This window comes from Cervus elaphus, chromosome 5 (genome assembly GCF_910594005.1).
Source record: "Cervus elaphus chromosome 5, mCerEla1.1, whole genome shotgun sequence".
Classification (NCBI taxonomy): Eukaryota; Metazoa; Chordata; class Mammalia; order Artiodactyla; family Cervidae; genus Cervus; species Cervus elaphus.
Genome location: NC_057819.1, coordinates 13,225,455 through 13,297,543, shown reverse-complemented (window position 1 = coordinate 13,297,543; position 72,089 = coordinate 13,225,455).

Below are 72,089 nucleotides of genomic sequence, written 5' to 3'. Positions count from 1 at the left end.
CAGGCAGCCCAGTGGCTCTCCCTGGGCCTCACCTCCCCCTTCGGTCATCAAGGCAAACTCGGGCTGCAGACGGGACCTGCTGCCTTCTACACGGGCCGCGCATTAGATGCGTGTCAACAGAGATTAGCTCAGCCCCACAGGCCGCCATTTGCCATTTATTAGGCCACCTCCACCAACCCCGTAATCTAATCTCGGCCTGAGCAGTGCCTCTTCCAGGTTAAATGTATTAAAGAAGTGGGGTGGGGTGGGGGGGAACGTGGGCTGCTCCAGGCGGGATGGCCTCTTCCTTTCTGACAAGCCTGACCCCAGCTCCGAACCCCTCTCCCCCTAGAGACGCCGGGGTCAGAGCCTCCTTGGTGTAGGAGGGCTGGCAGGAGGCACGCAGAGAGAGGCCGGAGGATATTGAAAACATACTCTCCGGGGCCTCTGCGCTTTAGAAATCCGAGAAGAACACGAGGCGACAAGTTAAAGCTTTCACTGCTGGAAATATTTTCCCCTCTCCAGGTTTCAACAAGAATTTGATAAAGATATTGGTGGGGTTTGGAAGGGGGCAGAGGAAGCAGGGCGCGTTTCAAAGCAGATGGTATCCAGAGGAGGAAAGGGATGCCGTGGAACCCTCTTAAGGAGACTTATGGGGGACGACTTTCCCTGGCGCACATCCGTTCCAATTACACGTGTCTTTTAATTAGGGGGTGTTTTTTCAAGGTGAATAAATGTTTCATCAGCAGAACTCACCTTTTTTTTTTTTTCTTTTGTTCTTTGGGCTCCTTTGAAACCCTGATTCTGTGTGGGGTCCACTGCCATTTCCACCCCATTCCCACGAATGGGGAATGAAAGGTTCTCCTTTTCCCCTCCGAAGGTGCCTGGAACTCACCTGCTTTTGGGTTTGTTCTCTTGGTGTTTCTCCTGCCCTCAAAGTTCTCCCCATTTTTGCCTCTGCAGATCCAAGTCTTAGGTTTTATCTCTTACTCAGCATCTCTGAAGGCCACTCTTTTTAAGATTGCAAAGGATTGCCCAGGGCCAGGCACTGCTATCTTTAATATGGTCCTGAACATGGAGGATTTATATATATATATATTTGTTAATTTATTATTTTATTTATTTTTAAATTTTTAAATTATAGCTGTGTATGTATATATATATATATGGTCCTGAACATGGAGGATTTATATATATATATATATATATATATATATATATATATTTGTTAATTTATTATTTTATTTATTTTTAAATTTTTAAATTATAGCTGTGTCGGGTCTTAGTTGCAGCACGAGGTATCTTCGCTGTGGCCTGCAAGCTTCTCTCTAGGTGAGCTGTGTGGGCTCAGTTAGTTGTGTCTCGTGGGCTTAATTGCACCTTGGCCTGTGGGGCCTTAGTTCCCTGACCAGGGATTGAACCCATGTTCCCTACATTGGCAGACAGATTCTTAACCACTGTACCACCAGGGAAGTCCTGTAAGATTTTTTTTAAATATAGTATACACATAGAATATGCTTCCCTGGTAACTCAGACGGTACAGGATCTGCCTGCAGTGTAGGAGACCTGGGTTCAGTCCCTGGGTCGGGAAGATTGCCTGGAGAAGGGAATGGGAAACCACTCCAGTATTCTTGCCTGGAGTATCCCATGGACAGAGGAGCCTGGCGGGCTACAGTCAAAGGGGTTGCAAGGAGTTGGACACCCTGAGTGACTAGCACACGCATATAAGAATAGGGCACAGGTTCTAAATGTTCAGCTTGATGAATTGTCATGGCTGGACACATCATGAAATCAGCGCCGAAGAGAAATAACAATTCCTTGGGCCCTGCTCTCTTCCAGGGCAACTGGTATCTGGATTTCTAAGACCGTAAATTCATTTTGGCTATTTATATTCTCTATCTGAAGGGAATTTTAAGGTAGGCCCACTTCTGTGCCTGTTTCTTGCACTTAATATTATTTTTGTGAGCATCTTCATGTTATTGTGGGCAGCTGTACATCAGATCGTTCGTTTTGTTTTTTAAAATGTCTGTTTATTTACTTTGGCTGTATTGGCCCTTAGTTGCAGCATGCTGGATCTACCTTGCATCATGTGGGACCTTTCCTTGTGGTGCACAGAATCTCTATTTGTGGTATTCGGGTTCAGTAGTTGGGGTCTGCTGGCTCCAGAGTGCACGAGCTTCAGTAGTTATGACACTGAGGCTTAGTTGCTCTGCAACTTATGGGACCTTAGTTCCTGGACCAGGGATCGAACCCATGTCTCCTGCAAGGTGGATTCTTAACCACTGGACCACCAAAGAAGTCCCTAGATCATCCTTTATAAATGCTATGGGATTCACTGTGTGAATATGCCACAATTATTTCTCTGTTCTACTGTTTATGGTGTTTAGGTAGGGCTTCCTGGTGGCTCAGACAGAAAAGAATCTGCCTGCAATGGAGGAGATACAGGTTCAACCCCTGGGTCTGGAAGATCCCCTGGAGAAGGGAAGGGTTACCCACTCTGCTATTCTTGCCTGGAGAATCCCATGGACAGAGGAGCCTGGCGGGCTACAGTCCATGCGGTGGCAAAGAGTCAGACATGACAGAGAGACTGTCACTTTCACTGTTCATGGCATCTGGGTAGTTTTCAGTTTGGTGCTCTTTTAAAAGCGACAGCTGTGAACAGTTCATGTCACATCTTTTGATGAACATATGTGTTCACTAGAGAGGGACATTTGGTAGCACAACTCAAGAGAGAAAGGGACATCACCTTCCAGGATCATGACACATAGGAGACAGGTTAAGAGGAATGAGAAGGTGATACTTGGAAAGTGATGTCATTACCTCTGTGGTCCCATCCCAAGATGAACTAGAAGGACCTGAATTACTGACACCCAACAGTGGGGTTAGGAGGTGAAGGGGAACCCTGATAAGGTGAGGGAAAAGATGGAAAGGACTGGGCCACGGGGGGAGGAGGGAGGAGAAAGCCCAATTTATCGCCATGTGGTTATAGGGGACTAGGGTGGTGCTTTGAAATAGAGGAGCCAGAGAAGGTGACTCTGAGGATGTGACTTTTGAACCGAGTGTTAAATGGAGAGAGACAGCCACATGTCAGATAAGAGCATCCTGGCAGATGGAGCAGTGAGAACAAAGGACCCCAAGGAAGGAACTGGCTTGCCATGTCAGGAGTCAGAAGCAGAGCTTGGGGCACTGAGGCTGGGCATCCGGGACCCAGGTGAACTCTCTGAGCCATGATCCAGGGTGGCATGGGGAAGAAGCCCTGAGGAGTGTGGGCTCTATTCTAAGTTAGGCAGGAACTGGCTCCTTTACTTTCTAGCTCTCCATCTTGGTGGGGACTCAGCTGCCCTCTTGTTCATTCTCTCTGATTCTTGACTTCTGTTCCCAGGAGTAGTCCTCATGCCGTTTCCTCCACTGTGGGACCCCACTCAACTCAGCTGAATCCTTCCCTCTAGGAGAGGAGCCCAGATGTGTGTAGGTGACTAGAGCTCTGTGTATGATTCTGATGCATATCTGATGTGGAGAACTGACAGGTCAAAGAGACTGGTCTATTCTATGTCTGTCTATCTATTATCTATCTGTCTGTATGTGTGCGTGCTAAGTCATCAGTCATGCTCAGTTCTGTGGGACCCCATGGACTGTAACCCACCAGGCTCCGCTGTCCATGAAATTCTCCAGGCAAGAATACTGGAGTGGTTGCCATTCCCTTCTCCAGGGGATCTTCCTGACCCAGGGATAGAACCTGCATCTCCCATGTCTCCTGCATTGCAGGTGGATTCTTTATCTGCTGAACCTTCAGGGAAGCCCATTTACCTGTCTACGCATACACCATTTTTAGTTAGGGGAAAAAACCTCTAAGAATATTAAAATGGCATCTTTGTCTGTCTTAGTGCAGCAGCTGAGACTTACTATTCACCAAAACAAAAGGAGCACAGAGGGAGGTAGGATGGGTGAGTCTCATTAAGGAAAATAAAGGCCTCTCTCTGCTATCATTTTGGAACACTTACAAGTACTTTTTCAGTGTTCATGTGGATTTCCTTAAGAAAAGTTCCTAGAAGTGGAGTTGCTTAGTCAAGGAGTATTGTTTTCAATTTTTTGGACACATTTTATCAAACTGCTCCCATGAAGTTCCCACCAATTCAGATCTCCCACAATAATTTTTTTTTTTTAAAGACAACTACAAGACAAGAGACACAGTGGAAAGAAATTTAGTTACATACGTGTTAAACAAAGGGTTAAGTGCTCTTTTACATAAAGTCATCATAGAACAAGCAAAGCTCGAACACTCAAAAGGAAAATAAAATGGAACAGGTACATGGACTAATAAATGATGGAGAAGGAAAAATTCACTAATGAATATTAAAAAAAAATTCACACACATTAGTTACCAAAGAAACGCAAGCTATAATTGCAATAATATATTTTACTCTCAAATTTATAATTAAAACCTATTTCCCATTCTTGTAAGAGTCTGATGAAATGGACATTCGAATAAAGCTGATGGGATTCTGAATTGGCATGGCTTTATGATAGCATTTTGACACTGTACATCAAAACCCTGAAAAGTATTCATATCCTTTGGCTGAATAATTCCACTTTGAGGAACCTATTATAAAGAAATAAATATGAATGTGCAGAAATATTTACTATCTGCTTAATCATTGGACTATTGAAAATAATAGCAAAAAAAAAAAAAAAGTTGAAACCAAACTAAATAGTCAACAGAAATGATTGGTCAAATATATTATAGAGGGTTTCCCTGATGGTCCAATGGTTAAGACTCTGTGCTTCTGATGCAAGGGGCATGGGTTCGATCCCTGGGTGGGGAGCTAAGATTCTGAATATCATATAGCATGGTAGAAGGACCAAAAAAAATAAAATAAAGCAAATAGAAGAAACTACTAGAAATGAGATTTAAAAAATACATTGTAGAACATATATCCTGAGAGAATGATACAGTCTGTAAAACCAAATATACTGACAACTGTGAGCACAAAATGATAAGCAAAGAACAGCAATGTGCAAAACTCTGCAAACAGAATGAACTCCATTTATAACATGAAGACACTTCCAGCTTATGAAATAACTTTATTTTGGAAAGTCTTGTGCAATTCAAATTTTTTGTGAGTCAAAAACTTGTTCATAATCACTGTATATTTTAAAGTTTCAAAACTTTTGATGTATCGTGTGTGTATGTGTGTGTGCATGCGTGAACTGTCATTCATATATTTTCCTATTTATTGTTGAAGTAACCTGAGTTCACATGAAAGGGAGCGAAGGATTATTAAATACCACCCAGAGTACCTCATTCAATGTTGGTTGCTTAAGAAGTGCTGGTTCAACAGTTGATGGATGCTTTTGTGGCTCAGACGGTAAAGTGTCTGCCTGCAATGCGGCAGACCTGGGTTCGTTCTCCGGGTTGGGAATATCCCCTGGAGAAGGAAATGGCAACCCACTCCAGTACTCTTGCCTAGAAAACTCCATGGATGGAGGAGCCTGGTGGGCTACAGTCCATGGGGTTGCAAAGAGTTGGACATGACTGAGCAACTTCATTTCACTTTGTTTTACAGATTCTTACCAAACATTCCTCCTCTTCACCTTCCCCAAATTCAGTAGGCAGTCCCTGTCCTCCTTGTGATTAGATGTGATCATGTGACTAACTCTAGCCAATGAGCTTTGGACAGACGTCACAGTCATCACTTCCTCACTGGAGCACTTAATTGCTGTTGTGAGACCTCCCCAGAGATCTTTTTCTCCTGCTGTTGTGAGTATCAGTATTTCAAATGATAGCTCTTCCATGATCCTTGTTCTTAAAGTGAGGATAACATGGGTCAGAGCCCTCTGCTCAACTGTGATGAACAAATAAGGAGTCCTTATTGTTTTAACCCGATGGGATTTGGGAATGTTTGTTACTGCAGCAGAACCTAGTCCCTTCCTACTCAAAGGGTAACCTGCAGATTTCAGCTGCATCAGCCTCACCTGGGAGCTTGTTAGAAATGCAGAATCTTGGGCTCTGCTAAGACCTACTAAACCAGAATCTGCATTTCATTTTTTTTAAACTATTCTAATCAGTATTTCTTTGATTTTCAAAGAAAATTTTTATTGGAGTATAGCTGATTTACAATATTGTGTTAGTTTCTGCTGTCCAGCAAGGTGAATCAGTTAGACATAAATGTACCCTCTCTTTTTTATTTTCCCATATCAGTCATTACAGAGGACTGAGTACAGTTCCCTGTGCTATAAAACAGGTGCTTATTAGTTATCACTATCTGTTGTATATATAGTAATGTGTATATGTCCATCCCAATCTTCCAGTTTATCCCTCCCCACCCCTTACTCCCTGCTAACCACAAATTTATTTTCATGCTGAGTGAAAGAAGTCAGAGAAAGATAAATATCATATGATATTGCTTATACATGGAATCTTTAAAAAAAAAAGGTAAAAATGAACTCCGTACAAAACAAAAAATAGAGTTACAGATGCAGAATCTGCATTTTGAAGATCCCTCAGGGAATCTGCATGCGCATTAGAGATACCAGAGTGCTGATACCAAGTATCAGTCCATCCTGACTGATACTTAGGTGAAGGGAGGGCACAAAAGGCTGGGTTCCAGCAGGTAAATCACTTAGCTTCTCTGGGTCTCAGCTTCCTCATGGACCCACAACATGAATTTAATGAAACGCACATGGCGTGCCCAGCACCCAGTGAAAGCTCAATAAATAGGAAGGCATTATCATTTCAGAAAAGGAATAAATTGCCACATGCCTGGACCGGAGGCTTGACTTCCTAAACATCCTTTTCCATTATATCTGCAGCAAGAACGATGTCTTCTGAAGACTCAGGGTGGCATCTGATATAAGAATTCAGCAAATATTGATCAAATAACCCGCCCAACTGCGAGGTTTCTATGAAGCACGGCATCATCTTCAAATGGTGTGTTTATTTACTTAATTCCTCTTCTGCTCTGTCTCTGCAGCTCCTTGCCCTGATCCCCTGATCCTCCAATCTGACAGCAGTGTTTGCAAAGGTAAGAACAGCGATTAGCTTTGAATTCTTTTTTTGGAGACCAAATGTTCCCTCTTCCACCATCTCTCTAGTGCCTCCATGGGGCCACTGCCTCTGAGAACTACAGGGAGACGGCTCAGCAGGAGGAAACACACACAGACCCAGACACATACAGACCCAAACACACGCACATGCCAGCATGTTTCATTTCTATTCAAGGCAGAGAAAAGGAAGCACCTGAGAGTGAGCCCAGAGATGATCAGACTCCTCACCATGTTCTCTGCCTCTAGAGAATTCTCCCGGCATGTTTGTTCATTCCATCCTAAATCTTCCCATTAGGGAGAAAACACAGGGATTATCCACTTTTTGTAATAAGGAAGAAACCAAAGTTACATAGCTCCCCTCGAGCCATCTAGGACAGTGTCTAAGAAGGCAGCGTTTGGTGCCGGGCAGGCCTGGGTACGAGGCCAGGGACCACCGAAGACGACCCCTGGGGCATCCTGAGCATGATGTCAAGCACCCTCTACCTCCCTGTCTGTACTTGAACAAGGGCATGTCAGCTGCTCCCAGCTGGGAACACATCCCTCCTTCCACCCTTGCACTCAGGAAAGCCCATGTGAATCTTGTTAAAATCAGGGTTGTTGAATGCAATCATGTTTATGGAAATTTCCAATCATGGTTACAAACATAACACACATTTGATTGAACACTGTCGGAAGCCAGGTGTTGTACATTCGCTCATGTAATCCTCTTGATGAGAGAAATAGATACAGAGAGAGGAGGGCAGGGCAAGTGAGGCAGGGAGGAGATAGGAAAAGAGGAATAAAAAGTGAGGAGAAGAAAAGAAAAAGAGAAAAGCGAGAAGTGAAGTGAAAGTCATTCAGTCGTGTCTGACTCTTTGCGACCCCATGGACTATACAGTCCATGGAATGCTCCAGGCCAGAACACTGGAGTGGGTAGCCTTTCCCTTCTCCAGGGGATCTTCCCAACCCAGGTCTCCCACATTGCACGCAGATTCTTTACCAGCTGAGCCACAAGGGAAGCTCAAGGATACTGCAGTCGGTAACCTATCCCTTCTCCATGGGATCTTTCTGACCCAGGAATTGAACTGGGGTCTCCTGCATTGCAGGTGGATTCTTTACCAACTGAGCTAGCAGGGAAGCCCAAAGAGAAGAGAGGGAAGTGAAAAAGGAAAGACAGGAGATGAAGGATGCAGAGATTCTGTTTCTGGCGGTGTTTTTTTTCACGCCCATCCTTATTTCAGGTTATCTCAGAGTCATGGTTCTTAACATTTCTTGGCCATGAACCCTTTTTAGAACCTGATGAATATTTGAACCTCTTCTTGGGGAAAAAAAAAAGGAATGTCTTTCCCTTTCCCTTCCCCGCACCCTCCCCACTATCTATTCTCTTTCAAATTCTTTTCACATTTAGGTTATTACAGAATATTGAGCAGAGTTCCCTGTGCTATACAGTAGGTCCTTATTGATTATCTACTTAAAATATAGTAGCATGTATCTGTTAATTCCAGTCTCCTAATTTATCCCTTCTCCTCCCTTTTCCCTCTGGTAACCATAAGTTTGCAAACTTGAATAAATCTTGATCTCACTAATATGTGGAATCTATAGGTTAGGGTTAGGGATAAACTAGGAGTATGGACTTAACAGACATACATTACTATATACAAAATAGATAAACAACAAGGATTTACAGTATAGCAAAGGGAGCTATATTTAATATCTTGTAATAACCTATAGTGGAAAATAATCTGAAAATATATATAACTGAATCAAGTGTGGTACACCTGCAACATAATATTATAAATCAACTATACTTCAATTAAGAAGTGGAGTTAACCTAACCATAATCTCTAGCCAAAGTCCATCTGCTTGAACACACAGTGGCTTAGAGGCTATTACTATGTGTGATTGAGTGTGTGTGCGTGTGTGTGTGTGTGTGTGTAAGAGAGACAGAGAAGGAGAGATACAGAGAGAGATTGAGAGGCGGGGAGAGCAACAGACACAGAGAGAGCGGGAGGGAGGGAGAGAGAGAGAGGCTCACTGGGAACTGTTAGTGTTTCATCCTTTACCAATGACAACAGGTAAACATGAAGCCAAATTACACCTGCCAAGCAGAAGCCCAGTATGAGACAGAAATGATGGTGACTCTGACCTGGTGACCAACCATCCCAGTTTGCCAGGGACTAAGGGCTATTCTTGGATGTAGTTCTTCCGGTGTTCAAACTAGGAAAGTCGCAGGGAATTTGGGAACGGTTGGTCACCCTAATCTAATCAGAGCACAGCTAATAATACAAACTGACCAGAATGGGTGGCATTAGGGGACAATGGGACAGGTGACAAAGACGCATTTGGCTGGACATTTCAAGAGAGGCATCAGGAGCCTCCTGGGGAGCCCACCATCCTCTCCGCTGGGAATTGCCTGAGCTGAGGTTTTCAAGGACTGGGTTGCTGAGAAAAGAGGGGGGCAAATTTAGGGGGAAGAGGGAAGTGGGGAGAAAATGGGAAGAACCAAAGCAGAGAAGCTTCTTTAGAAGAGGTGGGTCAAATGGGACTTCCCCCAGTGGTCCAGTGGTTAAGACTGGCGCTTGCAATGCAGGGGTCCTGGGTTTGATCCCTGGTTGGGGAACTAGATCCTGTGTGCTACAAATGCTGCAACTAAGACTGGATGTAGCCAAACAGATAAAATAGACATATTTGTTTAAAAGATGGGGATCAAATCATAAAACTTGAAAAATAAACTCACAATTCTAAATAGTGAATGCATCACAAGGTATTTTTGAAAAGAAGGGCATCGTGTAATTAGAGAGGAAAAGAAGGCTTGGCTTTCTCTGGCCTTCCCTTCTGGCAGGGGAAAAAACAACAGAGCAACTTCATCACACCGATTCCTTCACGCTCTGGCAGGCAAGTGATAAAATCATCAGATGAGGGTCCCCCATCCTGTCTCCCACCGTCGCTTTCGCCAAGTGTGCCGTGTCTAAAGTAATGAAGGCGGCTTGATTAAATGTTCGCTGGCTGCAGCCGCTGTGCTAATTTGGAGATGGGTTTATTAGTTTAATGACGGCTCCAGATCATCAGAAGTCATTAGCATTAGTGCCGCAGCCCACCCTCGACATCAGCCCAAGGCTCCAGCCTGCCACAGTTGCCATTTCTCTATTTATATCACTCTTGTTTCTGGGAGAGGGTGCTGTGTGTATGTGTGTGTGTGTGTGCACGCACGCGCATGTCCGTGCTCACACATGACCATTCATACATGCACGAGCTGAGACTTTCTATGAGTTTCATCGGTATAATGATTTCAGCTCTTCTCCCCCAAATGAAAAGATGCTGTAGCCCCTAGACCGTCATACAGAGTGAAGTAAGTCAGAAAGAGAAAAGCAGACATCGTGTATTAATGCATATCTGTGGAATCTAGAAAAAATGGCACAGATGATCTTATTTGCAAAGCAGAAATACAGACACAGACATAGAGAAGAAATGTATGGATACCAAGGGGGAAGGAGGTGGGTGGGATGAATTGGGAGGTTGGGATTGACATGTATATACTACTACTGTATAAAATAGGGTTTCCCCGGTGGCTCAGTGGTAAAGAATCCACCTGCCAATGCAGGAGACTGGGGTATGGGTTTGATCCCTGGGTCAGGAAGATCCCCTGGACAGGAAAAGGGCAACCCACTCAGTATTCTTGCCTGGGAAATCCCAGGGATAGAGGAGCCTGGCAGGTTACAGTCCATGGGGTCACAAAAGAGTTGGACATGATGTAGTGACTAAAAACAGCAATAACATGTGTAAAATAGATAACTAATAAGGACCGACTGTGCAGCACAGGGAACCCTACTCAGTGCTCTGTAGTGACCTAAATGGAAAGGACATCCAGAAAAAGAGGGGAGATATGTGTACACATAGAGCTGATTTAGTTTTCTGTACAGTGGAAACTAACATAAAATTGTAAAGCAGCTACACACATAAAAACATAAAAATGAAAAAAAGTCAGGATAAAAAAAAAATCAATTTTTTAACTAAACCCCAAAGGCTCTAGATCATTCCTCACCCTCTACCTGCTGTTCTTTGATTCCATCTCCTCCATCTCTCCTTCATCTCTCCCCTCCAGACACACCATCCTCTGTGCTGCTCCTCAAATCTGTAGTTCCCTTCTCAGGGCCTTTGCACAAGCTGTCATGCCTGAATCACTCTTCCCCAGGATAGCAGCCTTGGGCATTCCTTCACTCCCAACTGGCTGCTCAAACATCACCTCATGGAAGCCTGTTCTGACCATTCCCTTTAAAATTCCAACCTCAACCATACCTTCCTCTCCATTTTACCCTGCTTTCTTTTTTTTTTAAGATTTTTTTTAATATGGACCATTTTTAAAGTCTTTACTGAATTTATGACAATATTGCTTCTGTTTTATTATTATTATTATTGGCCACAAGACACGTGGCCATGCAATGGACGGTGAAGTCTTAACCGCTGGACCACCAGGGAAGGGCTGTCTCTGCTTTCTTCATCCTTTTCAAACATGCTGCATTAAGTGACTTAGTGTCACTATAATGTCATCACCATCTATTTTGCCTTCTGCTGTATCTCCAGTGCTTAGAACCACCAGAGAGACCATACATCATGGTCGAATACATCCAGAAATGGACAAATGTGTAAACAAATAGAATCACTAGGCAAGGAAATAGGGATCCTAGGAATCCGTTAGGGTTCAGGGGAAGTCCACTCTCTGACACTGCAGGGTGTTCTGGTCATGGCAGTTCTGAAGGCAGTCAAAGTCTCAGGGACCAGCCAGCCCTCAGCAACCCCCTTCCTGGGCTGGTCAGACTGTGTACCAGGGACCCACCAGGAGTGAGAACTATCCCATAAAGATCTTCAGCCATGATGTTACTTGGTGCAGATGAAGATGAGTTGGGCTCCAGAGCAAGGATTCATCAAAGTGGGGGAGGTGAAGAGATGGTTTTTCTTCATTCATTAAAAAAATAAAAATAAAAATAAAAAGATTTCCTTTAGCTTGAAGGTATTGTTTAATTAAAAGGTTTTCCTCCCTGGCATCCCCTGCTCCTCTCTCTGCTCTTCCTGCAAACAGCCTGCCTGCTAAATGGTTTCCCAGATATGAACAAACAAAATCAGCTTTGTCGTGTAATCCGCTCCCTGTGGAGCACACCGCATGGGCGATGCTTTCAGTTTGACGCTCTGCAGTAGAAGAATCCGCAGTAGAGACCTCACTTCGATTCCTGGGCTGGGAAGATCCCCTGGAGAAGGGATAGGCTACCCACTCCAGTATTCTTGAGCTTCCCTGGTGTCTCAGATGTAAAGAATCTCCCTGTAATGCGGGAGACCTGGCTTTGATCCCTGGGCTGGGAAGATGCCCTGGAGGAGGACATGGCAACCTACTCCAGTATTCTTGCCTGGAGAATCCCCATGGACAGAAGAGCTTGGCAGGCTATAGTCCATTGGGTCACAAAGAGTTGGACACAACTGAGCGATTAAGCATAGCACAGTAGAGGAAAAGAGATAAAGTCTAGATTAAACAGCAGAAGCAGAACCATACACACACACACACACACACACACAATCCAACTCCACCCTACTTTGGGCTATTTGCTCTTAATTTCTATAAATGGTGGGCATCTTGAGGGAAGTGACTCTGTCTGATGTGTTTCTGCCTTCTTGAACCTCCTGTAACACAAGGTAAGGGCTTGGGAATGAATGACGGATGGATGGGTGAACGCATGAGTGACGGCTCTGCAGACTAGTTCCTGGCTCTGCTTTCTATTCCTCCCCATTACCGTCTGTTACAGATGACCACTTCACTCATTTGGGGAAAAGAAGACTTAAAACCTGGATTTATTTAACTATCCTTCCCCGGAAAGAAAAATCAATAAAGGCTCTTATTTTTTAAAGTACAATAAAGAGGAGACCATACCTAGCATTCTATGACCCAGATTGCAAACTGTGACTGATTTTGGTAGAAAGGTATTGAGTTGACTAAAAAGTTCATTCAGGAACTTTTTGGCCAACCCAATGGTATTTTGAGGGTGAGGAAGAACTGCCTTAGGCATCTTAGGAAATCATCCACTGGGAATCCTTTGAAAGCCCACACTCATGCATTCCACATTAAACATGCATAAAATTCTTGATGACTAAAAAGGGTACTAGTGGAGTGACGTGGTAAAGTCATGGCCATGGCCATATAAATCCAGTGTATTTATACTCTCTAACATGGCTCAAGGATTTCTCAAGTCCTGTGTCTACTAAAATAAGCCCTTCTCTACACTGACACATAGTTAAAGGATTGTCTTAAAGTGTGAGGAAATAAAGATGTGGAAGTCCGAGGCTGTTTTAGTCTCTACGGAGTCTGGTTTCTAGCAGATGAAAGAATTCAATTCAGATGGTTACACTCAGAGACATTTCTAAAGGGGTTATTTACAGAGGTGTGAGCCTGATAAAAAGAACCAGAAAGGGATGGCCAAGGACTCAGAGATTTCCAACAGCAGGAATTTGTTACCAAGCCTGGAACAGAAGGGGCAGTGGAGGAAGATAGAGGTTTCGGGGTCCAGTGAGAGTTGGAGCAGAGAATGGGGCTACCCAATAAAAGGTGTAGACACGGAGGGCCACAACCATTCTTAGAATGATGGGGTAGAAGCAGAGATGGGATAGAAACATGGACACCCCTCCCCCGCCCCTCCCCCTCCACTGCCATTCCTCTAATCTCCTGCTGGTGTTTCTTCTTTTTCTTCTTCTTCTTTTTTTTTTTTTTTGCCGTGCTGGGTCTCTGTCGCAGCACATGGACTTCTCTAGTTGTGGCAGGTGGACTTAGGTGCTCTGCAGCACGTGGGATATTATTTCCCTGATTGAGGATCGAACCCACATCCCCTGCATTGGAAGGCAGATCCTTAACCACTGGGACCACAAGGGCAGTGCCCTGCTGGTGCTTCCTGTTGGGCAAACTCAACTGAAATCCACTGTCAAGGGAATGCAGGTCTTATAGTCTGCATGCTTCAACATCTGGAACACAGGTTAAGCAGGGTGGAGAGTCAGTTTTGAGATGGGGAGCAGAGTGATGTAGAGGTGGAGTAACCAGCCTCCTGGATTCAGGAGGGCAATGGACAGGATCATGTAACCTGCTTATTTGCTGAGCAGATTGATTTGATGAGAAGGAAGTCTGTTGGGTGACGTTATTGTACAGAATCAAGACTGAATCTTCCCACAGTTTGATGAGAAGTGTCCCCTTCTTTTCTTTATACACCTGAATTTGGTCCAAGTGGTGGATGGAGAGGAAAAAGAAACAAACAATACCCAGTCCTTGGATGTGTTGTATCCCATGAAGACCTTGAAGATTTTCTGGAAAAGGGATGCACCCTTATGTGGCAGGCAGCCTCCAGGATATCACCTCCCAGCATCCTACCCTTCTGTGGTCCCCTCCCACACTGTCCCAGCATTGGGACAGCAGGAGTGATGGTGCCTCACTTCTGAGATCAGGTCCCAAAAGAGATTGCAGCTCCACTCTCTCGGTTTCTTTCTCTCTCTCATGACTTGCCCTGGGTGAAGCCATTATGGGGGCAGCTCTGTAGAGGTATGCACATGGTGAGGGGCTAAACCTCCTGCCAGTAGTCACATGGATAATCTTGGAAATGGATTGCACCCCACCCCAGACAAGCCTTCAGATGAGACCATAGCCCAGCTGGCAACTTGACTTCAACTTCACTGGAGACTCAGAGCCAAAACCATCCAGTTCAACTGCTCCTAGATTGTTGACCTTCAGAAACTGTGGGGAAATAGACATTTGTAGTTTTCAACTACTGATATTTGGGGTGCCCTGTCATAGCATGCATGTGTACATGCTCAGTCGTATCCAATTCTTTGCAACCCCATGGACTATAGCCTGCCAGGCTCCGCTGTCCATGGGATTTCCCAGGCAAGAATACTGGAGTGGGTAGCCATTTCCTTCTCTAGGGCATCTTCCTGACCCAGGGGTTGAACCTGCATCTCCTGGGTCTCCTGCATTGGCAAGCAGATTCTTTATCACTGAGCCACCTGGAAAGCCCAGATTTGTCATAGAGCAGCACTTACCTACAGCACACTTTGAGGCCAGAGGCACTTGCTGCTTTTTGATAATGGTTGTTCACGTGCATTGGGACTTTTTTTTTTTAAAATCATGGATTTTATTTTACTTTTTGCATCATTTCTTTTTTTCTATGGCCCATTCCATGGACTGTATAGTCCATGGGGTTGCAAAGAGTCAGACATGACTGAGCGACTTTCACTTTCATGGCATGTGGGATCTTATTTCCTTGACCAGGGATCGAACCCGTGCCACCTGCAGTGGAAGCTTGGTGTCTTAACCGCTAGCCTGCACTGGGACTTTTAATTCTGTGCTTATCACAATCACTCACTAGCCCTGGGGGCTGTATTCTCTTAACTGTGTAACAAAGCACTTATTAACCTCCCTAAGTCTCAGTTTCCTTAATTTAAAATAAAGGTTACAACAATGCCAGTCAAAAGAGTTGACCTAAAGGATTCGAGAGAATAAAGCATTCCAAGTGCCCCAAACAGAGCAGCTGTTTAACAACAACAATAACAAAAAAATTAGTTATTTTCATGGATAATGGAGAGAAATGGGTTTTAAACACTATGTATAATTAAGACGATGACCCCGACGGGGCATGAGGTTGCTCATCACTGTTGCATCGTCTGTTTCAGCTGTTATTTCTCTTGCCTTGAAGACAGTTCTGTTCTCTCCCAAGTGTTATAATGCACAGTTTCCCAAAACAACAGGCCCTCCTGCCAGCCCCCAATGGCCTGGAGCTTTGAAACACGTCTCCCTCCTGACCATGGAGAATCAGCTGTCTCCACTCACGCCTCCTTGGCAGAATGGGGAATCCTTGATTTTCTGGACGTGCTCCGTCACCGCCTGGGTGGGAGCCAGGTTTTGCTCATGATTTCCATTCTCGAATGACTCAGAGATGAGTAGGAGACTGAGTCATAGGGAGCTGGGGGTGTGGAGTGGAATGGAGCTCTTGAAATCACTCGGAGTTGGGGGGACCTCGGAAAATAACACCAAGGAATACAGGAAGGTTTCACTCTTGGTGGATGCCTTCATCAGCAGGTTACATTGGATAGATGTAATACATTCAGTTGGTAAATTCATTTCAGATGGAAATTTCATTTCCATCCCATACCTCACCTTTATATAAAGACTCCAGGTTTCAGAATCAGCTTCAAGGAAGAGGATATAGGGACTTCCCTGGTGGTCCAGTGGCAAAGACTCCACACTCCCCATGCTGGGGGCCCAGGTTCGATCCCTGGCCGGGGGACTAGATCCCTCATCTGTAACTAAGAGTTCGCCTGCCACAACTAAAAAAGGTCCTGCATGCCGCAGTAGAGTTCAGAGATCTTGAAAACCAAAACTAATACCCAGCATAGCCAAAGAAATAAATTAAAAATCAATTTTTAATAAAAGAGGGTGGGTGCAGCATTTACCTGGAAGGAAAGAGGAGAGGGGTGGCAGGAAGAAAGAGGAAGGAAGGAAGAAAGAAAGAAGAAGAAAGTAGTAAGCAATGAAGAGCAGCTAAGCCAATCTCTGTCATGATTCCTGCTCAACCTGGGAAAAGTCACCTACTTACCCCATCTCTGCCAATGGCCACATCCTTCAATCAGGAGAAGCACCCCCACCCCCAAACATGATACAGACAGTACCATCCCCGAGTGTCCATCTTGAAGCTCACATTGGCATTCATGATGACCATCCCACCTTGACAAAGGCAAAAAAAAAAAACATTTTCATTTCAGTTTTCATCCTTCCTCTCTCTCCAAGAAGCAGGGAGAAAAAACAGAAATAGCAACAAGTAGCTGTCATTCTGTGTCAGTTTTTCTTTTAGGCATAGAACAGTCCAACTTGAAAAGGACAGTATAGGGTTGTCAAGCGGATAGAGGCAGGATCCCAGGATTTCTTCTTCAAGGCCATCAAGCTTTCAGGTTGATGTGTATTAAAAAAAAAGAAAAGAAAAGAAAAAGTGTACCAATAAGGATGTTTAGGGTCCCACTGTTTATAGTAGTGAAAAATAAGAGGCTATAAAAGTCCCCATCAGCTGGAGACTAATTAACTCAATTAAGATACTTCCAGAAGTGGAATATGCTATAACCTTTAGCAATAAGGGGCTATATTTACACGTCCTGAAAAACACAAAGAAAAGTATGTGCACAGTATCCTATTAAATGGGTCATGGCACGGTATAATAAGAAGAATGATATAGTCCCATTCCTGTTTTGAATTATCATCTGAGTGTACATGTGCATATATATATTTAAATAAGAATTTTAAATGTCTGGAAAGCTACACAGCAAACTGTTAACAGTAAATTGAGGGTGGTCTGGAAAGGGTCAGAAGGAAAACAGCTTTTACTTTTTAAAAATCTATAAAGACTTTCTATAGTGTTTGAAAGTCTGACAATAAACATCTGTGGATGAGTTGCAATTTTTTTTTTTTAATGAAACAGCTTAAGAATTCAGAGATGTGAGGCAGAGTACCTGGGTTCTTCTGAGTATCCTGCAACAAATTTGGCCTCTCTCTACAACTGGTTAGTTCATAAACTAGTTTGTTGCAGAGACACCAGAAGAATCCAAGTACTCTGCCTAGGGGGTGTGGGGAGGATGAAAAGAAGGAAACGGCAGTGCAAAGAGGAGAGATCCATGTGATTCTAGTCCAACGGGTGTTCTCGAGGTAAATTTCAAACTCCAGAATCATCTGGGAATCTGTGACAATGCAGTTTCTGGGACTCCAGCCCTGTGAGATCCTGAATTACAAAGTCTAGGGAAAACCAGGACAATTGCATTATTATAATGTGTCTCCCAGGTGATTCTGATGAGAAAGCCTGAGCCATGGCATTAAGACCCAGCCTCACCACCATTTCCTGTGCATCCTTGGACAAGCTGGCCGGGTTTTCCTTCTCACAAGTTTCTGAGTCACTGGATCTGGGAAAGAGCTTGAGAATGTGCATGCACATGTGCTAAGTCGCTTCAGTAGTGTCTGACTCTTTGCAACCTTATGGACTGTAGCCTGCCAGGCTCCTCTGTCCATGGGATTCTCTAGGCAAGAACACTGGAGTGGGTTGCCATGCCCTTCTCCAGGGGGTCTTTCTGACCCAGGGATTGAACCGTGTCTCCCTGCAGCTCCTGCATTTCAGGCAGATTCTTTACCACTGAGCCACTGGGGAAGCCCCAGTGCATTCTAACTGGAGAGAATGTGCACTTCTAACAAATTCAGATGCAGTGGAAACTCCTCGCCTGGGAGCCATGCTTTGAAGAACTACCACCTTACCCTAACAAGCCACAGGACCATTGTAAAGAGCAAAGGAGAACACACAGGAGAGAATGTTTGGAAACTAGAGAGGCTTGTGACATGGTGATTAAACAAATAATGCAAACCTTACCTTTTCTACTTACTAACTCTACAATTTGGGGGAAAAAAAATCTCTTAGCCCTCTTGAGACTTAGTTTTGACATCTCCAGAATGGAGATGTCATGAAACTTTTTGCAGACACGCTACTTCTGTGAAATGCACACAAAATATCTCATGGTTTACCACCCGGATGATTGAAGATTAAATTATTTTCCATGCATGTAGCATTATTTAATACAGGTGTCCACACATGATAAACCTACAGTAAATCTTTGCTAAAATTCTATAAGAGAGAAAGGGAAATGATTTGGGTGCCAGAGGTAATCAGCAAGCATTGATTGAATGCCAACTGTATGCAGATGGGTAGCTACTCAATGAAAGGATAAGGTCACTGGGATCATTTTGCCAAATCATAGCAGGTAAATCAGACATCAGAATCAGGTGCATTGTGGGTAGAGTGGGTCATGTGACCTTGGTTCTGAGAATCGTTCTTCCCTGGTCTGCAATTGGGAATCCTAAAACTTACCCTAGAGTCTCTTGGGAAATTAAGATCATCAGCAGAATCCAGAGCTCTTTGGGCAGTCCTGCTTTTTCCTTTATGGACCTAACTGAACCTCAGACACCCCTCCATTCTGAGCTTGGTTCATCCTCTGTGTCCCAGTTTTCCAGTCATTCAAACTCACGTCCTTGTCCCAGTTCTGTGATTAAGTGGCATGATTACCAGCTGATGCCAGCAAGCTGAGTGTCTGTAGGTAAGCTCTGTATCTCCTGTCACCATTCTAATATGGGGGAGAGGGACCTGAGTTACTGAGAGAGAGAGTTGGCACATGGGAATCACCTGGTACATAGCAGATGCTTTTCTAATGAGGTCTGTTGTTCTCATGGCTGAGCCATGTCCCTGTCCCTTCCAGGGAGAGCCTCACAGGGCTCCAAGTGCTGTCATGCCAAGGGGTACCCCCTTGTTCCTCTCTACTCAGCATGCTTGCCAGACTCCCACAAGGTAGCTCCCTTCACTCTCCAGCAACCCAGAGGTGTTTTTCTAAATGTGGTCACCGACCCCTCTCATCCAGACCCCCTGAGAGTGCTCATTAACATTTCAGATGCTTGGGGCCTCATGCAGACTGTCTGTACGAGATTCTCTGGGGTGGGGTCTCATTCTGCATTTTTAACAAGCTCCATAGATTCTAGAACACAGTAAAGTTGGAGAATCACTGCTCTCCAAGATTTGTTGTTGGTGCCTGATACAGAACCTTTTCTTGTCACAGCTATTTTGATATATAACAAGAAGAGTGATGACTGTTATTATTATGTATTGATAATTAGGTGCTGGCAACAACGTGGGACATGGGGCCATAGCAAACTAGGCATAGTACAGCCCTCGGGCCAAATTCAGCTCACCTCCTGATTTTGTAAATGAAGCTTCATTGGGGTGCAGGCACACCCATGGTTTCTGTCTTGCTTTCTGTTGTTGCTTTCACCTGCTACAAAGGCAGAGTGAAGGAGTTGCACTAAGACCGGAGATCTGCAAAGGAGAGGGGATTGATGCTCTGGCTTTTTACGAAAACGTTTGCAGTTCCTGTCATCAGAGATAGTGTGTCCATCCTACCTCAGAATCATAGGCAGTTATTAAAAGTGAGGCCTTTTGGAACAGTGAGAGACTATTTTGAGGGGCTCCAAAATCACTGCAGATGGTGACTGCAGCCATGAAATCAAAAGACGCTTGCTCCTTGGAAGAAAAACTATGACAAACCTAGACAGCATGTTAAAAAGCAGAGACATCACTTTGCTGACAAAGTCCATCTAGTCAAAGCTATGGTTTTCCCAGTAGTCATGTATGGATGTGAGAATTGGACTATAAAGAAAGCTGAGCATTCAAGAATTGATGCTTTTGAACTATGGTGTTGGAGAAGACTCTTGTGAGTCCCTTGGACTGCAAGGAGATCAAACCAGTCAATCCTAAAGGAAATCAACCCTGAATATTCATTGGAAGGACTGATGCTGAAGCTGAAACTCCAATACTTTGGCCACCTGATGCGAAGAACTGACTCACTGGAAAAGACCCTGATGCTGGGAAAGATTGAAGGCAGGAGAAGGGGACAACAGAGGGTGAGATGCTTGGATGGCATCACTGACTCGATGGACATTAGTTTGAGTAAGCTCCGGGAGCTGGTGATGGACAGGGAAGCATGGCATGCTGCAGTCCATGGGATTGCAAAGAGCTGGACATGACTGAGCAACTGAACTGAACTGAGTGCTGGGAAAGATTGAGGGCAAGAGGAGAAGGGGGCAAGAGAGGATGAGACGGTTGGATGGCATAATCGACTCAAAGGACATGAGTCTGAGCAAACTCAGGGAGGTAGTGAAGGACAGGAGAGCCTGGTGTGCTAGTCATAGGAATTGAAAAGAGGCAGACACAACTTAAGTGATTAAACAACAACACAGAAGAATAATTTCTGCCACTGAAAAATGCTCATCTGAGAGGATTAACTGACAGACACAGAGATGCTCATTCTGATCTTGAGCAGTCACCTTGACCCCTCTGTGCTTTCCCCTCCTTACCTGAAAAATGGCTGCAACTGAAGCATTTCCCTTTGGCACTTGTGGGGATTAAGTGACATGGCTGAAGTAAAAGGCTTGATCCCTTGTCTGATGCATCAGAAATGCTCAAAAATCTGAAGCCATGGTGTGTGTGTGTGTGTCAGTTGCTCAGCTGTATCCAACTCTGCAATCCTATGGACTGTAGCTCGCCAGGCTCCTCTGTCCACAGGAGTTTTCAGGCAAGAATACTGGAGTGGGTTTGACATTTTCCTCCTCCAGGGGATCTTCCTAGCCCAGGGATCGAACCCATGACTCCTGGGTCTCCTGTATTAGCAGTTGGATTCTTTGCCTGCCTGAGCCATCAGGGAAACAGTGTTTGCATTCTCCCCACTTTGCTCGCCTGCTTATTTTTTTAAGGTGGTTTTAGTATTGTAAAGTCTTTATTGAATTTGTTACAATATTGCTTCTGTTTTATGTTTTGCTTTTATGGCCAAGAGGCATGTGGGATCTTAGCTCCCAGACCAGGGATGGAATCTGCACCCCCTGCTTTGGAAAGTGGAGTCTTAACCACTGGACCACCAGGGAAATCTCTTGCCTGCCGATTTGAAATGATTTACATCTTCCAAAAAGTGATGCATGTGCTTGCCTAACTTTACGCTAGAAAAAGAAGTACGTCTGTCAGTTACTTGTTCATTTTGTTATTTTATTTTTTGCTATTTATTTTTATTGGCCTATAATTGCTTTACAATATTGTGTTAGTTTCTGCTGTACAATGCAGTGAATCAGCTGTATGTACACATATATCCCCTCCCTTTAGGACCTTCCCGCCTCCATCCATCTAGGTCAGCACAGAGCACAGCGCTGAGCTCCGCGTGCTCTAGACCACCTGACTGTATGTATGTCAGTGAGACTCTCCCAGTGCACCCCACCCTCCCCGTCCCCGCTGTGGCCGCATGGCCCTTCTCTACCTCTGTGTCTCTATTCACTTGCAGAGACATGGGTGGACCTAGAGTCTGTGGTACAGAGCAAAGTAAGTCAGAAAGAGAAAAACGAACATCGTATGCTTACCCATATATGTGGAATCTTAAAAAAAAAAAAAAATGGTGCAGATGAACCTATGTGCAGGGCAGAAATAGAGATGCTTGTTCATTTTCAAAATGCGTCCTACCTCTAGCAGGGAGTTTCCTCCGTCACCCTGCATTGCTCTGCAAGCGTTCATGGTTCTACCAGCAGACCCCTCATGAACTGCTCCCTGGCACTCTCTCCAGCCGCCACGCGCAGATGCAATGGCGTGTGCCTGTGGATCCAAGCCACAGCTAATCCCCGTGTCATCCTGGATGCCTTTGCACAAGTGCCTTCTCTGCATTTGGCCTCAGTTTCTCTGAAGGGAGAGGAAACGGTCTCTGAGTCTCTTTTCAGCCTTAACCTCATGCTCCTCTCCCCTGGGATTGCAGAGAAACTCCACCACCAGTTGCACTCCCGCTCCCTCACCGCACCCCCCCCCCCCCCCCCCCCCCCCCCCGTTGCAGCCTCCTCGCTGGGCTCCAGGGAGAGCAAAAGCTTGTGAAATGGAGTTTCCCTCTCCCTGGGTATGGCGGTCCTTTCAGCAACCCTGCGACCCGGATTAGGAGTTTGAGCAATGCCTCTAAACCCTGCACTCTATTTAATTTCCTTGATTTATAGCGAGGATTTCCCACACCTCCAGGGGAGAGAGGCACTGCCATCCCTGCTCGCTTCCCAAGGCAGAGCCTCTGATTCCTTAGCCTGTTTATCCGCCCCCGTCGCTACAACACAGACCATCTCCAGGGACCCTGGCATGTCTCCTGTAAACCAGGTGACATAGCTAAGCCCCGGGGTTCTCTCCACCCGCTTGGATTTCCGCACGTGGAGTTGGCCCCGGGTTCTGATGCTGCTATACATTTCCTTGCTGGGAAGGCAGCCCCGCGGATGTGTGAATTTCATCAGCAGCCCCTGGTGGGGTTTCCTCTGACCCTCAAGACTGTCCAGGGGGGAATAGGGACCAGCATGGCCTCAAAGAGGAGCTCTGAGTACTCCTGAGTGTGATTCAGCTGGCAGATGTGTCCCAGTCAGCAGTGAGGAGCACAGATGCTTGGAGTGTGAGAATCAGTTCCAGAAGGAGTTGGCAGTTTTTCTGGGTCACAGGGAGAGCTGGGAAGGAGCTCCAGGATCCATGAAGACTCAGGAGGCGGGTGGCTGGATGGGAAAAGGAGTTCACTGGAGAACTCTGTCCTCCTTTTTCACGGCTTTCTCCCTTAGCTGGAGCCAGATTTGGCTTCCAGATCAGCTTGTGTCATCAAGCCAAGACTGGGAAACTCCAAACCCAGGCATGTTCACCAACAAGTATGGATGGGGAACTTCGAGCTCTGCATACAGTAGGTAGCCCTACAAACCCCCAAACCCCACAAACAAAGCCCCACGAACACCCAAGGCTCAGCTCCCACTGGTACTTTGCCCAGACTCCAAGAGTGACACCTTGACAACTGTAATGCATTTCCCCCAAGCAGTTCTAGTTCTGTCTCCATCTGTCTTATCTCCCTGTCCTCTCACCCCCAAGCAGTTCTAGTTCTGTCTCCATCTGTCTTATCTCCCTGTCCTCTCATCTCCTTTCCTTTGTTGTCATCCCTCTTCCTGGCTCCCTTCTCTCAGTCTTTCTCTTTCCCACATTCACCTCTCATTCTCTGCATCTCCCCATCGTCCCTCCTTCTCCTTCCCCTTCCTGTCCTCTCTCTTCTTCTGCTTCTCTTTCTTCTTTCTCCATCACTTCCCATCCCCTTCCTCTCTTCTGTTGTACTAGGACACTCCTTCCCCATGTGTGGTTCGCAGACCAGTAGCAGCATCACCTGGAAATTCATCAGAAATGCAAATTCTCAGGTCCCACTCCAGACCTACAGCATCAGATGCTCTGGGGGTGAGGCTTAGCCATCTGTGTTTCCATAAGCCCTCCAGGGGATCTGACGCATGCTCAAGTTGGAGAATGACATTCTCAGAGGAAAATGGTCATTGGAGGAAAAAAAAAAAAAAAGAGTATCTTTGAGTGCTGATCCGATAAGCCCTCCTTTCTAAACACGTAAAGCCCTCCTCTTCCCATTAGCTAATTAGGACATTGGACCACCAGCCTGGCTGAGATGCTTTCAGGAACAACGTCAGAAATCACACTCGAGTTCTCTGATTACTATCACCCTTCTAAATCCCTTTGGCCAACCCACGTCTTTCCTGTCCCTGCTTTCTGCCTTATTCTTCCCTCTCTCTGGTGCTTTAAGGGGTACCAAGAACAGGGGGAAATTGGACCCCATGTCCAACAGTTCACAGTCTGAATCAGCATTTGCCAAAGTGTATCCCCCTGCTATTGATAGGAATATTGATAGGAAAAGGATTCTGGAGTCAAATGTGGGTGGGGAGGGCTGCATAAACAGATTTGTTTATTGCAGGACTTTTCAGAGCCTAAGTCCATGGTGTGTATCAATGTTAGTAGCATGTCCTGAACTTATCCATTTTCCTTTTTAAAGATTTAGTTATTTTATTCTGTGGCTGTGAGCCAGCTTTCTCTGGTTGCAGTGAGAGAGGGCTATTCTTTGTTGCAGTGCATGGGCTTCTCACTGCAGTGGTTTGTCTTGTGGAGCACAGACTCTAAGTGCTTGGGCTCCAATAGTTGTGGCTTGTAGGGTCTAGAGCGTGAGCTCCACATTTGTGGCCTACGGACTTAGTTGCTTCAAGGCATGTCGGGTCTTCCCAGACCAGGGCTCAAGCTAGTGTCCGTTGCCTTGCAGGGTGGATTCTTAACCACTGGACCACCAGGGAAGCCCCACAGAAATCCATTTTCTTTGGGGCATTGCACAGGATGCCCACACTTAGGAAATACTGCTTAAGGAGACCATGTCTTTTCTCCCCAGGAGCCTTATATGAATGCCAATAGGCATGGAGTGAAACAGCCAAGATGGCACTCAGCAGACTATGTTGACCTTGGAAAGATCTAGGCGCCAAGGGTAAGAGCATGCTCAGTAGCTCCTGGGGTCCCTGACATGTCTCCCTGTTGGTGTCTGAAATGGGCGATGAGCAGACTTTAGTCTTCAGACTTCGTGCAACCAGCTTCACTCCATGGTATTGTGATATCATTTCAGGATAAAGAATGAGAAAGCTGTGAGCATGCCACTGTTTCTGAAATAGGCCCAGAACTTATCCCTGGAGCTTCTATTTAGTAGATCTGGCATGAGGGCTGGGAATCGAGATTTTTTTTAAAGTTCCCAGGAGCTTTGGATGTAACAGTGAAGACTGAAAGCCATTGGTTTGCATGAATTTGTGCATGGTGTTTATGTAATGGTATGTTCAGAGAAATATGGGATCCAGGGCTTTGTGTATAATCTTCAAAATAGACCTAAGGGAAGACAACCAGTCCCTTTCTATAACATCATCACCTTGGGACCCTCAACTGGGGTGAATGAACTGTGGATTTGTTGGGGTGGGGATGCTGACATGAAGGTAAAAGCAAGAGAGAAAACTTTTTATTTCCCTACAAACGTGAAAGAGACAAAATCATGATTTAGTTCAGTGATAAGTAATTCCCTTTTTTCCTTGACAAAAGATAATTCAGGAAAAATACAAAATGTTTATGGCCTATTTTTTTCATTAAAATTGAAAATAGTTTTGTTGAGTCCCAGAAAGGGAGAGGCCAGTTCTTACAATGGAAATGACCTCTGTCAGTGGTCTTCAATCTGCTTTTAGACAGAGAAATTTTTTCTCAAGGGAAATATATGGTCAAACTCCATGTGTCACGTTAAAGAAAGTTATTTGCCTTAACAGTAGATGGGAGATCTGAAGCTTAAGTAAGTGGGCCATTTTCCCACTGATATTTGGAGGCAATAAAGACATTTTTTTCTAAACAGACTGGGAAACATAACCTATTTTCTGGGCCCCACAAAAAAAGCAATGAAATAATTGGTACTTTAGGGACTTCCCTGGTGGTCCAGTGGCTAAGACTTCTCGCTGCCAATGCAGGGGGCCCGAGTTTGATCCCTGGCCACAGAACTAGATCCCACATGCTGCAACTAAAAAAAGAAGAAAAGTTCCACTTGCTCAAACAAACAAAAAAAAGATGCTGAATGCCACAACTGAGACCCAATGCAGTCAAATAAATATCTAAATATTTTTTTAAAAATTGGCACTACTTTCTCCCTTCCAAAATAGTAGTATTCAAGAAGATTTGATTAGTCAAAACATAGCTGAAGCTTTCAAATTTTTCAACCTGATCTCAAATCTCAGACTACATCTATTTTACAGATTGAGGTTCCTAGAAACTGCATTTTAAAAGTCTCGTTAATCTTGTGAATTCCCTTTGATTTGCATCATTTAAACTTTTATGAATATTTCCTAATTCTTTTATTCTGAAATTTGGTAGAGTTTATTGTTCCATTCCCCAAAGACTTTAGCAACCAAAAAATAGACTTATGTATGTCTTGAAGAAAAAAGTAACTAAGGTAGAATTATCTGAGAAAACTAATTGGCAGAAATAGAAAAAAAAAAAAGTGCCATCTGATTTTATTACTACTAATATTTTTACAGTCAAAATAAAATAGATTGGGACTTTCTTGGCATTTTGCTTGCCACCCTGGCCCTCTGAGCTTTATTGGCACAAAATTCAGAAAGGTAAAGAGGAAGACAATGAGATGCATTCTTCTCCTGGGGCTGAAGAGAGGCCTTTCAGGGAGAGTTTGGAGGACAGAAGTCCCTGAGCATAAGAGGTGGAAGAGAAGTGAGAAGGATGCGAAAGGATTTACAGGAAGTGACATCAGGCGAGTGATGAACTGTGTCTCTAATTCTGTCATTGGAGAAAGAATGAAGTTCCTTCTCATTGCATTGACTGACTGTTAAAAGATATTTCTTGTATGCTGCACTACTCAGATGTGGACATCAAAGGGCAATAGCGTTGTATTTAAAAGCAAAAAACATTTGCTTAGGGGCTTCCCTGGTGGTCCAGTGGTTAAGAATCCACCTGCCAATGCAGGGGACACAGGTTCAATCCTTGGTCCTGGAAGATTCCATGTGTCTCAGGGCAACTCAGCCCAGTGTGCCACAACTCCTAAGCCCATGCACCTACTTTCTAGCCTAGAAAGTAGCCTGTGCATGTCAAAGAAGACCCATCACAGCCAAAAACAAAACAAAAGGAAAAACGCTTGTAAAACGTCAATGCTTTGACATTCCGTGGAATCAGTAATAGGACCGGGGCTGCATATTTAGATGCCCTGCCCTGCTGTTGCTCCCTCTCAATGTGAATGCAGCCCTGAGGGCCAAGTGAGTCTGCACCCATTTACATCCCACCTGGGAGTTTGTGAGGTAGACCCCCTACCCTGGATTTACTGAATCGGAAGCTCTAGGAGGGAAGAATCCAACAATCCTGTACCCCCACCACCCGGGGATGTCCTGTGTGTGTGTGTGTGTGTGTGTGTCGCTCAGTTGTGTCCGATTCTTTGAGATTCCGTGGACTGTAGCCTGCCAGGCTCCTCTGTCCATTGGAATTCCCTAGGCAAGAATGCTGGAGCAGGTAGCCATTCCTTTCTCCAGGAGATCTTCCTGATCCTGATGCTCACTCAGATTTGAGCACTTGGTCAGGTTTGTTTCAGGTTTGAAACAAATTTGAAGTTCAGGTTTCAGTGGCTGGTCCTCTGCCACAGACACCCCCTCCCTGGCCCCCTTCTCTGAACTCCATTCTTTAACCTTGACATCATCCTGAGTTATTTGACAGGTGTGCTTGGCTGGGTCAGATCTCATGTTCTGAGATCAGAGTTCTGGGTTCTAGTTTGTCAGCGCCACCCCTAAGCAGCCAGTGACCTTATCCAAGTCATGTATTTTATCTGTACCTAAGGGTTTCCCTGGTGACTCTGGTAAAGAATCTGCCTGCAATGCGAGAGACCTGGGGTGGGAAGATCCCCTGGAGAAGGGAACGGCTACCCACTTCAGTATTCTGACCTGGAGAATTCCATGGACTATATAGTCCATGGGATCTCAAAGAGTTGGACACAACAGAGCGACTTTCACTCACTTGGTTTCTTAACCTGTGAAATGGGCATCATAGTAATAATGTCGATCAACAATAGTGATTTCAATGATTAAATGATTTGCCACATGAAATAGTCTCAACAGTGCCTGGCATTTAGAAGGTGCTTTTCACTAATCATAGTTACCTATTTCCCAGCTTTAAGAGGAGATAACACATCAACTAGCTTGTTTGTGACCCAGGAAGTACCAAGCAGAAGGCGAGATACCAAGCAAGCATCCTGCTGTTTCCTCTTGGTTGCAGCCATCCGTGATGCAGGTCTAGCTCGTGAGCCTTGCACCTGTTCAGTCAACAAGGCACACACTCTTTTCTTTAACTGAGCTCCTTATGCATGCCAGGCGCTAGGCCAGGCCTTGTACAAACATTACCTCAGCTAATCCTCATCACCAGCCTAGGAGGAAAGGAATGTCCTTACGTAGTCAGAATGGAGGTTAGGCTCAGAGACATTCGGTTCACTCTTCTGGTGCCAACAGCTGGCAAATGGCAGAAACAAGTTAGAAGTAGGTGTGTCCAAATTCAACATCTTAGAGGGAAAGGAGAGCAAGTCTCCGAAATAGCCTTTCTTTTCCTTTATCGGAAGTATGTTTATAACCTTTTATTATAATGTGATCTACATTTGTTTTGATTGAAGACAAAAGGAGAAGGAGACAGCAGAGGATGAGATGGTTAGATGGCACCTCCAACTCCATGGACGTGAATTTAAGCAAACTCTAGGAGATAGTGGAGGAGAGGGAAGCCTGGTATGCTGCAGCCCATGATGTCACAAAGAGTCAGACACGACTGAGCAGGCATGCACCCACCAAGCAACATGGGAATGGGACATATATAGCCACTGGGCATTTTCTAATTATTCTATGGTAGCAAGAATAACTCTTTTAGATAGTCCTGTAGATGTCAGCCTGATCTTTTTTCAAAAACATACGCATATACATTCATTTTTTTTAACAACAACAAAAAATGAGCTCATACTTTGGATTTCTTAATATCCTGCCATTTAAGCTTACTATATTAGAGACATCTTGCTATGGCAATGTCTATAAATAAATTTCATGCTTCATAAAAGCTGTATGGTATCTCATTTGTGGATTTACTTTAATTGATTTAACCAATTTCCTATCAATGAATACTTAGATCCTTTCCAATATTTTATACTTGTAGATAGCTCTATAATAAACATCCTTGTAAGTAAATGTGTATCTTTTTGGAGGATCACTTAGTTATTTCCTTAGAAAGTACTGCTAGAGATGGGCTGTTGTTGTTGAGTCATTTAAGTTGTGTCTGACTCTTTACAACCCCATATCCATGGGATTTCCCAGGCAAGAATACTGGAGTGGGTTGCCATTTCCTTCTCCAGGAGATCTTCCCCACCCAGGGATGGAATCTGCATCTCTTGCATTGGCAGGCAGATTCTTTACTACTGAGCCACCAGGCTTTTATTACAGAATTTTCCAAATTTCCCTGAAAAGATGTTATACCTGCTTTCTACCTTAATCAGCTGTTTAAGTGCCTATAATTCTATGAGATGGATATGGAGATATCGCTTCGTCTTTTGAGGCCAGCTTATCAAAAGGGTAAATCTCCATGGTCCTCCATGTTTGCTAAAACATCATATGGATTTAACACTAGATCTCTTTGCTTCTCCTGGCTTTGCCCCATTCCAAGACCATTTGCCAAATGCCAATTGCCAGTATTTCCCAGTCAAAAGCTGAGATTCTTGGCAGGGTTTTCTGTTTGACCTTGTGTTCCTCCATGTGTAAATAGGTTGTTCTGTAATTATAATTCATGATGTTTGCATGTAATAGAGGTCTTGCCCCAGAAGTGTTAACTTCATTGGATACCAACCACAGGGTTTTTTTTTTTTCCTTCTAAATCACCACCCCCCTCCCAAAAATAGAAAAAGGAAAAGAAATTACCAAGACTACAGACAGACCTTTATTTCTAATATGTTGCCTGAGCACTTGTATTAAGTCATGTTTTCTCTGGCCAGAACTACCCTGGGTTTTTTTTTTGTTTTTTTTTTTTCTGTCAGTTTAGTCTATAAATGAAGTGAAGTTACTGCCCCTATTAAAATGGAACATTGTGCCCTGGGTTTGCTCTTAACGGGTGGGAAAACCCCATTAAGTGTTTGTGAAATATGTCTTAAATACAGGAATTTTAATCTAGTGGGCTAATAAATCCCTCTCCTCTACTCAAATGAAAGTCTTAGGTTTTCCGGCATCTCTTCGGTTATTTGTTCACCAAAACTTTCTTACACAAACCTGACCCTGAGAGCTATGGTTTGGGAATGTTTCTCCCACTGGGGTATGTATAAATATATACGTGTATATATATATATACACACACACATATATATAAAGCATATCTTTCAAAGAATCAGGAACTTTGTCAGGTATATTTCATGGTAAGATACTCATTTAGAAATGTGCCTGGAATTCTTCCTCTTCTAGGGCAAAATCCATGAAATCTCTATGACTGCTCCAGAATGTGACAGCTCATAATATTATGAGACCTAAGACCTCATAAGATTTGAAGTCTGTTCTTTTGCTGTAAGTTTTGATGGCCAGCTAAAAAGTACACTCTCCTTTTAAAGCATAGTTCATGAGAGTTGGAACGTTTCTCCTTGAGCACAAGTCACAAAGAGCGCCAAGCTGGACCTAAAGCTATGAATTCGGCTCTCCTACGTATTTCTGTTGACTGGTTTTTCTTTTTCTAGAGTGTTTATTAGGAAGCTCTGGGTATATTGGCTGGAGGTGAATTTCATCTTCATATTGGGTGCAACAGGGGGACATGTCATTTATTATATTTGTGAAAAAGGAAAATTTTTTTTAAACTCTGGCTGTGCATGAGTACTCAGTCATGTCTGACTCTTTGCAAACCCATGGACTGTAGTCCTCCAGGCTCCTCTGTCTGTGGGGTTCTCCAGGTAAGAATACTGGAGTGGGATGCCATTCCTTCTTCCAGGGGATCCTCCTGATCCAGAGATCAAACCCACATCTCTTTTATGTCCTGCATTGGTAGGTGGATTCTTTCCCAGTAGCACCACCTGGGAAGCCCTAACTCTGACTACTTTTATGTTTATTTCCTAAAATCAGAAGCGTTTCTAATATAACCAAATTATGACCATCCATAAATATCAGGAAGCTAATGTTGATACACTGTCACCATATAGTTCTCATTCAAGTTCCTCTCAACGTTGTGTTCGTAATCAAAGGACCCAATTCAGAATTGTCATACTTAGTTTGTTATGTCTCTTTCATCTTCCTTCATCCCAGAGCAATTCTTTGGTGTCTTCTCAACTTTTGTGTGTGGCCACTCCAATTCAGCAGAATGGGACAAAATATACTTCAACGTTAACCATTTCAGTGGGGATCCCACCTATATTATGATTTTTAACACTGGAAATAGGAAGGGAGCATGTTCTGGCTACCATCTGGAATGAATATTACTCCAAAAGTTCACTTGAATCCATGGACATAATGTAATTTATTTCCTCTTGCCAAAGTGGTAGGTCTCATCACTTACGGATGCATTTCTGTCTCTCTTTTTTCCTATTTATTCATTCAAAATATTTGAATGTCTATTAAATGTAAGGAGAAAGAAGCCATATGTGTACATTCCCACTGAATCTGAACCTCAGAATCCTTCTCAACACAGTGTCCTGGGCAACCCGAACCCATTTTTCTCCGTTGGCACTCTAGAGGAAAACAAATGAGAAAGCACGTCTTAAGTGGCCGAGATTCCCACACACTGTGTGAAACAGGGCCTTGCATGCAGAAAATACTTGTTGAATGGATTTAACTTGGCGTGAAAATCACCTTTCCTTTCAAGGTAGGAAAGAAGAGGAGTCAAAGAGGAAAAATAAAACAGAGGGAAAAAAAACACATCCTATAATATTGAGTCAAAAATACGCTTGTACCCTTTGTTGCTTATCCCAAGGAGGAAAGACGTCTGGAAAATTTGAGTTACTAAAAGCTGGAATTGTCCCAGATACTATTATGCCAATAAAAGAGGAAGTGGGATTGAGTTCATGAATCCTGACTAAGAAAACCTTTAATGATTTTTTCAGTTTGTGATTTTAGAGAGCATCCCTTCAAATCAGTGGGGTTTCCCTGGTGGCTCAGATGGTTAAGAATCTGCGTGCAATGCAGGAGACCCAGGTTTAATCCCTGGGTCAAGAAGATCCCCTAGAGGAGGAAATGGCAACCCAGTCCAGTATTCTTGCCTGGAGAATTCCATGGACAGAGGAACCTGACTGGCTACAGTCCATGGGTTTGCAAAGAGTTAGACATGACTGAGCAACTAACACTTGCACTTTGACCGCTCGGCCATCCTGACGGCCTAACACTTGCACTTTGACTCCAAATCAGTACTGCCAGAAGTTCTCTTTCAGAGATTGGACACTTCTCCTGAAGATTCTGCCATAATTCAGAGTATTTTTAGAAGTTGTTTTTTGGGGAGTGGGATGTGGGGAAGAGGAGTATATGCTTCAGGTTCTTGCTCAATTTTTTGGCCAGTTTCTTTCTTGGTGGCTAGATCTGCGAACTTTCAGGATTCCTTTAACTTGGGGAAAGAGTCAAATATCACTCAGGGAGAAGCATTAAGAATAAAATGGATGATTCACTTAGTTACACTCATCTGAGGTCAAACAACTAAGATGCAAACATGAATTTTAAAAAAATGAATGAACAGCATAATTATAGTGCGGTTTGTGCTTTGCTTTGAAATGTCCATTTAGATATTTCCCAAGGCCATTCCCCAAGAGGAATTCCAAGAGTCCGTGGGGTGATGGCATCTCATTTGTTCTGAAAATACCCTTGGAAAGGGTCTTTCTTGGGAAGTGGTCCCTCTGATGAACTCCTTGTGGCTATGTAACTAAAAACCTATGTTGTCACTTTATCATTACCTTACATTTCCTCCTCAGCTAGTGCCTGGAAAAGAGGGGTCCCAAAGAGTGGGAGATAATTCACAGTGGGACTCACCTGGCAGTCCAGTGGTTTAGACTCCATGCTTCCACTACAGGGGTCATGGGTTCCATCCCTGGTCGGGGAACTAAGATCCCACATGTATCGTGGTGTAACCAAGAAAACAATAAACTTAAAATAAATTTAAAAAGGAAGACAATTTGTGGTAACAAGATAGGGGAGAGGGAAAAGGAAGGAAATCGAGCAAAAATTGGGCCCTGGGGGTGTTGGGGGAACCTGTGTTTGACCACGTTCTGTTGCCTTTCGGCTGCTGCGAGGCTGGCGCTCCTGGGCTCAGAGCTGTCTGACCTGCGGATGGCCGGAAGCCGACTATGACAGAGGCCTGAGATATTGCAGATCGGGTTGGGGAAGGGTCAAAATCATTAGTCACAGGGGATGAGAGAAGGAGGAGGAGGAGGTGAGGAAATGAGTGCAACGGAAACAGCTTCAGTGTTGAAGCCCAGAGAACCAGCTCTGAAGACTCTAGAGCCTTCTTTTCTCAAGTCACTGTTCCCTCCAAGTCCTCCTCACCTCTGCCGAACTCCATCACCCTCTCCAAACTCCATCACCTGCTCCAAACTCCTGGCTCCTCTCTCTGCTAGAATTCTGTGCATTCACTAGCTCTGTTTCTTTTTGGTTTTTTTCTGCAGCCTCTGCAAAGGCTTGATGCTTACAGACTGGCTTTTTTTTCTTCTTTCTCTCACTGTGATTGGGTGGGTCGGGTGGGAGACAAGCCAAGAAGAAAGGAGGGACTTTTCGAAAGTCTTTTTATTACCTGTGTTGTGGCCCTAAACCTCCCCCTCCCCATCACTCGGTCAACTTTGAAATTAATTAATGCACAGCTCGGAGAATGCAGGCTTTTTGTAATAAAACCTCTCCCTCGTTCTGCCCTGCCTCTGAACCCTTGCCTGGAGCGTTTTCGTGAATTCGAGGCCGTTGACAGGGGGTGGATTGACAACCCTTGATTTGGGAGGCCTCCTTCTTCGACTGAAGACAGGTAGAAACAGTGGTGGCAGCTGCGCGCAAAACGCTCTGGCTTTTTTCCTTCCCCCCTCCTGGCCACGCCCAACCTTGGGGGCGGGGCCGAGCGCAGGTGCCCACCCCCTCTCTGGGAAGACTTAGAGTGCTGGACGCTGGGAATTCTCGAGATCCCCCCGGCCCCCGCGCCTCCCGCGCGTTTTATAATAATCTGGGACGTTTTAGGTCTGATGTCCAGGCAACACCCCAGACCGACTAAACTGGAATCTCTAGAGGCAGGACCCGCGCATCAGTCATTTTTAAAAACTCTCCAGGTGATTCTGAGGAGCAGCTGTTTGAAGACCAACAGTCTATAGACCTGTGCTTCTCAAACTTGAACCTGCAAAAGAGTATCCTCTAGGGATGTAGATGAAATGGAGAGTCTAATGCAGTAGGTCCGGGATGGGATTTAAGGCTTCTGCAGTTCTCATTTGTTCCCAGGGGGAGCGTGGAGGGGGTGGGCAGTGGGGTGGGAGGCGGAGGGTGGTGGTGATGATCATACCACTTCTGCCCTTTGAGAAGCAAGGTCCTAGAGCAATGCTGTGAATCAGAATGGCCCAAGAGACGTGTTAAAATTATAGATTCCTGGGCTCCATCCTCAGAATTCCTGGTTTAGTGGGTTTACATTAGAGGCCTGAGAATTTGCATACCTAACAATTTCCCTTTGCTGCTGGTCCAGGGACCACACTTTGAGAACCACTGGCCAAGTCTATTTCAGTAATGCCACTCTGCTGGTCTCCCGGAGCTCCTGCACTGACTTTATTGTTCAGTTCAGTTCAGTCACGTCCGACTCTTTGCGGCCCCATGGACTGCAGCACGCCAGGCCTCCCTATCCGTCACCAACTCCCAGAGTTTACTCGAACTCATGTCCATTGATTCGGTGATGCCATCCAACCATCTGAGCCCCTGTTGTCCCCTTTTACTCCTGCCCTCAATCTTTCCCAGCATCAGGGTCTTTTCAAATGAGTCAGCTCTTCGCATCAGGTGGCCCAAGTATTGGAGTTTCAGCCTCAACATCAGTCCTTCCAATGAACACCCAGGACTGATCTCCTTTAGGATGGACTGGTTGGATCTCCTTGCAGTCCAAGGGACTCTTAAGAGTCGTATCCAACACCACAGTTCAAAAGCATTAATTCTCGGCACTCAATTTTCTTTATAATAGAACTCTCACATCCATATATGAGCACTGGAAAAACCATAGCTTTGACTAGATGGACCTTTGTTGCCAAAGTAATGTCTCTGCTTTTTAATATGCTGTCTAGGTTGGTCATAACTTTCCTTCCAAAGATTGCTTTATTGTAGCTGGTGCTAATTGAATCAGTCCAATCAGCCATTATTTACTGAGGACGGTCATCCTAATTCAGGGCTGGTGCTAGGCACATAGTAGAAAGCAGTGCTATGTAGCCATTTCCGGCAAGAGCTTTAAATGTGGAATATGCATTGTGAATCCCAGCCTAGGCTTTCTAGCTTTTTAACCGAGGCTGATCATTTTATTCTCTGAGCCTCATTTTCCTGACCTGCAGAATGGGAGTCATACTAGTACTCACCTCACAAGTTTGATGTGAGGATGGAGTAAAGTAACACAACATAACACCTAAAGAGAGCACCTAAATAAGTGCTCTGAGCATACCATTATGTCATACCATTTATTATCATCAGTTATTGTTAGTAGCAGCGCTACTTCTTTAAAACTTCTTCTAGTTTTGATCTGCATTTCTCTAATAATTAGTGATGCTGAGCATCTTTTCAAGTGCCTACTGGCCATCTGTATGTCTTCTTTGGAGAAATGTCTATTAAGGCCTTCTGCCCATTTTTCAATTGGATTGTTTGTTTATGTTGTTGTTGTTGTTGAGTTAGTTGTATGAAAAGCAAGGTCCTAATGTATAGCAGTGGTCCGCAACCTTTTTGGCACCAGGTTCATGGGAGACAAATTTTCCATGGAAGGGGCTGGGGGGATGTTTCAAGGGTATTACGTTTATTATGCCGCCAATGATCTGACAGGAGGCAGAGCTCAGGCGGTAAGGTGAGTGATGGGGAGTAGCTGTAGATACTGAGGAAGCTTCATTCACTCACCTCCTGCTGTGCAGCCTGGTTCCTAACAGGCCATGGACCAGTACCAGTGGTCCACGGCCTGGGGTGTGGGAACCCCTGATGTATAGCACAGGGAACTATATTAAATATCCTGTGATAAACCATAATGGAAAAGAACCAGTGGTCCATGGCCTGGGGTGTGGGAACCCCTGATGTATAGCACAGGGAACTATATTAAATATCCTGTGATAAACCATAATGGAAAAGAATGTTAAAAAAAGAATATATGTATGTTTGTCTAACTGAGTTACTTTGCTATGCAGCAGAGATTGGCACAATGTTGAAAATCAGCACGACTTCAGTTTCACAAAAAACACTCTGTGTACTGCAGTTGCCTGTTTATGCGTCTGCCTTCCCAAACTTTGAGGTGTGTGTTCACACCTGTGTGTGCACCACCCACTATGCACACCTGTGTATGCATAGTAGGACCTCAATGAAAAGGTGTTGAGTGATGCGAGAGCTATCTGGCCTGGGCCACTGTGTCACAACTGTCATCAGTGGGTGCTCTCAGCCATCCGTGCTCTCTGGGAATCGCTCATGCAGTTAGAAAGAACCATTGCTATCATCTGAATATTTGGGTCCCCCCCACCCCACGATTCATATGTCACAATACTAATCCCCAAAGGTGATGGTATTTGATACATGACTCCTTGGGTGGACACATCAGAGAGGCAGTCCAGCACAACTCATGCTAGCTTTTATACATCTGAGCCTAGTAGTGACACACATCATTTCCATTCAGAGATCAGTGGATGGAGCTAGTCATAAGGCCCTGCTTTCCTTTCAGGATTGGAAAGCACTATCCTCCCAGGTGCGTAGGAAGGAGAGGTGAGCCAGGATGTGTGAAGATGTGTGACCGCTAGAAATCAGCCTAGTGTGGCAGCCTCCTTTTTTTTTTTTTTTTTTAATTTATTTTTTTGGCTGCACTGAGTCTTCATTGATTCGAGAGGGCCTTCTCTGGTTGCAGCAATCAAGAGCTACTCTCTCGTTGTGGTGCACAGGCTTCTTATTGCAGTGGTTTCTCTTGTTCTGAAGCACATGAAGAGAGAAATGTCTAAGTACATGCCTACTGTAGGCCTGGGGCTTCAGTAGTTGTGGTGAGTGGGCTTAGTTGCCCCACCTTATTTGGAATCTCCCAGAACCAAGGATTGAATCTGTATCCCCTGCACTGGCAGGTGGATTCTTATCCACTGGACCACCAGGAAAGTCTTCCTTATGCCTCTTAACATTTGCTTTTTTTTTTGTTTCCCAAGGGAAACAAAGGGCCAGTGGGTAGAGCCATAGATGTATTTTTTAAAATCACAAAATAACTATATAAATGCATTGTGATAAGTGGTATCAAGGTATGTTTTAGGATCACATGAAAGCATGTATCAGAGGGCATTGATTTAAAATAGCACACAGGAACTTCCCTGGTGGTCTAGTGGTTAAGATCCTGTGCTTCCAATGCAGGAGGTGCAGGTTTGATTCCTGGTCAAGGAACAAGATCCCACATGCTGCTCAGGTGTGACCAAAAGAAGAAATAAATAAATAAAGATTAAATAAAATAGTACAAGATTTTTGGACCATTTTGTTCAGTCATGTCTCTCAAGTATCTAGACAGTAGGCAAAATATTTATGAATAAATATAAAAGTGAGTACTCAAAATATTTGTTGAATAAATAAATGAATAATGGTATATTTTTGGAAGTCCCATCTTATCAGTTAAAAAAACAAAGAAGAAATTAGTCCCCAATTTCTTTCTACCTAACAGTATCAGTGAGGGTTCTACCACAGGGAAGAGATAATCAAAATATATTTTATACACACACACATATCTGAATATATATGTGCTGTGCTATGCTTAGTCCTACTCAGTCATGTCCAACTCTTTGCGACCCCATGGACTGTAGCCCATCAGGCTCCTCTGTGCATGGAATTCTCCATGCAAGAATACTGGAGTGGGTAGCCATTCCCTTCTCCAGGGGATCTTCCCAACCCAGGGATCGAACCTAGGTCTCCCGCATTGCAGGTGGATTCTTTATTGTCTGAGCCACCATGGAAGCCCTTGAGTATGTATGGTGGTGGTTTAGTCACTAAGTTATGTCCAATTCTTGCCATCCCATGGACTGTGCCCACCAGGCTCCTCTGTCCATTGGATTCTCCAGGCAGGGATACTAGAGTGGGTTGTCATTTCCTTCTCCAGGGGATCTTCCTGACCCAGGATTTGAACCCAGGTCTCCCACATTGCAAGCAGATGATTTACCAACTAAGCTCTGAGGGTATGTATATCAGGTCTCAAATCTCCAGCAGGCTGGAAACTCAAGGGCAGGAGCTGATGCTGTAGTGTTGAGGCAGAATCTTTTTTCCTCAGTCTGTTCTTCAGGCTTTTCAACTGATTGGATCAGACTCACTCAGATTATCAAGGATAATCTTCTTTCCTTAAGGCAACTGATAGTAGATATTAGCCATATCTACAAAATACCTTCATAGCAACACAGAGCTGAAGTAAATAACTGGGGACTAGAGCTTAGCCAGGATAAACTTCCTGTGGCTCAGATGGTAGAGCGTCTGCCTACAATGCGGGAGACCCAGGTTCGATCCCCGGGTGGGGAAGATCCTCTGGATAAGGAAATGGCAACCCACTCTTGTACTCTTGCCTGGAAAATCTCATGGGAGGAGCCTGGTAGGCTACAGCCTCTGGGGTCGCAAAGAGTCGGACACGACTGAGCGACTTCACTTCACTTCGCTTCAGAGCTTAGCCAAGTTGACACATAAAACTAATCATCACAGGGACAGAACTCTGATTTTGTTTTCTCTCCCTCCAGCAGCCCTGTCCTTCAGGACACGAATCATGCAAGCTGGTTCCAGCATGGGCATGTGGGGAGAACTCCAGAGAGAGGCCTCTAGATCATTGTCCCTTGATCATAAAAGGAGACACAGGAAAGAGATGTCCCCTTTCTGCCTCCACTCATGACATGTTCATGAGCTAGGAGCTATCTTGGGGTCGTAAGGAAGCCTGACCAAGACAAACATGCTGAGAAGTGACAGCAAAAAAAGATAAATAGCACCTAGGAGTTTGTTAGTTGAAAATGAACATGTTAGCGGCTCAGTCATGTCCAACTCTTTGCCCCATAGTCTATAGCCTGCCAGGAATTCTCCAGGCAAGAATGCTGGAGTGGGTAGTTACTAAGTTCTCCATTTTCCAGGGAATCATCCCAACCTAGGGATGGAACCCAGGCCTCCTGTATTGCAGGCAGATTCTTTACCATCTGAGCCACCAGGGATGAGATGGTTGGATGACATCACTGACTCAGTGGACTTGAGTTTGAGCAAACTCCAAGAGATAATGAAGGACAGGAAAGCCCGGTGTGCTGCATTCTATGGGGTGCAAAGATGCAGACACTACTTAGTGACTGAACAATCATTTTCTGGAAGTTTGCTAATGTCATTGAACTACTGAACCCACAGCCGTGGAGTTTTCCTTCCCCAGTTACTCTTCTGTGAGAATAAATATCCATTGGGTGGTTCTTATTTGTAGTGGAGGGAAGTTCCACTGATACAAGGATCCACCACAAGTGCCTGACTATCTAAGAAGAATTGGCCACACATGCAGATGGCCAAAAAGCATGTGAAAAGATGCTCAACATCACTAATGACGAGAAATGCAAATCAAAACTGCAAAGAGGTATCACTTCATCCCAATCAGAATGGCCATCAGCAAAAAAAATCTACAAACAATGAATGTTGGAGAACCACAAACCGCATCCATGCTCAGTCCTGTCTGACTCTGAAACACAATGGACTGTAGCCTGCAAATCCAGCAAAAATACTGGAGTGGGTTATCATTTCCTTTTCCAGGGGATCTTCCCAACACAGGGATTGAACATGTGTCTCTTGCATCTCCAGCATTGGCAGGCGGATTCTTTACCACTGAGCCACTTGAAAATGGAATGTTGGAAAGGATGTGGAGAAAAGGGAACCCTCCTACACTGTTGGTGGTAATGTAAATTGGTATAACCACTATGGATAACAGTTAAAAAAACAACAAAAAAAGAGGGTTCCCTTTTCTCCACACCAGTATTCTTGCCTGGAGAATCCCCATGGATAGAGGAGCTTGGTGGGCTACAGTCCATAGGGCCGCAAAGAGCTGGACATGACTGAAGTGACTTAGCATGCATGCACACATGGAGGTTCCTTAAAAAACTAAATATAAGGCTACCATATGACCTGGAAATCACACTCCTAGGCATAAATGTGGAGAAAACCACAATTCAAAAAGGCACACACACACACACACACACACACACACACCCACCCCAATTTTCATTGCAGCACTATTTATAATAGTCAAGACATGGAAGCAATGTAAATGTCCAGTGACAGAGGAATGGATAAAGAAGATGTGGTACATATATACAGTGGGATATTAGACATAAAAAATAATGAAATAATGCCATTTGCAGCAACGTGGATGGATCTAGACATGATCAAACTCAGTGAAGTAAGTCAGACAGGAGAAAGACAAATATCATATGATATCACTTATATGTGGGCCCTAAGAAAGGGTAGAGATGAACTTTACAAAACAGAAATAGAGTCACAGATGTAGAAAACAAACTTATGATTACCGAGGGGTAAGGAGGGGAAAGAATAAATTGGGAGATGGGATGGACATATGCACCCTACTATATGTAAAATAGATAACTAATAAGGACCTACTGTATAGCACAGGGAACTCTATTCAATATTCTGATGGCCTATATAGGAAAAGAATCTAAAGAAGAGCAGATATATGTATAACTAAAACGGTACACCTAAAACTAGCACAACATTGTAAATCAACTGTACTCCAATAATTTTTTTTTAAAGTTGGTCACAACTAGATGGAATCTGTCATCTACAATACTTAGAGATCATATAAACACACATGCATGTAATCAGTCAAGTGAATGGACTTTTCCAGTCCTAAAGGCTCAGACCTTGGAATTTTCCACCTCAGTGTCACAGAGGAGGGTTTATTAACAAGGAGCTGTTCATGTCATTGAACTCAGTTTCATTTCAGTGTCCTGACTCATAAAACAAGTAGCGTCTGATCAAATCACCTCTTCCAATCTTTGCATTCCAGTCACGCAGTGTAAATCATTGAGTGGGCTGTGTTCTGGGCCTGACACTGTCATTAACTGGCAGAGTGACCTGGTAAACATCCTCCCCTTGCTAGACCTCAATTTATACATCCACTCAATGTAGGATTTGGCCTGGATCAGTGATTTCCAAATTCTTTTTAATCGAACCTGTTTTTCAAATAGAATCTTACTTCTAGCCCTCCAGGATGGAACAAGTAAAACCAGAGTGCTCCAACTGACCTGAGAGTGGGAGAACTAATACCCTCTCCACATGGAATGGATCTCCATGGAATCCACTTTGAAAATCCAAGGCTCTAATCCATGATGTTATTTTAAATCTCAGAGCTTTCATCATTTTTGTCCAAAAAAAAAAAAAATCTATTGAGCACACACTATATATCAAACACAGTTCTAGATGCTAGTCCTGGAACAATAAACCCACACAAACACATTCTAGAGGAGGATACAGTATTAAACAATTGAATAATGTATCAGATGATGGTAAATGTTAGCAAGAAAAATAAAAATGAAGAACTAGAATGGGCTAAAGTGGATACTGAGGTTGCTAGTACTTGTAAAGGATGCCAGGGGAGGTCTCCATCTCCTTGATAAAGGAATCTTACCAAAGAAAGATACCCAAGGGGCTATCTGCGCCAAGAATTATAGTCCTTAAAGCAGAGAGAGGTAGTGTCTTGTCTTACTGATCTTAGTCTCAGATATATCTGGGAGTGTCTAGTGAAGTGATAGGACCCAAGCTCTCAGGAGTGATTTTGCATGTCTTGATTTGCATGAGAGAACGGGAAATTTGAGGAGAAAGTGAAACATCTCATGGGGCGGGTGGGTGGGGAGGGAAGAAAATGGAAAGAATGGCAAAGATGGCAGAAAGCCTATTTCCCAGAATAGAGAGTCTTGGAATCTGTTTCTGTGTCCTTGGGGAAGAGGCAAAACTTGCAGGAACTGCTGTCCTTAAAGGTTTTGTGATCTGCCAGGCACAGACGGTTCTGATTTAGGTCCTAGGTGGCCCCATGATAAGATATGGTGCTACACAGGGGTGAAGGGTACGCCCCTCGTTTTTTCCTGGCAGTCAACTCCGAGGGTCAGACATTTTCTATTTCAGTCTAACCTCTGTCTTTATTGCTTTATTGTCAATCCATTGACTCCAATGTTATTTATGTTCTCCGTGTGATCTCTTTCCCTACTCTGGTGACCATAAAGAACTCATGTTGCCAATAATGCAGGTAATAGACATCAGCAACCTTCAGCCTGGGTCCTGGAGTGACTACATGGAGCAGAGTCCCTTGATAGCCTTCACTGGGCATACCTGATTAAGTAATTAACTTCTATTATACTGAGTCACTGAGAGTCCAGGGAAATTGACCAGCATAGCCTCACCTTGTCTAAAATAATACATTTCCCAACACATCAATCCAAGCTGATTCTCTTGTGAGGATCTTTGTTAAAGCTGATGCTCTTCCTGAGTTATTTCTCTCTTCTGGCCATCCAAATCCTCCCCATCTCCCACAACCCATTTAACCTGTAACTCCTTCACTGGGAGCTCCAGCCAGCAATAATGTCCTTCTGTCATTCATTCATTTCACAAATAATTCTTGAGTATTTATGGTGTGCCAAGTGGGTTCAGCACCAAAAAACTGATGCTTTTGAGCTGTGGTGCTGGAGAAGACTTGTGAGTTTCCCTTGGACTTCAAGGAGATCAAGCCAGTCAATTCTACAGGAAATCAACCCTGAATATTTACTGAAAGGACTGATGCTGAAGCTGAAGCTCCAATATTCTGGCCACCTGATATGAAGAGCTGACTCATTGGAAAAGACTCTGATGCTGGGTAAGATTGAGGGCAAGAGGAGAAGGGGGTGACAGAGGATAAGGTGGTTGGATGGCATCAGTGACTCAATGGACATGAGTTTGAACAAACTCCGGGAGATGGTGAAGGACAGGGAAGCCTGGCGTGCTATAGTCCATGGGGTTGCAAAGAGTCGGACACAATTTAGCTGCTGAACAAAGAATGGATTCAGTAACAATGAGTGGCCCTAAGTACTAAGATAGACAAAAGTACATGTTTCCTGGCTTCATTGTCTCCTCAGGACCTTTGAGTCTCTGATGATCTTCTTTTTTCTCAAGCTGCTTATATGATTTGTTGTTACACTTTTATTTTTTTTTTCAGACCCGAGAAGATGCTGTTGTGCTTAAATAACCTTTCTTTCCCTTCCCTTCCTCCTCTCTTCCCTTCCTCTCTGTGAATTCATTGCCTTGGGCTGTCAAATAAACACATTGCTAGGAAGGTCACCCCAACCTATAGGAACTTCCTCTCTGTCAAGAAACTGGTCCATTCATCACTGGACATAACCATCGTGGAATGTGAATGCATGCTTTGCTCTGTGCACTCACTTCCACGGTGCTTGGACCTGGACTCAGTCAGCTGCTTGGTTTTCAGGAGTGAGGTTGACCCCTTGGGGCAGAGGAAAGCTTGTTTTGACATAGTTATTCCCATGCGGAAGCTGTGTATGTGCCAATATACACAGGATCAAGATGTTGAGGTAGTTGTATGGATTTTGGCTCTGCCACGAAAGGCACTCTGTTTGGGAAGCAGAGCTTTTGCTTGCCTTGATGCTCTGCTCTGGAGGTAAAGAAACCTGTGATTACTTTTTTAAAATGAATTTATTTTTTTGACTGCGCTGGGTCTTTGTTGCTGCTTGCGGGCTCTCTGTAGTTTCAACGAGTGGGGGCTACTCTTCATTGCCACGTGTATTCTCTCATTGCAGTGGCTTCTCCTGTTGTGGAGCATGGGCTGAGAGTCCATGCACTTCGTTAGTTGTGGTACACGAGCTTAGTTGCCCCTCAACATGTGAGATCTTACAGGCAGGGATCGAATCCATGAGATCCCATATGCAGGGATTGAATCCATGCCCCCTGCATTGGCAGGCGGGTTCTTAACCACCTGCACCACCAGGGAAGTCCCAGAACCTGTAATTTCTGAACTGAGAGGAAAACTAGGGTACTCAGAGCTCAGACTGGGGAAATGACCTGCCTAAGATAACACAGCAAGAAGGGATGAGAGCTTGTACCAGAAGCTGGAATTCATGGCTTCTTATGCAATAGTCTTCTTTTGGTATCACGTTCTGGCGGCACTTTTCAGGACAAAAAGTTTTTTTTGTTGTTTGTTTTTTTTTTCAGGTTCTTTTATGAGGCAAAAATATACAAATAATAATAATAAAAATAGCCATTTGCTATCTTATCAACACTATGTCAGGATATAAAGAGGAAGGACTGTATATATTCTAAGAGTACATGTGTTCTCACATGAGTATGATGTTGCTATTATTCCCAGAATACAGATGAGGAAACTGAGACTCAGAGAAGAGATGTAGCTGATCCAGGATAGCTTAACTAGAAACTGGCAGACCCAGGTGACTTCCCTGGTGGTCCAGTGGCTAAGACTCCATACTCCCAATGCAGGGGGCCTGGGTTCGATCCCTGGTAAGGGAACTAGGTCCCATATGTTGCAACTAAGATCTGACACAGCCAAATAAATAAATATTTTTAAAAAAGAAAGTGTCTGACTCTGGTGTGTTTACAATCCATTTAGAGCTTTGAACTTCTTGCCTGAGCCCAGGGTGACTCATGGATGGGACTCAGCTTCCTTATCACTGGGGAATAACAGGACCAGTTTTACCTTCCAAATGGAAACAGGGAGCTAGCATATCCCAGGGCAGGAACTGAGCAGGTATTCAAGAAATGTTTGTGACATGAATGAAGTCAGATGAACCCAGCTTGAAACATTCTTTCCAGTTCTTTCTGCTTAACCATGAACTCTATCTTGAATTTTCCCAGTCCAAACAGCTTTTTGAATGGAAGGAAATATAGACAAGCATTTCTCATGGTAAAGAGAAAGGAAATCTGACAAGGAAACAATGAAGCTACCCACACAAAGTCATTCACTGACTATCTCAGATGTGCCAAGTTATGTGTCCAGTGCTAGGGATAGTTTAGTGAACTGGCCTTTACTTACCTCTTCAAGAGCATCCATTACTGGAACAATCACATCTATCACCTCCAGCCACTGTGGTTGCCTTAATTTCCCCTAAACGTGGAAAGGTCTCTCCTGCCTCTGGGCCTTTGCACATGTCTGGTATCATTTTGATCATGTCATGATCCTTAATTGAGAGCAACTTCCTATGTTTAGATCTCAATGTGTCCTCCTAATAGGACCTTTCCTTAGCATTCAATTTAACTGCTTTTCCTTGCCCCATTACTTTATATATCATATCCCACTGGGGTCTTAATAGTCCTTTCTGCTATCTGAAATTGTCTCATTGACTTTTCTCTTTTATAGGTCATGCCATCCAGCTGTGAAGTCTCAGTTCCTGACTAGGGATCAAACCCCAGCCCCTAGAGTGAAAGGGCAGTCTTAACCACTCAAGCGCCAGGGAATTCCCAGCTTTTCCTTTATTTATTGTTGTTGTTGCTTTGCCACAAAGTCGTGTCTAACTCTTTTGTGACCCCATGGACTGTAGCCCGCCAGGCTCCTCTGTCCATGGGCTTTCCCAGGCAAGAATACTGGAGCAGGTAGCCATTTCCTTCATCAGGGAGTCTTCCTGACCCAGGGATCGAACCTGTGTCTCCTACATTGGAAAGAAGATTCTTTATCACTGCGCCATCTGAGAAGCCCTTTACTGTCTGTCTACCTTGACTAAAATTTAAGTTTCATGCCAAGATGGATTGTCTCTGTCTTGCTACCTGTGCTGTGTCCCCAGAATCAGCTATGGTGCACCTAGACGATAGTGGTAGGTTCTTGATGAATCCTAACTGGGTAAGTGAATGATAGACAAGGATTAAGAGAAGGGGGTGGGATTCAAATCCTGGCTCCTAGAGTCACGAGCTGTCAAGAATTTCACAAGTTAACCTCCCTGAGCTTCATTGTCCATAATGGTTAAGTTGGCATAATATTTATAAACACTAAAAGGATTGAGTGAGGTAATGTAGGCAATCTTACTTGGCACACAACGGGTGCCTGAAAATGGGAAAACCATTACTACACTTGTCTCCGTCAGCTTCCACATCATCAACACCATCACTGTTGCTTAGCGTGGAGAGAGGATGAGAAGAGATAAAGTTAGAGGCAGGGAGTCTACTGACGACGCTGTTGTAATTATCCACTCAATACCTCCCATTACTGAGCTCTTTCTACCTGCCAGACCCTGTGTTAAGTGCCTGATGTGCAATATCTCAGACAACATCACTCGGAGACGGATGTGTCCATCAGACAAAAATGAAAGCCAGCAGAATTCAAAATATTTCCCCCCACTTCAACCAAAAACCTGCATCTGTCACTATAGTGAGCCTTATTCTGATATCCCTACTTTGTGGGGTATTTGGCCAAACCAGAGAAGACGTGACACCTGAAACTTGAATGATGGCCACCTTGAGCTTCATGGCCCATATCCCAAAGGAATAGTGCCAGACACCATCCTTCTATGGGATCGTAGTTTTATCACTTTTAACACCAGGGTTGGTGGAGCAAAAACTTAGAGATGCATCCTGAGGCCAGGAACAGCTATGCTCATTAACATCTGCACATGAATGGGGATCAGACTCATGTACTTTTCTCAGCTGGACCAGAATTGCTCTTTTTAATATAATTTTATTTATGTATTGGTTGTGCCAGGTCTTCATTGCTGCGTGGGCTTTTCTCTAGTTGCGGCAAGTCAGGGTTACTCTCTAGTTGAGGTGCACGGACTTCTCATTGTGGTGGCTTCTTCTGTTTCAGAGCGTGGGCCCTAGAGCGCACAGGCTCAGTAGTTGTTGTTCCCAGGCTCTAGAGTGCAGGCTTGGTAGATGTGGTGCATGGCCTTAGTTTCTCCGTAGCATGTGGGATCTTTCAGGGTCAGGGATAGAACCCATGTCTCCTGCATTGGCAGGCAAAGGAATCACTCTTTGACCAAAGTAGAAGTGCTTTAGGGAAGCACCACTCTGCCATATGTCAGCCTCAACAGACGTGCCAGGTCCAGGATGGACTTACTCTTTGTTGTTGTCATTCACTTAGTCATGTCCAATTCTTTGCGACTCCATGGACTGCAGCACACCAGGCTTCCCTCTCCTTCACTGTCTCCCTGAATTTGCTTAGACTCATGTCTGAGTTGATGATGGACTCATCCTCAAGTCCATCAAGTCAATGATGTCATCCAATCATCTCATCCTCCTTCTCCTCTTGCCCTCCATCTTTCCCAGCATCAGGATCTTTTCCAATCCCTCCATCTTCCCCAGCATCGGGATCTTTTCCAGTGATTCAGCTCTTCACATCAGGTGGCCAAAGGACTGGAGCTTCAGCTTCAGCATCAGTCCTTTCAATGAATATTTAGGGTTGATTTCCTTTAAGACTGACTGGTTTGATCTCCTTGCTGTCCAAGGGACTCTCAAGAGTCCTCCAACACCACAGTTCAAAAGCATCAATTCTTCAGCACTGAGCCTTCTTTATGGTCCAACTCTCAGATCTGTACATGACTACTGGAAAAACCATAGCTTTGACCGGACAGACCTTTGTCAGCAAGGTGATGTCTCTGCTTTTTAATATGCTGTCTATGTTGGTCATAGCTTTTCTCCCAAGGAGCAAATATCTTTTAATTTCATGGCTGCAGTCACCATCTGCAGTGATTTTGGAGCCCAAGAAAATAAAATCTGTCACTGTTTCCATTGTTTCCTCATCTATTTGCCTTGAAGTGATGGGATTGGATGCCATGATCTTAGTTTTTTAATGTTGAGTTTTAAGACAATTGTGTAATAACCTTCTTGGACCTAGCCATAATTTCCTGGGTTCCTTGTGAGGACTTCTGAGAGGCAGAGAGCTGTCTCTATCCACTATAATCTGAAGGAAAACTGAATCCCTACCAAGTAGGCAGGACTGAGCTTGGGTCTGTGATGAAATCTCATATATGAGCCCAATGAAACTTCTTTGTCTTCTGGCTCTAGGTAGATCTTGCCGATCATCCAGAACCATCCTCTGGACCATGGGCCACTTTGAGATCATCTCCATTTCATGTTTCCATGTCCTTCTGGGCCTTTTATGGGATGAGAAATTCAACCATTCTTTTTTAATTTGAGAGTAGTTAATTATTTGGAAATCTTAACCCCTAGTGGTGTTCTTTTTTAAAAAATATTTGTTTATTTATTGGCTGCGTCAAGTCTTGGTTGTGGCATGCAGGATCTTTGTTGTGGTATGGGGTCTCAGCTGCCCTGAGGCGTGTGGGATCTTAGTTCCTGGAACAGGGATCGAACCTGTGCCCCCTGCACTGGAAGGTGAATGCTTAACCACTGGACCACCAGGGAAGTCCCTCCAGTGATGCTCTTTTGAAGGCAGTTTATGGGGTTTGGCTGGAGGCATGAAAGTAGAAAGTTCCTCTACAAACTGAGTGATGGTCACATGGACAATTGCCTTCCATGAACACAGTATTTGCATAATATGAAGATCTTTGAGATCACTTGGTGTAGGAATGATAGAGAAGCTTCTTCTCAAAGTCTATCTTGGATCAATTGATAGTGGCTCCCTGAAACTTGGGGCTGGAAATGGATTCTGAGACTATATCTGGGATACACAGGAACAAATAAAAAGATCAATTAATGATGTCTGCTCTAGGTAGGACAGTCAAGAGTTATGACCTGTGAGACAAATATAGAATCTCCCAACTACATTCCAATTACCTCCTTTTCCACCTGGCTCACGTGAGTCCCAAATAAAAGTTACTTGCCCCGAATTATATAACATGCTACTAGTTAACTTGACCTCTGGGTTGGGAAGATCCCCTGGAGAAGGGAATGGCTGCCCACTCCAGTATTCTTGCCTGGAGAGTTTCATGGACAGAAGCTCCTGGCAGGCTACACTTCATGGGATTGCACAGAGTCGGACGTGACTGAGCCATTAACACTAGCTAATTCCAGGCCAGTGCCTTTTCTACCACATCCTAAGATTCAGCTCTCAGCAGCCACGAGAGGGAAAAACTGCAGACTGATGAAAGGAAGCACGATGTTGAGCAATGCTAGTGTGTAAATGTGGTCTCCACCAACATCTGACATGCTAGTGACTGATACAAGAGTGATTTGTTTTAGAGCCGCCCCCATTTTCAAAATCCTCAGATAGTCACAATGCCCGAGTTATTTTAATGGGCCACTTTGACAAGCCACGGGAACGTTTTTTGAATCGAGACAGCTGGATTAAGACGATTGTGAAATAGGGTGATGGGGCTTTCACAGGGGGTACCCAAGAGACAGGGGTTGTTGACCTGTCATTTGCTGAGTGATGGGCCATTACCCTCCCCCCTCCCCCCACCCAGCGATATGTTACACGACCCTGATCCATTCTCTCCCGGGGTACCCTCTCCCAGACCTGCTGGCACAGCTGACAAACAAATACGGGGCATCCCTGGAGTACGGTGTGAGGAATGGGAAGAGAGGAACAGTATTTATCTTCGATGCACCCTGGAGATTTTGACAGTAATGTGTGTCCGTATCTCTTCTCAGTTCCATGAGTGGATGCTTAATTCGATCTCTGGCTATTGCGAGGGAGGAGGCCAGGGTGAGGGGGCGTGTGGGATCTGACCCAGACAAATGGTGGGAAAGCAAGTATCTCGACAGACCAGCACAGGAAATTCTCCCTTCTTTCGAAGACAGATCTGTCCTCCTCATTTAATCCCCAGCACAGCTGCACCGCTCACGGCATAGAGACACATTAAATGAAAATGGATTCTGATCTGGGGATCGTTGTGGCACATCTAATTTCAGTTTTCTCCTTTTCCACAGTTTCACCCCACTGGGGGTTTGAGTCAAAACACAGAGAGGGGATATTACCTGAGGCAGAAATTGAATGCCTATTATTGGAGATGCTAAAGCTATGGTTGCCTACACACCCCCACTTCCGGGGGTGGCTGCCATTCACCCAGTGCCTCTTGCGTGTCAGGTACCCTGTCCATCTTTTCTTTAGTCTTTTATAGCCACCTCGTGAGGTTACCCTTCTCTTATTCCATTTCATAGGTGGGAAAACTGAGGCTCAGAGGAGGTATTTGATTTCATTTAGTCATTCGTTTATTAAATGTTGTGTGTGTGTGTGTATTCAGTCGCTCAGTCATATCTGACTCTGTGTGACCCCATAGACTGTAGCCCGCCAGGCTCCTACATCCATGGGATTTCCCAGGCAAGAATACTGGAATGGGTTGCCATTTTCTTCTCCAGGGGAAGATCAAACCCTCATCTCTTGCGTCTCCTTGCATTACAGGTGAATTCTTTACCATTGAGCCACCAGGGAAGCCCCAAACACAGATTACAACAATAAAATAGTGTTGTTTTTTCTCTTAGCCCCAAGTCCAGATTCCTGGGTAAGAAGTTTATTGACTTAGCCTGAGTCAAGGGTTTAAATCTGATGAAACAGCAGGAGCTGGTGGTGGGTGGACTTATATTATAAAATATGGCTTCCAACTGTCAATGGGGTGAAGGACTCAGTTAAGGTGACCCTTAGACTGAGGAACAGATAGCTTGAAAGATGCTGCTCCAAGGACTTCCCTGGTGGTCCTGTGGTTAAGACTCTGTGCTTCCACTGCAGGGTGCATGGGTTCCATCCCTGGTCGGGGAACTAAGATCCCACAAGCTGAGTGGCACAGCCAAAAAATAAAAGAGAGAGAGAGAGAAAAAGATGCCGCTCAGCCCAGTAAAACAGAGAAAGAAATCAGAGCCAAGTGTGCCTCACTCAAAACACTTCTCACCTATCATTTCAAAGTAGCACAGAACTGGACCCTTGAAACTTGGTCATTTGTGCCTTCCGTGTGGCCTACTCTGAACCGCCAGCAAGTTTGCTAAGCACGAGTGAATGCTCCATGCCCACATGGCTCCCACATTTCAGTTATCATCATACAGCAGAGTGCTTAAGAGGACAGGTTCCAGAGCTAGAATACGTGGATTTGGACCCTGACTCGACTGCTCTGTGACCTTGAGAAAGCGACATTCCCAGCTAAGTGTGCCAATTTTCTCCCTGGCAACATGCAGATAATATTAGTTTCTAGCTCACAGGGTTCTTGTGGAAGTCAATTAGCACATATTAAGGACTTACTGAATGATATTCAATCAACACAAGTTATTTTGAGCTGCCCAGACCAAACACCAGAGACGCGGCCTTGAGACCATCCCACACGAGGGTTGGTATGAGATGGCAGGGTCTGGCATATTCTGGAAGCTTAGTTGCCATCATGAAATGATGGACCCAAAGCAAGGCAGACACGCTTCCTTTGCAGTCACGATCCAGCTACCACATGGAATCATGGACCCAGATGCTGCCCAAATCTGCTGGCCCAGCTTGGCTTCATTAGTCTCCCGAGATCACCCAGCAAGATCAAAGAGGGCTCTGTCCTTGTCCAGCCAGAGATTGCTCAAGAGGTCAGTGACTGTTCCACCAGGGAAGAGAATTCCAATTTGCTGGTTAGCACTGAGGAGGGACAACATGGGACTGAATTCTTTCCCCTAACATCAATTAAGGAGCAACAATATGCCAAGGCTGGGTACCAGGTTGCAGAAATGAAGACCCACTCATAGAATGAAAGACATGTTGTCCAGGGAGGGAAAGACATGAAAATCCATAGACGATTATACAAGACTGTTCATTTGTCCATTGTTCTGGTAAGATTTTTATGGGATTTTTTTTAAGTATAATAACAGCAAGAACAATGATGAGAGATTAAGTGAAATGTAAAAGTAAAATACATAAATGCACAAAGAGGAAGAAACAAGGGATAAATGATGTAATAGAGAATAAGATATAGGCAGGGAGTTAAACTGGTGGGTGGAATCCAGAGACTGGCTTTGCAGCCCTGTTGCTGCCTCTTCCAAGTATCATGAACTTGAGATAGACCATCGACCTTTCTGAGTCTCTGCTTCCTCATCTGTAAAATGAAGACAACAGAAGGTACACGGGGATTTTGAGATGAACAAATAATAGCAGGACTACAGAGCACCTTTTAGACTGCAGGTGCTTATAAGCAGAGGGAGTGAGGTTTACCTGGTGGGTGAATGGTACTAAGCCCGAGATCAGGATGCCCTGTCTGGGGACTGACTTCCCTGGCAGTCCAGTGGTTAAGACTCCACACTGGCAATGCAAGAGGCATGGGTTTGATCCCTGGTCAGAGAACTGAGATCCCATGCCACATGGCAAACAAACAACAAACAGAAAAAACGACAATGCATTGCCCATTTGCCTCTCCTCCTGAAAAGGTTCTTAACCGAGGCAGTTAATCATACAAGTAGGGGACAGGGCACTGCTTCATGAATTGTTTGCTGGCTTGCCAAGTCACTTTAGTCGTGTCCGACTCTTTGCCACCCCATGGACTGTAGCCCTCCAGGCTCCTCTGTCCATGGGATTCTCCAGGCCAGAATTCTGTAGCAGGTTGCCGTCCCCTCCTCCTCCAGGGATCTTCCTGACCCAGGGATCGAACCCATGTCTGTTATGTCTCTGCATTGGCAGGTGGGTTCTTTACCACTAGTGCCACCAGGGATGCTTTATGAATGCCTGATGGTAATTGATGACTCAGACAGCATTCCAGGACACCAAACACTGAGTTCTCTGGCAGAGTTCTACTTGGGCTTGGGACATCATCAGTCCTCCTGCTCCTGTACCCTACTGACAAGTTCTCAGCCAGTCTTGCTTCCTCATTTTGGACAAAGAGAAATCAGAAGAGGAAAAAAGAAAGGAAGAGACCTATCTCAGATTACTCCATAGAGGTCAGCCCTGTCTTAGTCTTTATTTTTTTTTTTTTAATAAATTTTGATCTATTGTTTGGCCAGGACTGTACAATTGGCAACCCACTCCAGTGTTCTTGCCTGGAAATTCCATGGACAGAGGAGCCTGGGGGGCCACAGTCCATGGAGTCACAAAGAGCTGGACATCACTGAGCATAGCACAGCAACGGCAGCAAACAATATTTTAATTTTTAGAGAATTTTGGCTGTGCTAGGTCTTTGTTGTGGTGCATAGATTTCTCTGGTTGTGGCCGTCAGGCTTTGGTGCCCCGTGACATGTGGGATCTTGGTTCCCTGACAAGCGACTGAATGCATGTCCCCTGCATTGGAAGGCAGATTCTTAATCACTGGACCACAAGGAAAGTAAAAGAGGAGCTTATTTGGGTAGAGCAGCAGCATACACCAGGAAAATACCACATATCTAAAAGGTCTGGGGCTTCCATTATTTTGATAAGAAATTCATGCATGGGAGATAAAAAGAAAGTACAACCTGTTGTAGAACAGATATTACCTTAACCTTAAAAATGCAGTAAATAACCAACATACAGTCGTTGCGCTAAACCGCTTCAGTCGTGTGCGACTTTGTGACCCTGTGGACTGTAGTCCATCAGTCTTCCGGGTCCATGGGATTCTCCAGGCAAGAGTGCTGGAAGGGGTTACCATTTCCTCCTTCCGGGGATCTTCCTGACCCAGGGATTGAACCCACGTCTCCTGCTTTGGCAGGTGGATTCTTTACCACTAGCACCACCTGGGAAGTCGCTCCTCAGAGCTGTGCTCTTGGCTAAACAGGTTTGGCACCGAATGACTCCAGGAAAGGCCATTGACAGCCTACAGTGCGACTTGCGTGCCTTGGACTTGTGCAGCACACAATTTACACGTCCATTAGCTGACTCTCCACTCTCTTCTGATTAGAGGAAAACCAAGACAGAGAATGAGAAACAAATGCCATTGCATCTCTCATCGTTCTTCTGCCCAATCCCCACATCACCCTGGAGGGTCACCTTTGGGAGAGTAGGATGCTGGTCTGTTTGATTGACAGCTATGTGCATCCCCAGTGATCAGTACTAGGAGTTCGATGAGCAAAAAGTGTCATCTGCAGGATTACTCATAAAAACTCTTTCTTTCCACCCTGGAAATGCTCTGAAGCTTCCATTTCTCAGCCCAGTTGTTGGCACAAGATCCTAAAGAAACCAAAGAAATGCTTGAAATGAGCCAAGCAAATGCTCCCATACCCTAGACACATTTCTGGCGTCTAATTCTCGGTCTGACTCCCCTGCCGTGTCTGACCCCTGTCTCAGAGGTCTGTAGCGTTCAAGCATCACTTTAGCAGATGAGAACAGCCCCGTCGGAGCAAGCAAGTACTAGGTGCTAGCGGACCCTCCCTCCAGTGAGAGTTGCCCCTGGCACCTCAGGCATAGCATCTTATTGTGTCCCTGCGCCTGGGTGACTGGCATGGAGAATGTAGCCCGGGGCTCTGGATTGCCGAGTTTGCTCCAGATTTCATTCTGTCACGTATTCCTCCAACGATTACTACCATACAATGATCCCGAGTCATTGATTGAGTGCAACGTGTTTCTGTTCAGGGATGGAGATTCCTTTATGTTCTATTTGCTAGGAACTGAGATAGTGAAAGACAGGAAAGCCTGGCATGCCATCAGTCCATGGAATCGTAGAGTCAGATGTGACTTAGTGACTGAAAAACAACCATGACATCTGCTGCTCCTTGCAAAAAGTATTTGCAAGTGAAACTTCAACCCATGCACTGGAAAACACACCCCTGACTTTGATGGAGCACCTGTGATGTGTCCCAGGCACTGTATTATACATGTGCTGTCTATACCTGTCTACACTCCTGTGGATCAGGAAGAATTAGTCCCGTTTTAGCCACAGGGAAATTCAGAAAACATCCCAAGGTAATATGACTTAGTTTATACACATTCAGAACTTACTGAAAGCAAGGCACAGCCTTTTCAAGATGCTTTTCTAGGTGAACTTATTTAATTTTCACAACAGTTCAAAGTCGGAGGTTATATTTAAGAAAATAATTTTTTTGACCACACTTCATAGCATGTGGAAACTTAGTTCCTTGACCAGAGACTAAACCCAAGCCCCCTGCACTGGGAGCACAGAGTCTTAATGACTGGGCCACCAGGGAAGTCCCCAGATTTTATATTGCCGTGCCCATTTTACAGATGGGGAGAGCTGAGGTGAGCTATCCAGGAAATGATGGAGCCAGGATTCAAAGCCAGTCTTTTGGAATCAAAGAGCATTCAGTTGTTCTAATCCTGAGACTGGGGTTTGAATCCAATCCTGTCTGATCCCCTTCAGGTCCCACTGCCTGGAGCACAGTCAAATAGGCTTCACAGACTCAAAACTTTCTGGAGATCTGGCATGCAAACGAGCGACGTAAGCCGAGTGTGGACACTTTCTATTGTTTCTGAGACAGGAGGCCTGTTGAATGTTTCTTTAGTTGTTCTTTATTAGTTAGAGGTGTGAGTACCAGAAATATCTGGTGCTCTTCCTAATTCAGCTCTGAGTAAGACAGAAAACAAATACACATCTACGACACAGTTGCAGAATTTGAATTTATGAAGCAGCTTCCTTTCAAAACAGTTTGTACAGACAGACCTACTTGCAAAGCAGAAATAGAGACATAGACATAGAGAACAAATGTATGGACATCAAGTGGGGGGTGATGAATTGGGAGATTGGGATTGACATATACATCGACTGTGTATAAATTAGATAACAAATGAGTACCCACTGTATAGCACAGGGAACTCTATTCAACGATCTATGATCACCTAAATATGAAGGAAAAAAAAAAGACAATATATGTATCTGTATAACTGACATGGGTTTCCCTGGCTGTTCAACCTGCCAATGCAGGAGAAATGGGTTCAATCCCTGGTTCAAGAAGATCCCCTGGAGAAGGAAATGGCAATCCACTCCAGCATTCTTGCCTGGGGAATCCCATGAACAGAGGAGCCTGGCAGGCTGCAGTCGAGGGGTTCTCAAAGAGTCAGACACGACTTAATGACTGAACAACAAAATAACTGATACACTTTGCCGTATAGTAGAAACTAACACGACAGTGTAAAGCAGCTATACTCCAACAAAAATTAAAAAATAAAAACAAAAACAGTTTACCTTTGGAAACCACGTGGGTTTTCTACCACGAAGCTCAGCATCCAGGCAACCTGTGCATCTTAGGCTATGAGCAAGAATGTTAAACCCTGTCTTTTAATTTCTTCAAGTTTCTGCCTCTTCTATTTAAAAAACATGAGTCTCTCCTTCTGGAAAATGGTCTTTGGAAGCTTAGGGAACGAGATGGTGCAGCTATGATTCTTGATCTTAGCTGTTGCTCTGCAACTGAGACAACATGCTAGAGATTTATGGATTCCATTGCTCTTCATGCTCTTTATTTTGTGTATGTGTTCCCTCTGCTTTGCCCAACACGGAACATCACATCACAGGGTTGGTGCAAGCTGAAGAAAGCTGTCACTGACTCTCTGAAAATGGTCCCCAGTGGGACACACCCACAGGGAGAGACTGTCTGAGGCTGACCCTTGCAATGCACTAGACTTGTAGAAGCCAAGAGGGAGAGGAGACCCTGACACAGCCTCTGCGGGGGGCGGGTGGGGTGCGGTGGGGATAGGTCATATCTGGCATGTTTTCCACAGCTGTTTCCTAAGTAATAATAATAGGAATAACGATCTAAAAGAGTGGGTCCCATATGTAGCTTATGCAGCCTTGCTTATTTGAAATTCAACTTCCTGGTCTTACTTTCTGAATTCTCAATTGAGGAATATCTGGTGGAATCCAGTAATCTGTGTTTTTAACCATCTCCCTGAATAATTCTTCATCAGTCACCATGGCAGCTAATCATGACATTCAGAAGTCACTGAACTGAAAAGTGACAATGAAAAAAAAAAGGGAGGAAAAATACAGACAGACAAACAAAAAGGTCAAGGCACCATTCATTGGCATTTTAGGAACTTTCCTGAAATAATAATTGAAGGTTTTGCTTTGACGGTGACTCTTTCAAGACGCAGCACCGCTGCAAGCAGATACAGGCACACTTTCATCTAAAATAGCCTAGTCGGAGCTTCCCTGGTGGTCCAGTGGTTAAGAAGCTGCTTTGCACTGAAGGGGACACAGGTTCAATCCCTGATCAGGGAACTAAGTTCCCACATGCCTCGGGGTGACTAAAACCTGCACACCACAACTACTGAACCCAAAAGCCACAACTAGAGAGTCTGACTGCCTCAACAAAAAATCCTGCATGCTGCCACTGAGACCTGATACCGCCAAATACATGTTTTAAAAATAATAAAGTTAATAATAATAAAAAATAAGTAAATAAAGCGGTCTAGTCATTTATTGAACAATTACTGTGTGCCAGGCCCCGGACACAGAACTTTACATGCATGAGCTTCATCTGTTGTTGTTGTTTAGTCGCTAAGTCATGTTCGACTCTGCAACCCCATGAACTGCAGCACGCCAGGCGTCCCTGTCCTTCACTGTCTGAGTTTGCTCAAAGTCACATCCATTGAGTTAGTGAATGCTATCCAACCAGCTCATCCTCTGTCACCCTCTTCTCCTCCTGCCCTCAATCTTTCCCTGCATCAAGGTCGTTTCCAATGAGTCAACTCTTTTCATCAGGTGGCCAAAGTATTGGAGTTTCAGCTTCGGGATCAGTCCTTCCAGTGAATATTCAGGATTGCTTTCCTTTGGGATTGGCTGGTGGTAGAGAGAGACTTAACAGAGATCTTGACACAACCCTGCCTGTCTTGCTCAGGATTGTGTCAGTTTCAAGTGACAGAAACCCAGCTCCATTAAGCTCTTTTGAAGGGTTGGGAGTGTGGAGAAGGGAGAAAGCAGGTGATGTGTTGTCCCTGTAACTTTAAAGGCCAAAGGGTGATCTTCCTGGGTTCAGGAAAGGCTCACATTTTGCGGTCAGTGCTGGATCCATCTCTTGGACAGCCTTTCTCCACTCAACAGCTGAGATGACTGCTAACAGCCCAGCACTCATTTAGTCCATGGAAAGTGACTTCCCTTTTCATGAACCTCAGAGACACAGTCTTGAAAATACTTCTGATTGATCTTGTCTCAATCACATGACTACCCCTGAACCAATCACTATGGCCAGAGAGTTCATTCATTCAACAACCATAATAAATGTATATTGAGTACTTTCTTGATGTCTGGAACTCTTCAAGGTATGTGGAAATACATCAGCGAACAGAAGACAAATTTCTGCCCTCAACAGATCTTATATTCTAGAAGAACATACAGACAATTGACATGTAAACAAATACATTTTAATCATTTATTTTATTTATTATTAATATTTATTTCGGCTGTGCTGGGTCTTCATTGCTGTGTGGGGGCTTTTGCTGGTTGCAGCAACTGGTGGCTGCTCTTCTTTGTGGAGCACAGACTTCTCATTGCAGTGGCTTCTCTGGTTGCAGAGCACAGGCTCTGGATCCACGGGCTTCAGCAGTCGCAGCATGAGGGCTCAGTCGTTGTGTTGCATGGACTTAGTTGTTCTGCAGCATGTGGAATCTTCCCGAACGAGGGATCAAACACGTGTCCCCTGCATTGGTAGATGGATTCTTATCCATTGGGCCCCTAAGGAAGTCCTAAACAAATACATTTCTTAAACTACAATCAATTTCAGATGGAGATAACTTCTATGACACAGACTGATTAGGGAAATGTACTAAAGTTTGGCCAGAGGGCCATACTTCATCCAGAATGACCAGTTAAGACCTCTCTGAAGAGGTGAATGGTGAGGTGTCACTCAGATGATGAGAGGGAAGCAGCCATATGACTTGAGTCCAAGCAGAATGACTAGCAGGTGCAAAGGCCCTGGGGTAGGAATGAGCTTAGAGGAGCAGAAAGATGGGCAGCCCAGCTAGACTGCAGCACATGAGCAGGGAAGAACATGAGATTTGGCAGACCAGCAGGGAAGCAGGGCTTCAACCCCAGAAGTTTGACTTTCAAGTCCTCTGATCTTAACTTCTCTATCTGCTCTTGCTCAGTGAAGGCCTATCTCTGGTCAGTCAGAACAGATCTGCTATACACCGTGTCACTCATCTTAGTGCATGGCTAGGGAATTTTCTTTGAACAAACGAACTGTTTTAAACACCTCACCACCTAGCTGGTGGGTTCCTGCTGCTCTTTCAGCAATGGTAGAATTCAGATGCAGAGCTAAGTCAAGTTAACTGCCTCCGTAAATTCTCAGTGGGTCTTCATCCAGACTCAAACCTTAGCCCAAGCAAAATGCTTTGGCCAAGTTTACTTGGGTGGGAATGTGGAAATTGATGAACAGTCTTTTCCCTTTTCTTTTTCACTTTCCTATGCCTCTGGGCTCAGGGTTTCTGGCCAAGGTCAGAGGTACGAAAATACCACAAGAAAGGAGATCTTTGAAGTGATCATCTGTTCAGCTGAGGGGGAGGTGGTGTTGCCCAAAGGCTCACCCAGGAATGTAACCTTCTGGAGCTCTAGATAGAGAGCCTGGGAGGCCCCAAGAGACATGTGGAAGCCTCCAAGTTGATTTGGAAAAACATCTGAACTTCTGGTTGGGGCTCTGATCCAAGGCTGTAGCCCTCTGAGAGACTTCATTTGCCCTCAGCCAATCAATGGAAGCCACCTGTTTGAGATCTGAGCTGGTGGGACCACCACCTTCAATTTCAGGAACCTTAGGGGCCAGATGCTGAAGTGTTCTTTCAGATTGTACCCTGGAATCTCTTGTTCTCCAGTACAAGAGCTTAGACCAAGTTATCTGACCACATGAATGACAGGTCTAGGAAAGTGGTGGTTTCATGGGTAGATTTCACTAGGCATTGCTATGGGTCTCAAAGCAAGACTCATAAACCAGAAGCATAAACATCCCCTGGAAGAAGTGCAGAATCTCAGACTCCACTCCTAGATCTATTGAATCAGACTCTGCAGTTCAACTTGATCTCAGTTAATGTGCATGTACGTGGAAGTTTGACAAGAGCAGAGCTGGACGAACTTTGGCCACCTGATGCCAAGAGCCAGCTCATTGAAAAATGAGTCACCTGATGCTGGGAAGGATTGAGGACAAGAGAAGAAAGGGGCAACAGAGGATGAGATGGCTGGATGGCATCACTGACTCAATGGACATGAATCTGAGCAAACTCTGGGAGATAGTTTAGGACAGGGAAGCCTGGCATGCTACAATCCATGGGGTTGCAAAGAGTCAGACACGACTTAGCAGCCAAACAACAACAACAGACAAGCTTTATCATATATTCAGAGTGCTTCCATTGTTTCTGCTGTGTCCTTGGCAGACATCATTAATCAATCACAGAGTTATTTCCTTCCAAGCTCAGAATCATTGCAAGTCATGATTCCAGGTAGCACTAGCCAACAAGAGTGAGTCTAAGATGCAATCCACCTTCTACACCAGTGTCAACACTTTAAGAGTTTTGTGACACTTTCATTTTCATCAATATCCTCCCAGTGCTAGGTATAGCCATGCACACATCAGAAGTGCCTGATCAATGTTTGTGGAATGACTATCTTCCCCCTCCCCCCAACACTGCCTTTTTAAAAATTTTTCCTGTGACATTTTTTCTACTCCAGCCCCCATCCCCAGAAAATTAGAATTTCCATTGGACAGGCATGCAGTCCAGCATCCCCTCTATGTCTTGAGTTTTGTTGTTGGCACCTATTGGAAAGTTGAAATGAGTTTTTAAAGATGTTAGGGTCTTCATGAAGACACATGGGAACCTGTCTTGCTGGCATGTGGACCTCAAACTATGCAAGCTTTCTCTGGGACATGGCCCCTTGTCCCAGATGATAGCCCTAAAGATGGCAGCCATGTGAACTGGGTTGCAGGCAGAGGTGGGGAGGGGGGAGTGGGTAGCAAAGGCAGAAGGCACAGTTGGACTCATGGGGCCCCAAAGACAGAGCAATAATGATTATAAATAGCATCCTTTGGATGGCCGTTTGATGTACTGTCCAAGGCCAGGTGGAAAATCTTTCCTTCCTTGACTTTCCCCACTAATTGCCTTCCCCTCATTTTTCAATAAAGATTCTGAGTCCAGTTGGTTGCTTGTCTAGAGCATTTGTTTCCCATTAGAATACCTTTTGTGATTTCAGTGTGTTATGCTAGATAATTGCTTTAATAACAAACTGAGGAAAGACTTTTGAATATTTTAGGAAGTAATTTTTTTTTCTCCAATGAAAACTCTAACAGACACTGACAGAGGACTTGGGAATAGCCAAAGAGAGAAAAAAGAAAGGGTGGTGGGGGGAGATGGGAGAGGTACCAGATTTATTGGCCAGCAGTTGCAGGTGGAGATCAGCATCGAGGGTCTTCTCCCACTGCAAGGAGAGTTTTCGGGGGCGATGATGCTCGTGAACAGAGAGGGAGCTTAAATACTTGGCAAGCTTGGGGTGGGTGAGCATGAAGCAACATCCATCCTGTGATTAACAGGGAGGGAGCTCTAGGGATACATGTTAGTTTGGGTATAGAGTTTGGAAAATAATGCATTTGGGGAGGGGAGGCTGTTTCTCTATGGAATTTGCCCATCATGCCCAGGAGCACTCAGCACGTTCTGTGTGTATGTAATTCATTCAGAAGTGCTAAATGGCCTGACCAGGGTAAACAGCAAATCTATTTGTTCAGAAGCAAGAGTGCAATGTACTGCATGTGATGTACTTTGTCTTATTTAATTGCCCTCACAACACTTGGCTGGATTAAAAAAATCAATAATGGATAACACTTATAGGGTGCTTACTGTGTCATGCTTCAAAGCTTTTACATATATTAATGGGTGTAAGCTTTGCAATAAGCCTGTAAGTATAATTGTTATCTGTTTGGCAGATGAGGAAACTAAGGTGCAGAGAGGTTAAGGTCAAGGATGCTCAAGAAGTGAGTTGCAAAGACCAGCGTTTGATGTCAGATGTCTGACCCCAGAGTGTGCGCTTAGCCTCTGTCTATACGATTCAGTCGTAACTGCAGAAAGTATAGGATCAGGCTCCCTTGTACTGGCCCTCGGCTGTCAAAACAAAAACGTGGTGCTGTGCTTATCCAATATCCCGTGTGTCAGGCACTGTGCTCAAGCCACTGGGAGGATAAAGAGGTAAAGGATGGCAGAAGCAGGGGCTGCTGCAGCTGCCCAGTGATTGCTGGTGGTGTTCTGAATTAGGGAGTGACAATGAGGAGAGGGGATCCAATTCAAAATAGATTAGAACGTACTCATGACAGGACTCCTCAGACTTGATCTCACCACCAGACACATCCACAACTGAGTGTCGTTTCCGCTTTGGCCCACCTGTTTCATTCTTTCTGGAGCTATAAGTAATTGCCTCCACTGATGGCTCAGTGGTGAAGAATCTGCCTGCAATGCAAGAGGCCTGGCTTCAATCCCTGGGTCGGGAAGATCCCCTGGAGAAGGAAATGGCAACCCACTCATGTATTCTTGCTTGGAGAATTTCCATGGACAGAGCAGCCTGGTGGGCTACCGTCCATGGGGTCACAAAGAGTTGGACATGACTGAGTGACTAACACACACTTCCCCCAGAGCGTATTGGACACCTTCCAACCTGGGGGGAGGGGGGTTTCATCTTACAGTGTCATATCTTTTTACCTTTTCATACTGTTTATGGATTTCTTATGTCAAGAATACTGGAGTGGTTTGCCATTCCCTCCTCCAGTGGACCACGCTTTGTGAGAACTCTCCACTATGACTTGTCTATCTTGGGTGGCCTTGCCTAGCATGACTCATAGCTTCTTTGAGTTACACAAGCTCCTTCACCAGGAGCCATTAATCAGATGCTCAAACCTGGGGTGTAGATGGGGGATGATAAGACTGTTAGAGAGATAAGAAAAGCAATGGTTGACTTCTGAGAATGAAGCATCTCAGACATGACCCCTATTCTGGCTAGTCCAGGAAAATGCAAGTGGCAAATGGGCTTCATTTCTTCTGCCAACTCCCATGGACTGGAAGCAGCTTGAAGTTAAAGATTTTGCTTTATATCCAATGCACTGAGTGTTCCCTAGCACCCTGAACAGGGCCTGGCACATTTGAGGCCCTCAATTGATAGTTGATGAAGGAAGGATCAGAGATGGCAGTCACAAGGATCAGGGCTGCGTCTGGACTCATGATGAAAAGAGCATAGGAATCGATCAGTGACACCAGCGGATGTGGAATGGGGATGTATATATGGCACTTATTGTTTATCTGATGCTCCATGGAGACACATATTCCTTCTTCTGTTCATTCATTGGTTTAATCACTTATTTGTTTATTCAAGAAACACTTATTGGGCACCTACTATGTGCCAGGTCTTTGCGCAGTGCTTTGGGGATATGACATTTGAAGCAACAGACATTGTCTCTGAACTGATGGAGAGGCTTGACTCAATGTTTGACAAGATCTAGTGGAATCTTACAGTCTGGAAATGAAAGTTCAAATGTTAGTCACTTAGTCGTGTCTGACTCTTTGTGACCCCACAGACTGTACCCTGCTGGACTCCTCAGTCCATGAAAATTCTCCAGGCAAGAATACTGAAGTGTGGCCATTCCCTTCTCCAGGTATCTTCCTGACCCAGGGATTGAACCTGGGTCTCCTGCATTGCAGGCAGATTCTTTACCATCTGAGCCACCAGGGAAGCCCTGGAGTCTGGAGTCCTGGGCCAATTAGCATGAGATCATTTGATCCTATTCATGCCTGGAAGCAGCCAAGTACCTCTCAGGAAGAAGCAGTACTCAGAGCTTCTGGAAGCAAAGGTTCTGAACCCTTCCAATCCACTTCTCTTTGTTCCTTCCACAAAGGAATGTTGATTTATACACAAAACCTCACAGGGTCCATGGACAGGTGCCAGGAATCTTGTTTGATGTCTTTGTTGGTCTCTGCCCTTTGCTCACCCTGTCATGTTGCCAGAGGTCAGAGTGAGTCAGCTTGCCCAGCTGTAGAATGGGCTCATGCATATGCATTACAAGGGCTTGGCCCACTTCTGCAAGGGTGTCTCAGGGGCCCTGGAAGCTGCTGCCTGGCTGTGATACTGATCATAAAAACCTGTGATATTTGTACAACCCTTGAGCCTTTTTAAAGGAAGTAGCCACCCTTCACTTATCTCACCACCTTCTGGGGTAGATAAAGCAGGGTTATTATCCCAAGTTTATAGCTCCAGAGGCTCAGGGAGGTTCAGGGACATGCCTAAGGCCACCAAAGAATACTGAGATAATGTGGATTTTGAAAGAACTCAGAAAAATGAATGGAAGAGTTAGGATGGAATAGCAATATAAACATGTTTATGAGAGAGAGAGAATGTGTATATACTAGTCAGAATTCTCTAGAGAAACAGAACCAATAGGTGATGATAGATAGATGATATTTAATAGATAGATCAAGGGCTTCCCAGGTGGTACAGTGGTAAAGAATCCACCTGCCAATGCAGGAGACTCAAGAGATGTGGGTTCCTTCTTTGAATCAAGAAGATCCCCTGGAGGAAGAAATTGTCCAGTATCCTTGCCTGGGAAACCCTGTAGACAGAGAAGCCTGTTGAGCTACAGTCCATGGGTTCACAAAGAGTCAGACACAAGTGAGTGACTGAGCACACACAGATAGATGATAGATGCTAAGTAGTTTCAGTCTTGTCTGACTCTTTGCAACCCCATGGACTGTAGCTCGCCAGGCTTCTCTGGCCATGGAATTCTCCAGGCAAGAATACTGGAGTGGGTTGTATTCCCTTCTCCAAAAGAGCTTCCTGGCCCAAGGATTGAACCTGGGTCTCCTGCATTGAAGGCAGATTCTTTACTGTCTGAGCCACCTGGGGAACCCTTATTTCAATAAAAATTAATGAAAAACATGTACACTTTAGGGCCCCACTTCAGGGACTTAGATTCAATAAGTTGGGGGCAGGACCTCGGAATCTGAATTCTAACAGGAAGCTGGTCTAGAGAGCACACTTGAGAAAAGATCATAATATGCGGTGTGTGGCCCTGAGTCACCTGTGATGGAAAAGTCGAGGTTAAAGAAGAGAAAGCTAAGGTCTTGAGCAGAAATGCCCTGCGTCACCGAGATTCCTGGAGATGAACATGTCCCCTTTCCACTCTCCCCTGGTGAGACCCAAGGAGGCAGATCATTTTTCCTTCCAATGGGAATTAGCCTTTGGGGAAGGGTAGGAGGATAGAAAGCAGGGTGTGGAGGGCAGATGATATAAGAGATCAATAGGAGGAGGGTGCTAACACAACTGACCACACACGGTGTGAGAGATGTGTGTGTGCGTCCGTAAGTTCAATGTCTGATATCCACAGTTCTATAGGATGGCTGACATAGGCTTTGGAGCCAGATGGTTCTATTTTCTCATCCTGGCTCTGTCTCATACAGATCTAGATGACCTTGGACAGCTGACTTAACCATTCTGAACTTCTGCTCAAGACCTTAACCTTCATCTACAAAATGGGGAGAGTTATAGAACCTACCTCATAAGATTGTTGTGAGGATTGATAACCCCCTCTCCAGACATTGGGCCAACAACACTGTGGTTCAGCTGGTAAAGAATCTGCCTGCAATGCAGGAGGCAGAGTTTCAATCTCTGAGTGGGAAACATCCCCTGGAGAAGAAATTGGCAGCCCATTCCATTATTCTTGCCTGGAAAATCTCATGGACAGAGGAGCCTGGTGGACTACAGTCCATGAGGTTGCAGAGAGACAGACAGGACTTAGCAATTAAAACATACCACCAACCTCCAAACATTTATTGAGTAATTTCAGGGGCCAGGCATTGTGCTAGGTTCTGGAGACACTGAAGTAGCCAACACAAGCAGAAATTTTGCCCTTTCAAAATGTCTCTTCTAGTGGGTGAGTACGAAGCTCTTGGCATGAGCTCTCTAGAGCTGTCATCTTTCCAATGTCACAAACAAGGACCCTGAAGCTCAGGATGAGTAAGCCCTTGTTCCTGGTCATACAGCTAGGGAGAGATCAAGCTGGGGTTTGGTTTTGTTCTGAAGCTCCTTCTGTCTAGACTCTCCTTTAGTCAAGCGGTGGTTAAGGAAGAAGGGTAGCACTCTCAATGTAGAGAAAAGAGGGTGGTTGTTCAAAAGAGTCTGCTTGAAAGGAGAAGACAAGTTTGGGCTGACTTGGCCCATGGCCTTGCTGCTATAACAAAGCATTTTGTCTCTTCCTTTCTCTGGGCGACTCGGAGTTAATCAAGAAACCCAAACAGGGATGACCCAAGATTGAACTAGTCTGGCAAGGAATAGTACAAGGAAGAAATTAGCCAAGAGCTGAAGCCATTCCAACAAACAAGGGTATTTCTTGGGCAGGATCCAGGATGGCACCAACTCTGAGAGCCTCTATTGTGTAGTCTGGAGAAGGATGAACAAGAGCAGAAAATGTATTTCTGATCTTAGAGCTCTCAAAGATGAGAAGGAACCTGGTTATTCTTAGCTGTGTCTGGGGGTTCAGCAAAAGCATTCTGGCTGAATTAGAGACAACCAGAGCATTTATTAACTCCCTCCCAGTTGCAGCCTGGCCGCTAAAGCAGATTCCAGGAGATGTTATCTGGAAGGTGCATCACTGTGTATAAATATTTCAGAGGTCAGGACCCAACACGGAGTTTGAACTTTTAAGGGCCTGAGTGTGTTTATCAAAGGATGGATGTTTAGGCTTCATCGCTGGGTGCTGGGTAATCTAGCAATCACTTGGATGGCTGCTCAGAGCAAATGTGGATGGTCTTATGAGGTCTGGGATAGGTTCCAGTGTAGTATAAAAAAAAAAAAAAATGCTTACATGGATAGTTCTGGCTCTTCATCCTTAGGGCATCTTCAGGCAGAAGTCCTCCAACCGAAAGTTTAGAGAGTCTAACCATTTCATAAGAATCTCCTAATAAAATACGTCTGAAGTTTTAATGGTCATGGGAGGAGTATCTGGAGAGCTTGTTAAAAGAGAAATTTGATTAGGAGATTGGAGGTGAGTCCTGAGTCTCCACTTTAACAAACTCTCACGTGGGGCTGATTCTGTTGGTCCACGCCCATGCTTTCAGTAGCAAGTTTCAGCATCTTCTGACGGACCTCATATAGCCATGTTGCTTATTATAAAGTATGGTTGGAGAATGCATTTGCATCAGTGAGGAATGCATTCAGCTGCAAGTAAGAGAATATTTAGCCTCAGTGGCTGAAATCAATAGGGGATTTCAAAGGTGATGTGTAAAAAGTATAGAGGCAGGAAATTCCTATTATTGTGAGCGTCAGTGATCAAAGGTCTTTTTTTTTTTCTTCTCCTCCATTCATTTTCATGCTTGTAACTCCACAAATGCAATACACCTGTTGTGCTTTCAAGCATCTATGTCCATACCCTAGGTGTAAACGAGACTCCAAGGAGTGGACACCAGTAGCAGCCGTCTCAGTTTATGCCACATCAGTAACACGGACTGCATGGCTGCCTCTCATTCTATGACCCTAAGATCACAAATAGCTTTTTAAAAAATGTATTTATTTCTTTGACTGTATTGGGTCTTATTTGCAACATACAGAATCCTCATTACCTCATGTGGGATCTTTAGTTGTGACACACTGGCTCAGTACTTGTGGCACATGGACTTAGTTGTTCTGTGGCATGTGGGATCTTAGTTCTCCAATCAGGGATTGAACCCACATCTTCTGCATTGCAAAGCAGATTCTTAAGTACTGGACCTCCGGGGAAGCACCACAGAAATAGGTTTAACTGAGCACTTGCTGAGCTTTGTTAATTTGAGGAAGGAGGGATGGATATATGGATATTGAGTAAGCAGTCAATTGTATCTGTCACCCTGTTGCTTAACCCACTAGACTTAAAACATGAAGAAGAAACTGGACACTGATGAATATTAAAAAAAAAGAAAGAAAAGAAAACTATCCAGGTGACGCTAGTAGTACAGAATCTGCCTGCCAATGCAGGAGACATAAGAGACACGGGTTCAATCCCTGGGTCAGAAAGATCCCCTGGAGAAGGAAATGGCTACCCACTCCAGTATTCTTGCCTAGAGAATCACATGGACAGAGGAACCTGGAGGGCTACAGTCTGTAAGGTCACGAAGAGGTGGACATGACTGAAATGACTTAGAAGGCACATCACTATTGAGGACTTAGTATATAATAAGGACTGTGTTGATTGATTTTTACACAGGTTTTTTTCCATTTAGTCCACAAAATCCTTCAAGATAGAGACTCCTTTCTACTCTCAGTGGCCTTATTTCAATTTCTCAAATATAGCATGTTATCCCGTCATGGGGTTTTTCACAAGCTGTCTCTTCTGCTTAGAATGTTCTCCCTCCACCTCCCTTTTGCTGCTAAGTGTTTAACAACTGGCTCTCTTGCTTGAGGAGAAGCCAAACAAAATCACAAAAAGATCACAAAAAGAAAAGGCTGATCTGTACCAATTGCCGATTTCTGTGGTGTAAATACTCCCACCATGGCCAATTTCCCACTATTAACATGATGTCACTGAACACAGAGCTGGGGAGAGAAGCTCATCATGATACACTATTTCCACCATATGGCTTTAATAGTCATAAATAACCTTGAGAGCATAGATACAAGTCAAGTGTAGCATGATAATTAGGATATGATGAGTTTTGAGAATTTATTACTTTTAAATATTTAATGTTTATATAAGTTAATTTTTTTCTTTTAGCAGTTTTTATGGAAGTAAAGTTGCTATACAATAGTGTAATATAGAAGTGACAAGGGTAGAAGTTAGTGATTCACAATTTTTAAAGGTTATATTTCATTTAGAATTATTATAAAATATTAACTATATTTCCCATGTTGAACAATATATGCTTGTAGCTAATTTTATACTAATTGTTTTCACTTCTTAGTCCCCTAACACTTCATGGCAAACAGATGGGGAAACAGTGGCTGACTTTATTTTTTTGGGCTCCAAAATCACTGCAGATGGTGACTGCAGCCATGAAATTAAGAGAAGCTTACTCCTTGGAAGGAAAGTCATGACCAATCTAGATAGCATATTAAAAAGCAGAGACATTACTTTGCCAACAAAGGTCTGTCTAGTCAAGGCTATGGTTTTTCCAGTAGTCCTGTATGGATGAGAGAGTTGGACTATAAAGAAAGCTGAGTGCAGAAGAATTGATGCTTTTGAACTGTGGTGTTGGAGAAGACTCTTGAGCATCCCTTGGACTGCAAGGAGATCCAACCAGTCCATCCTAAAGGAGATCAGTCCTGAGTGTTCATTGGAAGGACTGATGTTGAAGCTGAAACTCCAATACTTTGGCCACCTGATGCGAAGAGCTGACTCATTTGAAAAGACTCTGACGCTGGGAAAGATTGAGGGCAGGAGGGAAGGAGACGACAGAGGCTGAGATGGTTCAATGGCATCATCGACTCAATGGACATGAGTTTGGGTAGACTCCGGGAGTTGGTGATGGACAGGGAGGCCTGGCATGCTGCGGTTCATGAGGTCGCAAAGAGTCGGACACGACTGAGTGACTGAACTGAACTGAACACTAAACTCTCCCTCCACCTTCCCTCTGTCCACAGGTAGCGACTAATTTGTTCTCTATATTTGTGAGTCTACTTCTTTTTTCTTATACTCACTAGTTGGTTGTACTTTTTAAGATTCTACATATAAGTGATATCAGACAGTGTTAGTCTTTCTCTGTCTGACATATTTCACTAATCATGATGCCCTCCAAGTTGATCCATGATGCTGCAAATGGCAAAATGGCATCCTTTTTCATGGCTGAGTAGTTTTCTGTGTCATATATACACATCACATCTTCTTTATTCATTCATCTGTTGATGGGCACTTAGGTTGCTTGTATATCTTGGCTATTGTAAATAATGCTATTATGAACATTGGGGTGAATCTATCTTTTCAAATTCATGTTTTTGTTTTTTTCAGGTATGTACCCAGGAGCAGATATATAAGTGAACTCTTAATTATGACTGTGCTTCATACACACCTTGCAAAACTGCTGGAAATCAAACTCTTAGCTCTCATGCAGCCTGTGGGCCAGCTCCAGCATAGCAGAGCCACTGCCCAAATGATTTATAGATCTTGTATATGAATATATGATATAGTAGTGATTCATATACATAATGTATATATGAATCACTTTGCTGTGCACTTGAAACTAACATAATGTTGTAAATCAACTATACTTTAGTTTTAAAAATTGTTTAAAAATACAAGAGTAAGTAACATCAGGATTTTGATGATTTGTTTGAACCACTGAATGGGCTTCCCTAGTGGCTCGGTTGGTAAAGAATCTGCCTGCAATGCAGGAGACCCAGGTTTGGTCCCTGAGTTGGGAAGATCTCCTGGAGAAGGGAATGGCTACCCACTCCAGTATTCTTGCCTGGAAAACCCCATGGGCAGAGGAGCCTGGTGGGCTACAGCCCATGGGGTCACAAAGCGTCGGACATCACTGAGCCACTAACACTTTCACACTTTGAACCATTGAATGAACCAGCACTGGGACTGCTCTTCCTCTGGGTGATGTTATGCCAGATTTTATATCTTACAGATGCATACACATATGAACATTCAAACACTAGACGTCTCGTTTCAGTTGATTTTATTGCCTGCACCTGAAGTCATACTAACAGACACAGGCCTTTGAAATCTAAGTGGCATGAAGACAGGGGTTTTGTATACCTGACTCATGAAGAATTAGCCTCCCTCCCCCCCCCTCCCATCCTGGTCGCTGACACATAGCTGCACACATATAATTGCACACACATAGCTGCACATCGGCAAGTTGAAGTTTGGTGTTCATGAGAGCACCCTTGTGGTTTACAAGGTACAACAGGCTCCAGGAGAAGCCAAGCAGGAGAGATCAGAGCCCCAAAGAAATGCTTTCTGGGCAGAAACACATGGATGAACTCCATTTATAGACCTTGCATAGGGCGCGATTGAAAGGACGCATGATCACTTTCTTGGCTAACCCAATAAAATGTCTGTCTATTAAATAATAAGCCAACAAAATTTGACACCTAAAGCCCCTTGAATTATAAACTACAAAACCATAAATGAATGAAATTGCATTTTTTAGCAAAGCCCAGGCTTTAGGCAGAGCCGGCAGGAACTTCTTTGGAAGGCCTGTCTGAACGGACATGTTGTTCAGTTGCTCAGTCCTGTTCGACTTTTTGTGACCCCATGGACTGCAGCATTCCAGGCTTCCCTGTCCTTCACCATCTCCTGGAGTTTGATCAAACTCCTGTCTAGTGAATCGGTGATGCCATCCAACCATTTCATCGTTTGTCAGCCCCTTTTCCTCCTGCCTTCAATCTTTCCCAGCACCTGGGTTTTTCCCAATGAGTAGGCTCTTTGCATCAGGTGGCCAAAGTATTGGAGCTTCAGCTTCAGCAATAGTCCTTCCAATAAGTATTCAGGGTTGGTTTCCTTGAGGATGGACTGGTTTGATCTCCTTGCTGTCCAAGGAGTCAGATAGAAACCCTGCCATCTGTTTGATGTTTCAATCAACAAATATCCACTGAGTATGTACTCTGTGCCCAGCTTTGTTCTCAGTGCTGGGGATACTGAGAACAGAATAAGGCACATTCTCCCCTCCAATGGTCATGGCTAGACTGTATGGAGCACTCACTCTGTGTTCCATTCTGATTGCTTTACTTTTATACCCCACGACCCACCTACAAGTTAGGTAGAAGTTTCATCCCATTGTACAGATGAGAAAACTGAGGTCCAGAGAGGTAAAATGATTTCCCAACATCACACAGCTAGCACACATAGAACCAAACAGGGAAGTGAATATGTCCAAAACTTAACTTCTTTTAAATATAATTTTTTTTTTTTTGGCTACACTGCAAGGCATGCAGTATCTTTGTTCCCCAACCAGGGATTGTACATGAACCCCCTGCTGTGGGAGCATGGAGTCTTAGCCACTGGACCACCAGGGAAGTCCCTAAAGCTTAACTGTTGATCTTCCCTGTGATATACGTCTCTGCATCAGCCCAGCCTCACTCCCCTTCCTCATCCCTGCATGAGGATTTCTCAGCCTCGGGACTATTGACATTCGGGCTGGATCATTTCTTTGTGGTGGGGGCTTCCTGTGCAAATGCATTTAATAGCATTCCTGGCCTCTACCCATTAGAAGCCAGTAGCATGTCCCAGTTCTTGACAA